This window comes from Coregonus clupeaformis, chromosome 29 (genome assembly GCF_020615455.1).
Source record: "Coregonus clupeaformis isolate EN_2021a chromosome 29, ASM2061545v1, whole genome shotgun sequence".
Lineage (NCBI taxonomy): Eukaryota > Metazoa > Chordata > Actinopteri > Salmoniformes > Salmonidae > Coregonus > Coregonus clupeaformis.
The window spans coordinates 20,527,858-20,599,685 of record NC_059220.1 but is presented as its reverse complement, the minus strand read 5'-3'; the positions used below and the strand labels follow the sequence as shown (position 1 = coordinate 20,599,685).

The following is a 71,828-nucleotide window of genomic DNA, read 5'->3' as shown; positions in this document are numbered from 1 at the left end:
CCCTCAGTAAGAGCATTGAAGATGGGTCGTGGTTGGGTCTTCCAGCATGACAACGACCCGAAACACACAGCCAGGGCAACTAAGGAGTGGCTCCGTAAGAAGCATCTCAAGGTCCTGGAGTGGCCTAGCCAGTCTCCAGACCTGAACCCAATAGAAAATCTTTGGAGGGAGCTGAAAGTCTGTATTGCCCAGCGACAGCCCCGAAACCTGAAGGATCTGGAGAAGGTCTGTATGGAGGAGTGGGACAAAATCTCTGCTGCAGTGTGTGCAAACCTAGTCAAGACCTACAGGAAATGTATGATCTCTGTAGTTGCAAACAAAGGTTTCTGTACCAAATATTAAGTCCTGCTTTTCTGATGTATCAAATACTTATGTCACGCAATAAAATGCAAATTAATTACTTAAAAATCATGCAATGTGATTTTCTGGATTTTTGTTTTAGATTCCGTCTCTCACAGTTGAAGTGTACCTATGATACAAATTGCAGACCTCTACATGTTTTACATTTACATTACATTTTAGTCATTTAGCAGACGCTCTTATCCAGAGCGACTTACAGTTAGCACATACATTATTTTTATCGAACCCACAACCCTGGCGTTGCAAACGCCATGCTCTACCAACTGAGCTACATCCCCTGCCGGCCATTCCCTCCCCTACCCTGGACGACGCTGGGCCAATTGTGCGCCGCCCCATGGGTCTCCCGGTCGCGGCCGGCTACGACAGAGCCTGGATTCGAACCAGGATCTCTAGTGGTTTTGTAAGTAGGAAAACCTGCAAAATCGGCAGTGTATCAAATACTTGTTCTCCCCACTGTACATAGTAGCCTACACTGTGTTGTACCATTCATATTTGTATTACATTATGAAGCTCACTCATTTTCCCTCAAAGCAGGTGAACAGTTAGCTGACAATCTAGCTCCCTCTTTTTATGCAATATAGAAAGAGTAGGATACAGTAGGCTACTGTAGGCCTACAGTTACAACACTTGGATATAGGTTGTGTTTATGTTGTGTGTAGATAGGGCAATTGGAGTACTGGTTAACAGTCAGTGGTTTGTCTGACTGAATCATTGTGGAGCCGCCGATGTAGCTTCGAGATATCACTGTCATCCCTGCTGCCATCCTCTCAGGCACGGACAACTTCACTGACACTGCTCTTACACAGCTGAGTGCCGAGTTCATTCTGAACTGTGTGAGTAGAACACTACCAACCTCTAGTGACAGCATTCAGGTACTACTGCATCAGTTCATTCCATTGCTGCATGCAACATGACTGCAACACTTCAACGCACTTCCTCAAGCACGTCTCCCAAACATACAGCTTTGCAAATGTTCCTACCATCCACATTAAATGGGAGACATTTAGTCATCTTTATTCATTAATAGTTGCAAACCTCTTCTCTCCTAGACATCAAACTAAGCCTGCCTGAGCAAGAGTCTTATGGTAGTTAAAGCCACACTGTAAAATGTGCACACATACCACCAAGAGTGGGCCTACCAATGAAATTATGTTGAATAACTCATAGTCTGTAGCTAGCCAGCCTGCACAATCTACAATAATGGCCCGTAGTCTGCTATAGAAACTAGCTCAATACTAGGTTGCTGGATATGGCATGTCTGTAGAGAAGAAAGCAGACATCTGAGTGATATTAAATGTAGATACATATTGCAGTAAGGACATGCACTTCTTAATATTTTAGAAGATTTATTATGCATAGTTTTGCAAATACATTGATTACATCAGTGGAAAATAAGAGCAACAATCAAATTAACTCAACAATTTAAATTATTAAAATCAACTATTTACATAGGCATTAAAATTTTTCTAATTTAAATTTAATCTATTAGGTTTACATTATGGCAAATCAAATCTAGGCATCATTATAATCCAAATATAGTTGCATCAATATATATTTTCAGCTTTTTACTATGATTACATGCATTCAATTTTAGCAACATGTATTTCATGGTAATAAGTGTACAGATTTTAATAGTTCCTTATATGTGTTCTGTTTTTATTCTATTAATGTTGCATGGTTTGTATGTATATCATTACGTATTCATATTTTCAGACTCATAATCATGTATACCTTATATTTACATATGGCTGCCCAAAAGTGGAATAAAGAGCAGACATCAGAGGTCATTCCTAAATGCATATGGCAGTGGATTAACATTCCTCTCCATTATATGTACAGCATAACAATTAGCAGAGATGTCTAAAACCAGCAATGGTCTTAGTGGTGTGCAGTTTCATGGTAACAGAGTGACACTGAGACTCAGATATTTTACTTTCAAATGTATGTCAAACCAAAATCAATGATTGCAAAGTTAAACAAAACATAGAACTCTACTCTATGCACAACGACTACATTTAAAGCTGCATTATGTAACTTTTTGCGCAACCGGACCAAATGCACATAGATATGTTAGTTGTAGATCTGTCATTGTCATTGAAAGCAATTCTAAGAAGCACTAGATATGTTCTATGTGCACTATTTCTATGCTTCCCGTTCTTACGTTTCGTTTCTTATACTTCCAGTTTTGTACACCAGCTTCAAACAGCTAAAAATGCAATATTTTTTGTTAAGGAAATATATTTCACAGCGGTTTAGATGGTACAATGATTCTCTACACTATACAAGCTTATTTTGTCACATAAACTGAAATTAGTCGAACTTTTAGGATTTTAACAAACCAGGAAACAACCACTGAAAATGTTGGTAACAGAATAAGGCACAAACCCTCATTCTGTTACAAAACTTTACATTTGCACTGTTCTTCAAGTAAATGCGTTTTTGTAAAATATTCAGATTTTATCCGTGGAAAGTAGCCTACGTCGGACACACAGCCCTGATGGGAACAGACATTTTTCGGTAAACATATAATTTTTTTGACAAAACTAAATATGCTAGACAAGGTGTGATCTTTTTGTGTCGGTATAATTAATTTTGTGAGAAATGGCGGTGGAAACACTTTTATGTGCAAATATTTACTGTATATAATTACCATCATATTGAAGTAAATTGGAGTCACTTGATGCTGCAACCTGGACTCAGGGGTAGACATAACATAGTAAATGTAAATCCGATATTCTCCAATTAGTATGAAATGTTACGGTAAGTATTAATTTGTGGATGTTTATCATCCATTTTAAATGATATGTTATGAATTATAATTCGTATATATGTTACGAATTGCAATACATAAAATATGTTACGAATTGCATTTCGTACAATATGTTACAAATTTGCAAAACGTATGATATGTTAAGAATTCCAATTTGTTGTGGCTAACGTTAGCTAGGTGGCTAATGCTAACGTTAGCTAGGTGGCTAACGTTAGCTAGGCTAGGGGTTAAGGGTTAAGGTTAGGAGTTAGGTTAAAGGGTTAAGGTTAGGGGAAGGGTTAGCAACATGCTAAGTAGTAGCAAAGTAGCTAAAAAAGTAGTAAGTAGTTGCTAGTTAGCTAAAATGCTAAAGTTGTCCATGATGAGATTTGGGTTGCTAGACGTTCCCGTTATACACCCACCCTGACCAGCCACCTTACTTTTGTTTTTGCCTTAAGTAACCTTCTGTCTTATGTAACCATACCATACGTAACATATCATACTAATTTGAGTGTCCTGTATTTATATTTACTATGTTAGGTCTAGTCTATGAGACCAGGTTGAATGATATTGTGTGGTCCACCCACTATGACTTGGGAACAGACAGGTTAACCCTGATACACATCAGTATTGGATGACCATCCATATCTGAGCAAGTTGGGAGATGATGTGTAAAGCATCTGCCAAAGGTTGCATGTTCAAATCCAGCTATAAAAAGTTGTTTTTGATATTTTTGTTTTATGCCTGTCCCAAACCTTAACCCTTACCTTAACCATTTGGAGTTAATGCCTAAACTTAAAGAAAAATTCCACCCAAAAACGATATTTTGGTATTTGTTTCATTAGTCCATTGTTGACATAGTCCCAAAATGTTTTGCTTGTCAGCAATCAAGATTTCAAGATATGTAACTTTAAAAATATCAAAATCATCCATGTATGCTGCAAAGTGCATCATACGGGGATGATTTATGTATTTTGAAAGTTACATATTTTCTTTATATAGATTTTTGAATATTCACATTAAAATTTGACGCCAATTGGTTGGAAACCTAGCTGCGCTCACTCTGTTACTGTGGAATTGCCCTGGTCTCAGTGGTAGTAATTACATTAAAGTGACGAAGTTGGCTTTTACATCGCTACCTGTATCATGGGCTTGTACACCAATTTGTGTACTTATAGTGTACTAAGTAAACACTCAAAACATTGAACTGTATATATTGAAACTCTGTCATAAATTAAAGCACAATTATTAAGAGCACAATAATAATCTGACTGATATTACTCCTCAATGGAGGGATTTATCATACTGTATTCCTCCCAGTCACTCCAATTCAGCCCCATCAAAAAATTTCATTTTCTCAGAGTGCATAGTGTATTTCATCTGTTTGATAGATGAGGCTGTTTCATCTGAGATGGGCTCAGCCCCAAACACATGTGTAACTTTTTGGGTTATGAAAACCGTTTCCCTGTCAGTGCCTGACATTTCCCTAACTACATGCCTCTCAATAACTGTTTGACCATCACTCTGTGTTTTGTTGGTGTCGTCCACTGACCAAGTTGCAGAAGAAACTCCAGCGGTCCCTGTCTGCAATCCACAATCTGTTAAGAGTGTTGCCTTCTGTGTGTCTGGTATTGCTTGTATATTGGATGTGCTGACATGTGTACCAGTCTCCAATTTTAGGGTGTCCACTGATGAGGAGGAAGCTCCGGAGGACATTGGAATGGTGACTTTCTCTGCCAAGTAGGGTTCAAAGGAGATCATTTTTGTGGAGGTAATGACATCACCCTGTACCTCAGTGGCAATAGGGTCAGAGTATTTCACTGTGACTTTGGTTGGAGAGGCCAATGATGGACCAAATTGTTCGCTTGTGACTGTTGAACTGATATCTGCAAAAGCATCAGATGAGTGTACTGAAAAGGTCAAGCTGACGTCCTGTTCCACAGAGTCAGGGCTTTTCTCACTTCCTTCTTTCTCAGAAGTGACTTTTTCTAAAATCTTGGCAGATTCTGAAGGAGAAGATAGTCCAAATGTGGGAAACTTAAACCACCCAAATGTAGATTTTTCTTTGGCTTCTTCCTCTTTATGCACAGACTGGGTTACAACACTGGTTTGAGCATTTAGTTTGGTTTTTCCTGAGGCTGTTATATCTTCCCTTGAGCCAGTGAGCTTCTCTTCCACTTCCTCTAATGTGGGAACATCAAATTCAACATCAATGCTTCTTAATACCTCCCCAAATGTTGTCAAAGTCAACTTTGGTGATTTCTCTGGTCCTTGTGGTTCCACTTGAATCTCATAATTCTCCAAAATAACATTTGGATTTATATCATCATGTTCATTCTCAGGTTTGGATTTTGAAATGCTCAATCTGGGCATTTTGAAGGTTGGAAGTTTGAATTTACTAGGCGAGCCTTGACCTTTGCTGGGTGAGCCTTGACCTTTGCTGGGTGAGCCATGGCCTTTATCATCAATTGTCAGTTTTGAAATTTCAACATCATGAACATCCACATCGGCTATTGCCATTCCTCCTTCAACTGAGGGCCTTTCAGATCCAGCATCATGTAGCTGTACTTCTCTAGATCCTGTAATGTCAACTGTATCCCCGGGTTCTGGTAAATCAACTTGTAATGAAGCTCCTAGTACTTGATCTGGAATTTCTACCCCAGGCACTTTAATATCCTTCTCTTTATCAGAGACATCGACTACCACCTTTGACGTTGCACCAAATGTAGGGAATTTGAATGTTGCCATTTTTAATTCCATCTCTGATGTTTCTAGTTTTCCATCAACTGATAAACCTTTGTGTTTCATTTTAACTTGACTCTCCAGAGCTTTCATATCCACCTCAGGCTCTTTGACCTCCACATTTCCCTCTGGAAGCGAAATGTCCACCTTTAGAAGACTGACATCAACTTCAGGTGCTTTCACTTCTGGTTTGGAAAACCATCCAAATGACATCCGTGGCATTTTCATTTTCACATCAATTCCTGTAGCAGCTCCCTCTGGCATTTCAACTTCACCAGAAGGCACTTTGAGTTCAACGCTAGGTGGTTGGACCTCCACGCTGGCCTCTGGTAAGGTGACTTCTATGTCTTTCTTCGATACACTTAAATCAATCTCAGGACCTTTTACCTTTGGCAATGACATTCCAAATGTTGGTAGTTTGAATATACCTCCTTGTCCCTCATGTTCAACATCATGTTTCATTTCAACTTGAATCTCTGAACCTTCAATTTCCACCTCTGGCTCTTTGACCTCCACCTTTCCCTCTGGAAGAGAAATGTCCACCTTTGCAAGACTGACATTAACCTTGGATGCTTTCACTTCTGGTTTTGAAAATCCAAATTTGGGGAATGACATTCGTGGCTTTTTCATTTTCACATCAATATCTTTAGAAACTGCTTCTGGTATTTCAACTTCAACAGAGGGCACTCCGACTTCAACATCAGGTAGTTGAAAATCTTCTCTTCTCTCTGGTAAGTCGACATCTACATCTGTCTTTGACACACTTAAGTCAATTTCAGGACCTTTAACCTTCGGCAATGAGATTCCAAATGTTGGTAGTTTGAACTTACTTCCTTGTCCCTGAAGCTCAATACCATGTTTCATTTCAACTTGAATTTCTGGAGCTTTAATTTCCACCTCTGGCTCTTTGACCTCCACCTTTCCCTCTGGAAGACAAATGTCCACCTTTGGAAGACTGACATCAACCTCCGGTGCTTTCACTTCTGGTTTTGAAAACCATCCAAATGTCATCCGTGGCTTTTTCATTTTCACAACATTCTCTGTAGCAGTGCCCTCAGACATTTCAACTTCACCAGAAGACACTTTGAGTTCAACTCTAGCTGGTTGGACCTCCACGCTGGCCTCTGTTAAAGTGACAATTTCAAGTTTTTTACTCTTCACATCCACTTCCATAGATAGGCCTTTAAGGTCAACACTTGGCTTTTCAATGTCAAATGCTGACATTGTCAGCTTGGGTTGTGGTATTTCAGATCCATGAACCTTGATGTCCTTGTCCACATCAGGTATCTCTACTGTGATGTTTGGAGCACCTACTCCAAATTTAGGGAATTTTAAAGTTGGCATTTTGAATCTTGAAGGGGAGCCTACGGTATCTTTCACCTCAACTTGAATCTCTGGAGCTTCAATTTCCACCTCAGGCTCTTTGACTTCCACCGTTTCCACTGGAAGAGAAATATCCACCTCTGGAAGACTGACATCAACCTCAGGTGCTTTCACTTCTGGTTTGGAAAACCATCCAAATGACATCCGTGGCATTTTCATTTTCACATCAATTCCTGTAGCAGCTCCCTCTGGCATTTCAACTTCACCAGAAGGCACTTTGAGTTCAACGCTAGGTGGTTGGACCTCCACGCTGGCCTCTGGTAAGGTGACTTCTATGTCTTTCTTCGATACACTTAAATCAATCTCAGGACCTTTTACCTTTGGCAATGACATTCCAAATGTTGGTAGTTTGAATATACCTCCTTGTCCCTCATGTTCAACATCATGTTTCATTTCAACTTGAATCTCTGAACCTTCAATTTCCACCTCAGGCTCTTTGACCTCCACCTTTCCCTCTGGAAGAGAAATGTCCACCTTTGCAAGACTGACATTAACCTTGGGTGCTTTCACTTCTGGTTTTGAAAATCCAAATTTGGGGAATGACATTCGTGGCTTTTTCATTTTCACATCAATATCTTTAGAAACTGCTTCTGGTATTTCAACTTCAACAGAGGGCACTCCGACTTCAACATCAGGTAGTTGAAAATCTGCTCTTCTCTCTGGTAAGTCGGCATCTACATCTGTCTTTGACACACTTAAGTCAATTTCAGGACCTTTAACCTTCGGCAATGAGATTCCAAATTTTGGTAGTTTGAACTTACTTCCTTGTCCCTGAAGCTCAATACCATGTTTCATTTCAACTTGAATTTCTGGAGCTTTAATTTCCACCTCTGGCTCTTTGACCTCCACCTTTCCCTCTGGAAGAGAAATGTCCACCTTTGGAAGACTGGCATCAACCTCCGGTGCTTTCACTTCTGGTTTTGAAAACCATCCAAATGTCATTCGTGGCTTTTTCATTTTCACAACATTCTCTGTAGCAGCGCCCTCAGGCATTTCAACTTCACCAGAAGACACATTGAGTTCAACTCTAGCTGGTTGGACCTCCACGCTGGCCTCTGTTAAAGTGACAATTTCAAGTTTTTTACTCGTCACATCCACATCCATAGATAGGCCTTTAAGGTCAACACTTGGCTTTTCAATGTTAATTTCTGACATTGTCAGCTTGGGTTGTGGTATTTCAGATCGATGAACCTTGATGTCCTTGTCCACATCAGGTATCTCTACTGTGATGTTTGGAGCACCTGCTCCAAATTTAGGGAATTTTAAAGTTGGCATTTTGAATCTTGAAGGGGAGCCTACGGTATCTTTCACCTCAACTTGAATTTCTGGAGCTTTAATTTCCACCTCTGACTCTTTGACCTCCACCTTTCCTTCTGGAAGAGAAATGTCCACCTTTGGAAAACTGACATCAACCTCCGGTGCTTTCACTTCTGGTTTTGAAAACCATCCAAATGACATCCGTGGCTTTTTCATTTTTACATCCATTTCTGTAGCAACTCCCTCAGGAATTTCATCTTCACCAGAAGGCACTTTGAGTTCAATGCTAGGTGGTTGGACCTCCACGCTGGCCTCTGGTAAAGTGACAATTTCAAGTATTTTACTCTTCCGATCCACATCTATAGATGGGTCTTTAAGGTCAACACTTGGCCTTTCAAAGTTAATTTCTGCTCCAAATTGAGGGAATTTTAACGTTGGCATTTTGAATCTTGAGGGGGAGCCTATGGTATCTTTCACCTCAACTTGAATCTCTGGAGCTTCAATTTCCACCTCAGGCTCTTTGACTTCCACCTTTTCCTCTGGAAGAGAAATATCCACCTCTGGAAGACTGACATCAACATCAGGTGCTTTCACTTCTGGTTTTGAAAATCCAAATTTGGGGAATGACATTCTGGGCTTTTTCATTTTCACATCCATATCTTTAGAAACTGCTTCTGGTATTTCAACTTCAACATCAGGTAGTTGGAGTTCTGCTCTTCTCTCTGGTAAATCGACATCTACATCTGTCTTTGACACACTTAAGTCAATTTCAGGGCCTTTAACTTTCGGCAATGAGATTCCAAATGTTGGTAGTTTGAACTTACTTCCTTGTCCCTGAAGCTCAATACCATGTTTCATTTCAACTTGAATTTCTGGAGCTTTAATTTCCACCTCTGACTCTTTGACCTCCACCTTTCCCTCTGGAAGAGAAATGTCTACCTTTGGAAGACTGACATCAACCTCAGGTGCTTTCACTTCTGAAAATCCAAATTTGGGGAATGACATTCGTGGCTTTTTCATTTTCTCATTAATGTCTTTTGAAACTGCTTCTGGTATTTCAACATCAACAGAGGGCACTTTGACTTCAATATCAGGTAGTTCGACATCTACATCTGTTTTTGACCAACTTAAGTCCATTTCAGGACCTTTAACGTTTGGCAATGAAATTCCAAATGTTGGCAGTTTGAACTTACTTCCTTGTCCATGAAGCTCAATATCATGTTTCACTTCAACTTGACTCTCTTGAGCTTTAAATTCCACTTTTGGCTCTTTGACCTCCACTTTTCCCTCAGGAAGCGAAATGCCCACCTTTGGAAGACTGACATCAACTTCCGGTGCTTTCACTTCTGGTTTTGAAAACCATCCAAATGACGTTCGTGGCTTCTTCATTTTCACATCAATCTCTGTAGCAGCTCCCTCTGGCTTTTGAACTTGACCAGAAGGCACTTCGACTTCAACAACAGGTGGTTGGACCTCCACTTTGGCCTCTGGTAAAGTGACATCTATGACTTTCTTTGATACACTTAAATCAATCTCAGGATCTTTTACCTTTGGCATTGAGATTCCAAATTTGGGTAGTTTGAACTTACTTCCTTGTCCCTCAAACTCAATATCATGTTTCACTTCAACTTGAATCTCTGGAGATGTCATTTCCACCTCTGGCTTTTTGACCTCCACATTTCCTTCTGGAAGAGAAATATCTGCCTTTGGAAGACTGACATCAACCTCACGTGCTTTCACTTCTGGTTTTGAAAATCCAAGCCATGGAAATGAAATCCGTGGCTTTTTCACTTTCACATCAATCTCTGTAGCAGCTCCCTCAGGCATTTCAACTTCATCAGAAGACACTTTGAGTTCAACATCAGGTGGTTGGATCTCCACGTTGGTCTCTGGTAAAGTGACATCTATGTCTTTCTTCGATACACCTAAATCAATCTCAGGACCTTTTACTTTTGGTAATGAAATTCCCTGATTTGGCAGTTTAAAATTGCTTCCTTGTCCCTCCAGTTCAAGTCCTTTACGCTTCACATCCACATCTATAGATGGGATCTTAACACTAGGTTTTTTAAAGTCACTATGTTTTTCAACTGCATGTATTTCTCCTGATATTGAGAGCTTGGGTTCTGGTCTTTCAGTTCCATGAAGTTTGATATCCTTGTCCACATCAGGTACCTCTACTGTGACGATTGGAGCAGCTGCTTCAAATGTAGGGAATTTTAAAGTTGGCATTTTAAATCTTGAGGGGGAGCCTACAGTGTCTTTCACTTCCACTTGAATCTCTGGAGCTTCAATTTCCACCTCAGGCAATTTGACCTCCATGTTTCCCTCTGGGAGAGAGATGTCTGGTTTAGGCACACTAACATCAATCTCTGGGGCTTTAACTCCAGACTTGGGGAATGACATCCGTTGTTTTTTCATTTTCACATCAATATCTTTATAAACTGTTTCTGGTATTTCAACTTCAACGGAGGGCACTTTGACTTCAACATCAGGTAGTTGGACGTCTGCTCTCCCAACATCAACAGATTGGACATCAATGTCCATACCTGCTCCTTTAATGTCAGCTGAAGGTACCTCTGGCATTGTTTCTGAGCTTAAAGTTCCTATTGTAGGTGTTTGATGGTTTGTCACATGAGTTTTGATAATGGAATATTCAGAATCTGGTACTTTGCTGAGTTTAATTTCAGCCTCTGACATTTTCATTTCAAGGTGCAATGCACTGCTTTCGTCTTTGACCTCATCCTTCTTTTCCACAGAGGTGTCTCTTTTTGGTAGTCCAATCCCACTGTCTGGGAATCTAATATCCGGTTGTGTTATTCCAAACCCAGGCATTGAAATATTTGCTTTCTTTGACTTCTTATCTAATCCTTTAGTGTAAGTGGCAGGTATACGATTTTTCTGCTCAGCTGTGATGGTTGGCCCCTCAGGTACTGGTACTGCCAACTTAGGTTCCAGAATTTCACCAGTCTCTTTTTCCTTTTCCACTTTGTTGGGAGTTCCTTTTTGTTGTATAGTTTCCATTCCAGCTTTCTCTACGTTCTCTCGTTTATGGAGTTCAATTTTGATTTCATCCTCATTGGTCTTTCCAGCTTCCTGTTTTGTTTTTGTATGGTCTATTTCTGTCATAGTAATAGGTTCATAAGCACCTGGATCAGAAAGTTGGTTATTTGGCAATTTGAATGTGGTAACTGAGCTCCTGCTCAACTTTTCTGGTAAAGCATTTATGTCAGTCTTTTTGACATACGTGTCCAACTGTGCCTTTATGTCTGTGATTTTAGACAGGGTGGCATCTACTGTCACATTTACTCTTTCTGCATTCACGTCTGTCATTGTGATTTCTTGATGAGCAGGCAGGCCTGCAATGTCACCCTTCGGCAGCTTGAACCCTGGCAATTTGGAGACAGCCTCTTTAACTCTGTCAACATCTATAACCATCTGTACAGTCTGGATTTCTTCAACAGGAAGCGTGAATGCTGTTTTAGGCTGTTTTATCACTGGGGTCTTGGTGCTAGTTGACGATGCATCTTCCATGCCTGGGATCTCAATATCCTCACGGCTTGGAAGTATCTTCAACCCCTTATCCTCAACTGTAAGGCCTTTCACGTCCATTTCTACAATCTTCATGTCTGTCATTCTTATGGGTTTGTCAGTAACAATGTCAGCAAGATCCACCCTCGGCAGTTTGAACTTGGGAGCAGATCTTGTACCAATTTGTGCTAAAATATCATCAATGCTTCTCTCTGTAGGTAACTTTGAAGCTTGTATTTCCATCTGCGAGTCAGTTTCCATTGTAATACTGATGACCTTAGCATGTATTTCCTGTGCATTCACATCTGTTTTAACATATGTTTCGTTCAAGTGTTGTTCTTGTCCAATCTGAGGGGATTTCCTGATAAGTCCTATATCTGACATGTCAAGGGAGATGTCTACTTTTGGCATGCTCATTTCCATATCAGTGGAGGGTAGAGTTTTCCCTGAACTCTCATTGCTGATTACTCGAGTGTTGATATCAATTGGGAGTTGACACTCCTCCAGCTCAGTATGTGATACTACAGTTGGGCTCAGCAATGTATTGTCATGTCCAGACAGATCAGATGTTATCATATCTGCTCTTGGTGTCTTAAGGCTTTTTAGGGATGATTTTACAGGTATGTCTTGCTTGTGTTTGTCTTTTTTCTCATTTCCCTTGAATGTAAACTTTAGTTCTGACCTCTCTTTATTCTCTTTCTTCTTTTTCTCTGGAGATTTCTTGGTTGAGGGACTTTCTTGATCAGCAAGAGCAACTGTTATGTCTGTGGTTTTCAAAGTTTTGTCCAGACTAATGAGTTCTACCTTGTGTTGTTTGGTTTCAGAGCCTATCAGGTCTGGAAGAATGCATTCATTTCTTATCTTGGTGGATTCAATTTTTTCTGATTCTGATTCTAACACATATACTTGAGATGTTTCTACTGATGCGCTCTCTGGACCATCCGGTGAGTATATGTAATCTTGACTCTGTTGGTTTTCCATACCCTCCACACGTTCTACAGTTAGTATGTCTGTGTCCTGGTCCGGCTGTTCAACAGACATGCTCTTGCGGCCCTTAATGCTTGATAACTTTATCTTATGCTTCTTTGTCTTGCCCTTGACAGCCTCCTGAGATTTGATTGGCGACTCTGTGTCACTTGTTGTTGGGCTAAGCTCCAGCTTCCTCTTATCATCTGCCTCTGAGGTACTGTGAGACCTCTTAAAATGGGACTTTTGACTTTTGCTGAAGGAGGGAAACTTGGGCCAAGAGATTCGGTCACCATGCCTTTTTGTCTTTGAATGTCCCCTCATTTCTGGAGAGGAACCTTCTTCCACCTGTAGGATAACAAAAAGTGAATTGTTGATTGATTGCTTAATGAGAAAAAGAGATAAAGGCATAACACTACTCTACATATCCAGAAAAAGATCATAGTGATAGTTACTTGGATGATTTCAAGGGCTGGTTCACTCTCAAGGGTGGATGTCTTTATTGGTTTGCGTTTCAGAAGTAACTCCATCTTGTAAGGCTGGGCATGTTCCAATATCTGTAGGGCATCTTCGTATGTAACATCATCAAAATACACAGTGGCACTGAGTATCTGATCACCTGAATGAACAAAAGGAAGACATAGAAAGACCAATAAATCACCATTTGAACTGTAGAACTCTAGCATATACGATCATTCAAAGCCATAAATGTGGGCGTCTCTTACCCTGGATAGCAAAAACAATCTTGGCTCCATTACTTCACATTTAACCTATTTCACTCCACATTTCACCGATATGTCCTTTGCTTTCAGGTTAACTGTTTGGTCTATAGGCTACTTTTTTTGTTCAGCTTCTGAAAGAACATGGTATGAGCTGGTTGTCTGCTTACCCTCATGCACACTAAGAAGCTTTGAGGCTGGTGACTCTGGCCTCACTTCCTTGATGAAGATTCCCTCCTTCCCTCCGCTCACAATGAGGCCCTCGGCACATGTCTCTTTTGCCATTTTCACAATCACTCCCGACTCTGGGCTCTGAGTTTTCAGGAAAAAAAGAAGGGGAAAAAAACGAAGACATTTTGAAATACCAACATGTTATGTACCACCAATGAAAACCTGAAGCCATGCTTCTCCATGATTTAAAGATAATGCAGACTTGTCTGACCTCCAGTTGACTCATCTTGGCAGGGGAGCGCTTTTCAAACAGGGATCCAAAACCTCTCTTTCCTTTTTTGCCACTCCCACCTCCACCCTAAAATGAATGTTAAAGAAATCAGAGGGTCTGACAAAATTCACACTACAAGTCAACATGATGGCTGGATGAAATATACAGCATTGTACCTGTTTATCAATGTCCTTGTATTTGTCAGTCTCAGGGTATTCATCTACAGGGGAGGATCCTTGAGGGCGAGGTCTCTCCCCCTCTATAAACTCAGATGGCTCTTCACATATCTAGAACAAAAATATGTTAAAAGTAAGTTCCTTTTGTTGCTATATGGAGATTCATTCAAATGAGTTGTGTGTCTTTCCCATAGTTTTTAGTATTCACATGATGTCCACACATGCAAACAATAGGTTTGCCATATCAGTAGAGCCACTCACTGAATTATCCACAGTGTCAGGCTCTGGTCCCTTCAGCCTTCGTCCAGACCCTAAAGAATAAAAAGGGGAAAGCAAGAAGAGCATATTTAGTTCAAAAGGTAAACTACTACAGTTCTCAAAAGGTAAAGCCTCAGAATATCTCTCATTAGGTAATCAGGTATTAGAGAGGATTTCAATGTTTTGTTCACATCTATTGTGAATATTATCGGGATATAACATTAACAAAATATTTCAGATGTACATGCATTTGACAAAACCTTTGCACAGGACTGATCGTCCCTCCCTCCCTGTCTGACCAGGGTATCAGAGTTCTTTAGAGATACTGAAGCCCAGGAGAAGATTATTGGACGTTCTTCCTGACAAGAATTCCCAAAGGAACCAGCTTCCGCAGCTGCCTGTTAAGTGATCCACTCTATCGATCTGGAGATTTGACTCGAAATTTGCCGTGAAGTCTACAGTAGGTAAGGGACTGTAATTTTCAAAATGTATCATCCGGATCAATGTGATTTGTTATTATTATCATCTCTGATACACAATCATACTGTGATCATATTTTCCATTGTAAAGTTACCCCTGCCATGATGCCACTTGAGTATCCATTTCTGATAAATAAAACAATTATTCAAAAACAAATAATGCTGTCAATGTTATCATATTAACTGCTGAGTACCCTCATGGTTGGACTGAAGCTTCATATCACAATAGGCCTACTGTAAGTCACTGGTCAGATCATTGCAGCGGTGAAAAGCAGTGGTGTCTCATAAAATCAGATGTTGCAGTAGGCAGAAGTTGCAGTGGGGTTGAATAGACTCTTTTCATGTTGATGTGAAAATTACAGGCGAGACAAGTTCCCCGCTCAGCATTATCCAATGCTGAGTTTACATTCTGAGATGCTGTATGTGATATCGATTGATTTAGGCAAGTAAACATGTTTGATGTGTTCTGGTCGAAACATTGCAAGCAATAAAGTGTGCAGAGCCCAAAACACGTATGAAAACGTTGCGACAATGACTTATCAATGACCCAAGTCCAGCTCATTTAATCCCTACCATTGTGTCGCTGAGTTGTCATAATGATTCAGCAAATGTACATTATCCTAGGGGCGTTGGAAGACACAATGTAAATAACCTAATTTATGTCCCTCTTACTGCCCGGAATGCCTCTGCAGATCCTACAGCAATTGTATGCAGTAATCATATGCCTATGAACCAGAGTAATACTGTTACCACTGAGGTGGTGTGCCCTAGTAGGAAGTCCACTGTGTGCAGCTCACCCTGCACTAATAAAAATAACCAGAGTAACCTCTGCTAAGCTTCCCAGTAAAGCAATACAAATTATCAAGCAACCCAGAAAAGTGTTAAAAATAGCCCACGTTAACATATCTAGCTTAAGAAACAAGGTCCATGAAATCAATAATTTGCTAGTAACAAATGACATTCATATTCTGACAAACTCTGAAACTCACTTAGATAATACCTTTGATGATACAGTGGTAGCAATACAAGGTTATAATATTTACAGAAAATACAGAAATGCCAATGAGGGCAGTGTTGCGGTCTATATTCAGAACCACGTTCCTGTAAAGCTTAGAGAGGATATCATGTTAAATACTGTTTAAGTAATATGGCTACAAGTTCACCTGCCTCACCTAAAGCCCATTCTGGTGGGAAGCTGCTATAGACCACCAAGTGCTAACAGTCAGTATCTGGATAACATGTGTGAAATGCTTGATAATATACACTGCTCAAAAAAATAAAGGGAACACTAAAATAACACATCCTAGATCTGAATGAATGAAATAATCTTATTAAATAATTTTTTCTTTACATAGTTGAATGTGCTGACAACAAAATCACACAAAAATTATCAATGGAAATCAAATTTATCAACCCATGGAGGTCTGGATTTGGAGTCACTCAGTGTGACCAAAACATCAGCCAGGAAGCATAGGAACTGAGAAGTGGTCTGTGGTCACCACCTGCAAAACCAGTCCTTTATTGGGGGGTGTCTTGCTAATTGCCTATAATTTCCACCTGTTGTCTATTCCATTTGCACAACAGCATGTGAAATGTATTGTCAATCAGTGTTGCTTCCTAAGTGGACAGTTTGATTTCACAGAAGTGTGATTGACTTGGAGTTACATTGTGTTGTTTAAGTGTTCCCTGTATTTATTTGAGCAGTGTATGTGATAGCAATAGAGAGGTGTAATTTCTGGGTGATTTACAGTGAGGGAAAAAAGTATTGAACATGACTTAGTACTTGGTGGCAAAACGCTTGTTGGCAATCACAGAGGTCAGACGTTTCTTGTAGTTGGCCACCAGGTTTGCACACATCTCAGGAGGGATTTTGTTCCACTCCTCTTTGCAGATCTTCTCCAAGTCATTAAGGTTTCGAGCCTGACGTTTGGCAACTCAAACCTTCAGCTCCCTCCACAGATTTTCTATGGGATTAAAGTCTGGAGACTGGCTAGGCCACTCCAGGACCTTAATGTGCTTCTTCTTGAGCCACTCCTTTGTTTGCCTTGGCCGTGTGTTTTGGGTCATTGTCATGCTGGAATACCCATCCACGACCCGTTTTCAATGCCCTGGCTGAGGGAAGGAGGTTCTCACCCAAGATTTGACGGTCCATCGTCCCTTTGATGCGGTGAAGTTGTCCTGTCCCCTTAGCAGAAAAACACCCCCAAAGCATAATGTTTCCACCTCCATGTTTGATGGTGGGGATGGTGTTATTGGGGTCATAGGCAGCATTCCTCCTCCTCCAAACACGGTGAGTTGAGTTGATGCCAAAGAGCTCGATTTTGGTCTCATCTGACCACAACACTTCCACCCAGTTCTCCTCTGAATCATTCAGATGTTCATTGGCAAACTTCAGACGGCCCTGTATATGTGCTTTCTTGAGCAGGGGGACATTGCGGGCACTGCAGGATTTCAGTCCTTCACGGCGTAGTGTGTTACCAATTGTTTTCTTGGTGACTATGGTCCCAGCTGCCTTGAGATCATTGACAAGATCCTCCCGTGTAGTTCTGGGCTGATTCCTCACCGTTCTCATGATCCTTGCAACTCCACGAGGTGAGATCTTGCATGGAGCCCCAGGCCGAGGGAGATTGACAGTTCTTTAGTGTTTCTTCCATTTGAGAATAATCGCACCAACTGTTGTCACCTTCTCACCAAGCTGCTTGGCGATGGTCTTGTAGCCCATTCCAGCCTTGTGTAGGTCTACAATCTTGTCCCTAATATCCTTGGAGAGCTCTTTGGTCTTGGCCATGGTGGAGAGTTTGGAATCTGATTGATTGATTGCTTCTGTGGACAGGTGTCTTTTATACAGGTAACAAACTGAGATTAGGAGCACTCCCTTTAAGAGTGTGCTCCTAATCTCAGCTCGTTACCTGCATAAAAGACACCTGGGAGCCAGAAATCTTTCTGACTGAGAGGGGGTCAAATACTTATTTCCCTCATTAAAATGCAAATCAATTTTTAACATTTTTGACATGCGTTTTTCTGGATTTTTTTGTTGTTATTCTGTCTCTCACTGTTCAAATAAACCTACCATTAAAATTATAGACTGATCATTTCTTTGTCAGTGGGATCAAATACTTTTTTCCCTCACTGTAAATATTGACTGGCTTTCATCAGGCTGCCCACTCAAGAGAAAGCTTCAAACTGTAACTAGTGCCTGCAACCTGGTTCAAGTTATCAATCAACCTACCAGGGCAGTTACAAACAGTACAGGAATGAAATCATCAACATGTATTGATCATATCTTTACTAATGCTGCAGAAATTAGTTTGAAAGCAGTATCCAAATCCATCGGATGTAGTGATCACAATATAGTAGCCATGTCTAGGAAAACCAAAGTTCCAAAGGCTGGGCCTAATATTGTGTATAAGAGGTCATACAATAAATTCTGTAGTGATTCCTATGTTGTTGATGTGAAGAATATTTGTTGGTCTGTGGTGTGTAATGACGAGCAACCAGATGCTGCACTTGACACATTTATGAAATTGCTTATCCCAGTTACTAATAAGCATGCAGCCATTAAGAAAATGACTGTAAAAACTCTTAAATCCCTATGTATTGATGAGGAATTGAAAAATGGTATGGTTCAGAGGGATGAGGCAAAAGAGATGGCAAATAGGTCTGGCTGTACAACCGATTGGCAAACGTACTGCAAATTGAGAAATCATGTGACTAAACTGAATAAAAAGAAGAAGAAACTACACTATGAAACAAAGACAAATGACATAAAACATGATAGTAAAAAGCTTTGGAGCACCTTCAATTAAATGTTGGGCAAAAAGACAAACTCCGCTCCATCATTAATTGATTCAGATGTCTCATTCATCACAAAACCCACTAATATTGCCAACTACTTTAATGATTTTTTAATTGGCAAGATTAGCAAACTTAGGCATGACATGCCAGCAACAAACACTGACACTACACATCCAAGTATGTCTGACCAAATTATGAAAGACAAGCATTGTAATTTTGAATTCCGTAAAGGAAGTGTGGAAGAGGTGAAAAAAATATTATTGTCAATCAGCAATGACAAGCCACCGGGGTCTGACAACTGAGGATAATAGCGGACGATATTGCCACTCCTATTTGCCATATCTTCAATTTAAGCCTACTAGAAAGTGTGTGGCCTCAGGCCTGGAGGGAAGCAAAAGTTTTTCCCTACCTAAGAATAGTAAAAACCCCTTAACTGGCTCAAATAGCCGACCAATCAGCCTGTTACCAACCCTTAGTAAACTTTTGGAAAAAATTGTGTTTGACCAGATAAAATGCTATTTCACAGTAAACAAATTGACAACAGACTTTCAGCATACTTATAGGGAAGGACATTCAACAAGCACAGCACTTACACAAATGACTGAACATTTGCTGTGAGAAATTGATGATTCAAAGATTGTGGGGGCTGTTTTGTTAGACTTCAGCGCGGCTTTTGACATTATCAATCATAGTCTGTTGCTGGAAAAACGTATGTGTTATGGCTTTACACCCCCTGCTATATTGTGGATAAAGAGTTACCTGTCTAACAGAACACAGAGGGTGTTCTTTAATGGAAGCCTCTCCAACAAAATCCAGGTAGAATCAGGAATTCCCCAGGGCAACTGTCTAGGCCCCTTACTTTTTTTCAATCTTTACTAACGACATGCCACTGTCTTTGAGTAAAGCCAGTGTGTCTATGTATGCGGATGACGCAACACTATACACGTCAGCTACCACAGCGACTGAAATGACAGCAACACTTAACAAAGCGCTGCAGTTAGTTTCAGAATGGGTGGCAAGGAATAAGTTAGTCCTAAATATTTCAAAAACTAAAAGCATTGTATTTGGGACAAATAATTTACTAAACCCTAAACCTCAACTAAAACTTGTAATGAATAATGTGGAAATTGAGCAAGTTGAGGAGACTAAATTGCTTGGAGTAACCCTGGATTGTAAACTGTCATGGTCAAAACATATTGCTACAACAGTAGCTAGGATGGGGAGAAGTCTGTCTATAATAAAGCGCTGCTCTGCATTCTTAACAGCACTATCAACAAGGCAGGTCCTACAGCCCCTAGTTTTGTCGCACCTGGTGTTCAGTCGTGTGGTCAGGTGCCACAAAGAGGGACTTAGGAAATTGCAATTGGCTCAGAAAAGGGCAGCATGGCTGGCCCTTGGATGTACACATAGAGCTAACATTAATAATATATGCATGCCAATCTCTCCTGGCTCAAAGTGGAGGAGAGATTGACTTCATCACTACTTGTATTTATGAGAGGACACCCATGCATACCCCACAGGACATGCCACCAGAGGTCTCTACACAGTCCCCAAGTCAAGGACAGACAATGGGAGGCGCACAGTACTACATAGAGCCATGACTACATGGAACTCTATTCCACATCAAGTAACTCATGCCAGCAGTAAAATTAGATTAAAAACCAGATAAAAATACACCTTAAGGAACAGCAGGGACTGTGAAGCAACACAAACATAGACACATGCATACAAACACATGATAACATACGCACTATACACACATGTACACGTGGATTTTGTGTTATAGATATGTGGTAGTAGAGTAGAGGACTGAGGGCACACACTTAATATGTTGTGAAATCTGTTATGAATGTATTGTAATGTTTTTAAAATGTATAACTGCCTTAATTTTGCTGGGCCTCAGGACGAGTAGCTGCTGCCTTGGCAGCCTTGGCAGCAGCTAATGGGGATCCATAAAAATTTTAATTAAAATACAAAACATTCACAAGATTTTAGGATCATAAATGAATTGACATTGTATGCCCCACTTGAAAACATGCTGGTTAGTTTGAGCGATAAGTAATGGGGCATTGCTGTGTATACAATTATTTGTGTGCTTGTGAGTCTGTGTGTATACAGGATGTGTAGGAACTTCCTATTGAAAGGGTGTGTCATTCCCTTACCAAGTACCTTATGAGGATCAAGGCGCAGGTGGTTCAAAGGGAGTCACACTATGCAGTAGCACAACTTTTTCAACCATGTGTCAGTGCTGTGTCAGTGTGTCAGTATTAAACTGCACATACAGTGCCTTCAGAAAGTATTAATTCCCCCTTGACTTCTTCCACATTTTGTTGTGTTACAGACTGAATTCAAAATGGATTAAATTAATAAAAATGCTCACCCATCTACACACAATACCCCATAATGACAAAGTGAAAACATGTTTTAAGAAACTTTTGCAAATGTATTGAAAATGAAATACAGAAATATATGTTTTACATACAGTACCAGTCAAACGTTTGGACACACCTACTCATTTCAGGGTTTTTCTTTATTTTTACTATTTTCTACATTGTAGAATAATAGTGAACACATCAAAGCTATGAAATAACACATTTGGAATCATGTAGTAACCAAAATGATGTTAAACAAATATTATATTTATATTTGAGATTCTTCAAATAGCCCCCCTTTGCCTTGATGACAGCTTTGCACACTCTTGGCATTCTCTCAACAAGCTTCATGAGGTAATCACCTGGAATGCATTTAAATGAACAGGTGTGCCTTCTTAAAAGTTATTTTGTGGAATTTCTTAATGCGTTTGAGCCAATCAGTTGTGTTATGACAAGGTAAGGGGGTATACAGAAGATAGCCCTATTTATTTCATAGTTTCGATGTCTTTACTATTATTCTACAATGTAGAAAATAATACAAATAAAGAAAAACCCTGGAATTAGTAGGTGTGTCCAAACTTTTGACTGGTACTGTAAGTATTCACACCCCTGAGTCAATACTTTGTAGAAGCACCTTTGGCAGCAATTACAGCTGTGAGTCTTTCTAGGTAAGTCTGTAAGAGCTTTCCATACCTGGATTGTGCAACATTCGCTCTTTATTCTTTACAAAATTCTTCAAGCTCTGTCAAATTGGTTGTTGATCATTGCTAGACAACCATTTTCAGGTCTGGCCAAAGACGTTCAAGTAGATTTAAGTCAAAACTGTAACTCGGCCACTCAGGAACATTCACTCTTCTTGGTAAGCAACTCCAGTGTAGATTTGGTCTTGTATTTTAGGTTATTGTCCTGCTGAAAGGTGAATTCACCTCCCAGTGTCTGATGAAAAGCAGACTGAACCAGGTTTTCCTCTAGGAATTTGCCTGTGCTTATCTCCATTCTGTTTCTTTTTTGTCCTGAAAAACTCCCCAGTCCTTAATGATTACAAGCATACCCATAACATGATGCAGCCACCACTATGCTTGAAAATAGGGAGAGTGGTACTCAGTAATGTGTTGTATTGGATTTGCCCCAAACATAACACTTTGTATTCAGTACAAAAAGTGAATTGCTTTGCCACATTTTTTGCAGTATTACTTTAGTGCCTTGTTTCAAACAGGATGCATGTTTTGGGATATTTGTATTACAGGCTTCCTTATTTTCACTCTGTCATTACTGTAGGTTAGTATTGTGAAGTAACTACAGACATTAAACTCTATAACTGTTTTAAAGTCACCATTGGCCTCATGGTGAAATCCCTGAGCGGTTTCCTTCCTCTTCGGCAACTGAGTTAGGAACGATGCCTGTATCTTTGTAGTGACTGGGTGTATTGATACACCATCCAAAGTGTAATTAATAACTTCAACATGCTCAAAGGGATATGACTGCTTTTTATTTATTTATTTTTTATCTACCAATAGGTGCCCTTCTTTGCGAGACATTGGAAAAGCTCCCTGGTCTTTGTGGTTGAATCTGTGTTTGAAATTCACTGCTCGACTGAGGGACATTTACAGATAATCGTATGTGTGGGGTACAGAGATGAGGTAGTCATGTTAAACACTATTATTGCACACAGAGTGAGTCCATGCAACTTACTATGGGACTTGTTAAGCACATTTTTACTCTTGAACTTATTTATGCTTGACATAACAAAGGGGTTGAATACTTATTGAGTCAAGACATTTCAGCTTTTCATTTTTAATTAATTTGAAAAGCATATTTCCACTTTGACATTATTGGGTATTGTGTGTAGGCCGGTGACAACAAAATCTAAATTTAATTCATTTTAAATTCAGGCTGTAACACAACAAAATGTGGAAAAAGTCAAGAGGTGTGAATACTTGCTGAAGGCACTGTACATACAGTGTCTTGCAAAAGTATTCATCCCCCTTGCCGTTTTTCTTATGTTGTTGCATTACAACCTGTAATTTAAATTGATTTTTATTTTGGATTTCATGTAATGGACATACACAAAATAGTCCAAATTGGTGAAGTGAAATGAAAAAAAGAACTTGTTCCAAAAAATCCTAAAAAATAAATAACGGAAAAGTGGTGCGTGCATATATATTCACCCCCTTTGCTATGAAGCCCCTAAATAAGATCTGGTGCAACCAATTACCTTCAGAAGTCACATAATTAATTAAATAAAGTCCACCTGTGTGCAATCTAAGTGTCACATGATTTCAGTTTATATACACATGTTCTGAAAGGCCCCAGAGTCTGCAACACCACTAAGCAAGGGGCACCACCAAGCAAGCGGCACCATGAAGACCAAGGAGCTCTCCAAACAGGTCAAGGACAAAGTTGTGTAGCTCAGTTGGTAGAGCATGGCGCTTGCAACGCCAGGGTTGTGGGTTCGTTTCCCACGGGGGGGCAGTATGAAAATGTATGCACTCACTAACTGTAAGTCGCTCTGGATAAGAGTGTCTGCTAAATGACTAAAATATAAATGTAAGTACAGATCAGGGTTGGGTTATAAAAAAATATCAGAAACGTTTAACATCCCACGGAGCACCATTAAATCCATTATTAAAAAATTTAAAGAATATGGCACCACAACAAACCTGCCAAGAGAGGGCCACCCACCAAAAGTCACGGACCAGGCAAGGAGGGCATTAATCAGAGAGGCAACAAAGACACCAAAGATAACCCTGAAGGACCTGCAAAGCTCCACAGCGGCGATTGGAGTATCTGTCCATAGGACCACTTTAAGCCGTACACTCCACAGAGCTGGGCTTTACTGAAGAGTGGCCAGAAAAAAAGCCATTGCTTAAAGAAGAAAATAAGCAAACACGTTTGGTGTTCGCCGAAAGGCATGTGGGAGACTCCCCAAACATATGGAAGAAGGTACTCTGGTCAGATGAGACTAAAATTGAGCTTTTTGGCCATCAAGGAAAATGTCTGGTGCAAACCCAACACCTCTCCGAGAACACCATCCCCACAGTGAAGCATGGTGGTGGCAGCATCATGCTGTGGGGATGTTTTTCATCGGCAGGGACTGGGAAACTGGTCAAAATTGAAGGAATGATGGATGGCGCTAAATCCAGGGAAATTCTTGAGGGAAACCTGTTTCAGACTTCCAAAGATTTGAGACTGGGACAGAGGTTCACCTTCCAGCAGGACAATGACTATAAGCATACTGCTAAAGCAACACTTGAGTGGTTTAAGGGGAAACATTTAAATGTCTTGGAATGGCCTAGTCGAAGCCCAGACCTCAATCCAATTGAGAATCTGTGGTATGACTTAAAGATTGCTGTACACCAACAGAATCCATCCAACTTGAAGGAGCTGGAGCAGTTTTGCCTTGAAGAATGGGCAAAAATCCCAGTGGCTAGATGTGCCAAGCTTATAGAGACATACCCCAAGAGATTTGCAGCTGTAATCGCTGCAAAAGGTGGCTCTACAAAGTATTGACTTTGGGGGGTGAATAGTTATGCACGCTCAAGTTTTCTGTTTTTTTGTCTTATTTCTTGTTTGTTTCAAACCAAAAAATATTTTGGATCTTCAAAGTGGTAGGCATGTTGTGTAAATCAAATGATACAAACCCTCCAAAAATCCATTTTAATTCCAGGTTGTAAGGCAACAAAATAGGAAAAATGCCAAGTGGGGTGAATCCTTTCGCAAGCCATTGTATAACTAAAACACAAGTGCCTGATAGTATTTGAGAACCAATTTAAGCATTAAGCAAAATTGCCACACTGAAAAAATATTTACTATTCTTGCCTCTGATTGCTCTCTGACATGCCACATAGCGAGTAAAATCATACCGTAAAAAATAAATAATGACCACTGTTGTTGTTCGTTTGACATGGTGGGATATTTTTGTGTCTGTAAAATTAAATATGTGAGAAATGGCGGTGGAAATGCCTTTATGCGCAAATATTGATAAAATAACCATCATATTGAAGTCAACTTGGAGTCACGCAATGATATGGTGTGTGGTCCTCCCACTACGACTTGTGAAACCATGCAGTTTAGGCTGCAGATGAAATAAGTTATGATGATCTTCACAGGGTGGTGAAAGTGCACGGTGATGAGCTTGATGCTCCTTTACAATAGATATCGAGGGTCTTATTCTGGTGACATGATGATCGATGCCTGACTGCCGTTTGACAAATAAAAATATTCTCGCTCTTATCCATAATAATCACATAATTTAGACTAGCCTACCCTGCTAGCTGTTGGCTAGAGCACACGTGCCAAGACCAGAGTAGCTATTTAACGCAACCGTTTTTGTGACAAAACTATTGTGACAATAATCAGTAGAGTTGAATATAGGATGGAAACACATTGATCTTTCGATTTTTATTTAGGTAAATGAAAACGTAAGCAAAAAAGTCGATTTTGTGTGCACTACATCATCACGCACTGATTTTTATCCGAATCACCCCACTGGTGGGAAAATGCGCATATTTTCTTCATGCAGATTTTAGATTATTCAAATGAAAATCTGTCGCCAATTGGATGGAAACCTAGCTAGTGTTGTGAAATGTAAAAATCATAATTAGTCCATAATAATCATGGTGCAAAAACCAGCAGTCAAGACAATAAAATAAGCCATCAAAGTGTCTGCTAAATTGCCATCACTACTACTATGTTTGCTTTTCCAACATATGTGCAGCCAAGACTAATCCAACCACATAAGAACACTTTATTATTATATTAAGATGGCTTACCTTAAGGAAATATCTCACCCTTAAAGCTACAGTAGCAACCTGCTTTATCCTTTTAATACTGCCTCACCCAGATTCCACTTAACCATTCCAACCAACAGACTGAATGAAACTGCCAACATAGCTGCTATGTTTTTGCTCCCAAGTGAGTAAGCGGGACCAGCCTCTGATGGACATGTAAGGGTGGATACTTCCCACTTTTTGGGTTCCGGTTCAGATGCAGCTCAGCCTTCTAGATCAATCTTGTAACAGTATGAGTAACACACAGCAGGGGACAGTCTGACAAATCCCAGGATTGGAGTTGCAAATCATATTTTAAGTACTTCTCATGAAGGTGTGGATGTTCTCCAACATACATATCAATTGACCAGATTTCTGTCTGTATATTATAACCCTTTCCACTCCTACAAGGGATGTACACCGCAGCTATAAATATAGAAATATGATGTCAACTTTACAGTATTTAGTCATTTCCACTCTCATCTCACAGGGACTTCTTCACACACTTTCTTCTCCAGATTGACAGATTTTCAGTACATACAGTATACATGGTCAGACAGAAGGGTATTACTGGAGAGGGTCATGACTGTGAAGAGAGACAGTGGACTCGGTGTTCTCTGAGGAACAAGGGAACTCTCCCTGTGTGGGCTGAATGGAACGGGATGCTTCAAATAACCCCCATTCATAACCTGCAAAGTTACGAAAGTGCTAAATACAACATGTAATGGTAGAGAGAAATTGATTTGTACACTATAAAGCCGTGTCCCTCCTAAGAGAATTCCCCTCATAAGATAATTGATATATTGTGGTATGAAGCTGAACAATTCAAAATTGATATCTCAATCAAAAAATAGCCAAAATTGCTGATGTTCATGTTATATTCTATTTTGTTGGCAGGGGCTGGCAAATATTCCTCAAACCAAGACTGGCACTTAGCGTGGAGAAACTCCTTACTCAAATATTTGTCATATGGGTGCAGCAGAAAGGTGACACACTAAATGTATCTATGTTAATTCACTGTCTGCCCTACTTTATATTAGTTGTCCCTACAAACTGTGTTGACATAGTAATTACATACTGTAGGCAGGTGTAATTAGGTAACCAGTTTTATAGCTTTCAACAAACTCTCCCTCACTGTACAATATAAAAGGTCCTCTCAATGTTCAAGTTTATTTACAAATCTCTAAAATTGTGCAAGACACTAACAGTGACTTACCCAATTTACCACAGTTGGGTAAGTAATCTGTAATAATGTCTAACCACATCGTACATGACAATGGAATTACTGTGTAAAACACATTGTTTTAGTGACACTAATATAAAGTGGGACCATATAATGAATTCTGCATTCCATCAGGTAATACCATAAATCAATGGCCATTCAAGGACAGGGCCCAACTCACAGACAAGTGCTGTCTGCACATCTCTGCTCTGTTTGTCCTCTGCTGTTCAGGACCCAAAACCCATTAGTCTATGTGACTATTACTTTATAATAGCAAAACCAGTACAGGGAATATGTTGGAACATTTCATTGAGTTAATCTAGCATGACTCACGTCAGGTGCAACTGCACCATTGTCTTTGGGTGTGGTCACCCTCAAGGCTGCGTCTAGCTAGCAATAATGTGGTAGGGAATGGTCCTCAGTCTCCTCCTTGAACAACGTGTTAGGCTGGAAAACCAAATGTTACTCTTAGTCTTAAACACAGAGCCAACATCAAATAGTAAATAGTCATGTGCAATTTCCTGTTAACTAACGTAGGCCTCCTGTAGCTCAGTTGGTAGAGCATGGCGCTTGTAACGTCAGGGTTGTGGGTTCGATTCCCACGGGGGGCCAGTATGAAAAATGTATGCACTCACTCTGGATAAGAGCATCTGCTAAATGACTAAAATGTAAATGGGATTGCACCTTAATATGTGGAAGGCCATTCAAAATCTTGTCTATGAAGGCATTTGTATCAACAGTGGCTACATAACTATTTTGTAATTATATATACTCAAATAAATTATGTCATAATAAAAACCTGGAGCATAGTTTTTTCCTCTAACAAATTTATCAAACAACTTCTCTGAACATAACCAGCTGACCCATGACCCTTATTACAGCCATTAGAGTTTGTTTTCATGCTCATAGACCCTGCACCTGGGAGGACCCTGAGCTCTGCTCATTAGCCAAATGAATTACATGTCCCTCATTTACAGGGAAGCAGGGCATGATTCCTTTCCAATTTTATAAGAGACACAAGCTCCTTTCTCTGGGGGGTGGCTTGTTTGCATTCAAAGTATAATCAGATTTCTGACAGTCCCATGTCCCACAATTATGTGGACATGGGACTGTGATCCCGCATGCCTTCAATCTAGCAGGCCACAACATGATTTGATACTCACCTAACATGGCAGGAGTTTCATAATGGTTTGGGAATTCAACGATCAGAATTAGCCCCTATTCTCTGATGCCCTTCCAATACTAGTACAAAAAACAGCCCCACTGGGAGACAGTACAAGTCCATGCATATATTACATTTAGAAGCAAACAATAAGTGAACACCCATCCTCTAATGGGACCGGTACTGCTGAATACTTCTATGCAGGTGGGCAAAGTACAATAATATGTCTATAAAAGTCAGCAATCTGTAAGAGATTACCAATGTCTATGGTGTATAATTGATGATATCTTAAATGGACTTTCAATGGGCTCTAATGCTGAGTAGACCACCTATTACAGTAATTCTGGGCCAGTATTTGGCACAGGTCTCTGCTCAGGGGAGAGGGCACTTATATCTCATTAGATCATCCCCATCCCTGCCCCACCTTGGCTTCAGTCCCTCCCAGACCTAGGAATTCACTTTCCTCCATAACCTTGAACCTGTACCTAAGTAAAGCACTTTTTGTACAAAAGTATTATACTCTAAATACTGCATTGTAAATGGGGTGCTTATATTTGTCCTGTTACACACAAGTGTGTAATGGAAATTTGTTTTTTTGCATATCCCAACACCCCCCGAGACACCCGCAGGGCGTGGGGTCATAGCCACGGTCACCATTGTAGAGCACCCCTGGAGCAATTAGGGTTAAGTGCCTTGTTCAACGGCACAGCAACAGAGTTTTTCACCTTGTAGGCTCCGGTATTCAAACCAGCAACCTTGCGTTTACTGGCCCAACGCTCTAACCTCGAGGCTACCTGCCGCACAATGCATACAAAATCAATCAGAAAGCAATGCGAAATTCAAGATATTGTGTTGTATATTAAAAGATCACAAATGCATTTTTTCCAATAAATGAAGCAAGTTCTTTCAGGACAGTTATGTCCACCCAGTGTGCATTATAAAGTGGTGTAAGGTAGCTAAAGCTTACAGATACTCTGATTAAAAACAGATAAGTGTACAAAAAACCTTGAGTCAACATAGATTCATCAAACACAGGCAATCTTCTCCACCATTTTTGGGAAAGTAAGATAGGGTTGAAGTCACTTAGAGTTGTTTTGTTTAGAGCCCAATTGCATTCACGCATCCTATCTACACTGTTTTTGTGAGGGCAGTTCATGTTGTAGTATCCCACTGGGCACAGACGTCAGTTCAACGTCTAGTTTTGATTAACATTTGGTTGAGTTGTCAACTAACATGATTTCAAAGTGAAATCAACAAAACATTTCACCCTGTCATTGGATTTAGGCTAAAAGTTGGGTTAAAAAAAGACACAATTCCCTTACGTTGATGACTTTTTGCAAATCCAATCAGTTTTCCACGTTGATTCAATGTCATCACATAGATTTTCTTTGTTGAAATGGCATGGAAACGATGTTGATTCAATCCGTTTTTGCCCAGTGGGATGGACCCTGACAGATTATGTTAGAGAATAACATTGAGATTATATGGATTGCATCAAAGTCAAGAAGATGTAATTATGTAAGTCAACATAATATGCAAAAATAAACATTATTTGAACATGTCAATGACCCAAGAATTTAGATTGTCAAAATCTAAGAACAATGTCCACAAATCTAGCATCTAAAGAAAATAAAAACATTGGAAAGGCACAACATATTCTTAGTGACCATAAGGAAAGTTTTACTATCACAATTTCAACTAAAGATCAATTACTTCTTAACCTTCAACGAAATGCTTGCAAAACTGAATTCATTTTAAATGGTTCAAGCAAATATGGGCTATGTTACAAACTTTCAATGAGTTCATCCTCCAGAATTTGTGTCTATATGAAACTTAAATGAGTTATGTTTACATTGTGAATGACAGATTGTGAACTGTGCACTCATCATTTGATACATTCTGCCTGGGCTCTTGGATAATGTCTATACACCAGGAAAAAAGTACTTCAACTCATGTAAACACATCAAGCGCATCCCTACGCAGCAGGCACACCCATCCACACACTGCAGACACACCCAGGCAGCACACTGCAGGCAGGCAGACAAGCAGCAGGTCAGCAAAACAACTCAGCACTCTGCTCTTAGCAGCAACAGCCTCCCAACACACTCACTCACACAGCCATGCTGAGCTCTAGTGCTGAATTAGGGAATAGTTGAGGACAACAATAGAAACAAAGATAGGAGAGAGAGGGATGCCCACCCGTGCCCGGCGAGCCATGCCAGTTGGGGAAGCCCAGGTTGAAACAGTCACACATGTTGTCGGTCCACCGGGGTCCTGGGAGAGAGAGGGGGTTCTGTCCTGGGACTGGCAGTCAGCAGCACAGCGGCTCTGCCCTGGCTGCTGATGAGCTCTGGCAGTTTCTCTGCCCTGGCGGGGCTGGAAGTGCAGCCTCTGCCTCAAACTGCCTCCTCTCAGTCAGTCACAGCAGGAAGGGACGAGTCGCAGGACCAGAGAGAGCACGAGAGAGGAGAGTGAGTGAGCGAACGAACAAGCGGCCGGCGAGAGAGGGATTACTGCAGCATCCACGCTCAGAGCAGTCCACACTGGAGTGACGCAGGGCTCTTCTAATCTCTCCTGTAAACATAGACCCAATTATGGGAGGGGCTGCCCCCCCCACACCCACACTCCCTCTGGTCAGCCCCCCCTCTGGTCAGCCCCCCCTCACCAGCAGCATAGATCAGACTAATCTCTCACAGGACAAGATGCTACATATTACAGTTGTTGGGAAACGTGTATAAGAGGGAAAGGCATTAGAGGAGCTAAACACAGACTTTAGAGAGTGTATGTAGGGTTTGATCAGAGAGAGGGACGAAAAATCTGAGGTGCCGCAGTGGTGCCTAGTCAGCCTTGTCTGAGTCTGGGTGTGTTTTCAAAGGGATGCTTCCTGTTAAATGATTTAAGAGCCTGGGCTAAAATAAAGTATGAGCTCACAGCAAGACAGAGCAAGTAGGGCTGCTGCATACACCTGTTGTATTCAGCGCATGTAACAAATACAATTTGATTTGATTTGAAATAGGACAAATATAAGCACCCACCTAATAATTATACTGTATTAGTTCGATTCTAATAAATGTCATATTTCTAACTCGATGGCTTGGTCACTTCAGGACAGTTGCATATAGATTACCGCCAGTCTTCTTCAGATCTTTTTTTAGAGCTGCAAGATGATACTGCATTAGCTTTTGGCACATGATCAAACAACAACTCCAAACCAGAATCAATGCTAGGCCAAGAGAAACAAGAAAATGCTGTATCCCCATTCATCCTGTGCTCATTCAAAATAATCTGGCTATACCTATTCTTCTTTATGGATCTCTTGCTCCTGAAATGACATCATCAAAAGTGAAAACATTTTTTAAAAAACAGTGATTTTCAAACACTATGACATTCGCAGCGACGTGGGGAGCAAGAAAATGCCCTCCCTCTGCCTAGAAACACGTTGCAGGTTTTGAAAATCATGTCACAGAGAAGCATTTTTTAGGACCTTTCTTCTTATCTTGTTAACCACATATCATAGAAACGCGCCATTTTCACATATGTAGAGAATAAATACTCTATGCAGCTATGCAAAGTGTATGTTTCTTTAGCTCCATCCAGCAACATATGATGTTACCTAGATCAGTTCCAGATAACCTCCTTGTGATGAGTGTGATGAAAGGAGGCAGGCGCAGGAGGGTAATCACCGAATACGGAGTTTATTCCTTCGTTGACACATAACTGCGCTCAAATAGCGATCAACGAAACAGGCACAGGGGTAACTATCATCCCTGGCAAATACCCTGTAACGGAAATCCAATAATACATAGGCACAGGGGAAAATCTACCCTGGCAACAAAATGTACGAGTAGCTCCACCAAGCTATAATACTCTCACAAATAACAATCACCCACAAGGACAAGGGGGCAGAGGGAACACTATTACACAGACTAATGAGGGGATTAGAACCAGGTGTGTGTGATTGACAAGACAAGACAAATGTGATGATGATTGGGGCGGCAGTGGTGACGACGACGAACGCCGAAGCCTGCCCGAACAAGGAGGGGAAGCAGCCTCTGCCGAAGTCGTGACACTCCATTAAAAAGGTTGAAGAGTGCATGGCTCAGAGAAAGGTCACACAGGAGGATGAGGGGTGATATTTAGGCATCGGCTCCAGTAAACACACTGCAAACAACAAACCTAAGGTTCCCAGACATCTAGGCATCACATGACATCTGTAGCCTACAAAACACACAAACACAGCTCATATACACAGATACATACCTATATCCTTGTACAAACAACTTCCATCCATGAACAACCAAATGGCTCCCTATGTAGTGCACTACTTTCGGTCAAAATTTGTGCACTACATACGGAATAAGGTGCCATTAGGGACGCATCTTTGATGTGTTTTACATATTTGTGTTCATATTCAAGGTCAACTAGTCCAGTCTCATTATACAGACTTGACTGAAATCCTCAGAAGACCTACTTTCTGAGGCATTTCACCACCCATAGTCATTTATCGAAACTAGATTACCTTTTTGCCAACATGGAACACTTTATCTCGTTATAACACCAGCATATGAGGAAAATATGTTTATTTGCATACTGGTTTTGATCGTTATTACAAGTACTTCTAGTTGTTGGTGGTTTTAAGAGCGCCTTAGACTTTCTTTATCTAGTATTTCTTGTGGTAAATATTGTCCAATGCAGGAGTCTGTTTCCTAGCCGTATAAAGCACATTGTTAGTTAGTCCTCATTGAGAGGCACTATCAGGGTCAGTAGAAATCTACATGTATTTTGATCTCGGAAATAGCAGATGAGGGTCATTCCACCAATTCGGTGCCTTTTGAGATGTGTAACTTGGTCCAATTACATTTTGTTCACCTAATTTTTACTTTGTCATAAAGAGCACGTAAAACTTCATGAACACTTTTTCCCATCTCAACATGTTAAATCAAAAATATGGTGCCAAATTAAGTAACAGGATTGACTGTCGCAGGGTTGACAATTACATTTTAGATCAGCCATAAATCCAATTTTTAAAGGGTAATGGAAGCTTGTTGTGTGCAACAGGGAGTGGCAATTGATTGCAAGCTTCACAAACATTTTTAAGTTAACATTTCTAGCCTGTCTATCTATGGGTAACCGGGTTGACGTGTTGTGCTCGACTCGCTCAGTTTTCCAACACAAAACACTAGAAAATGGCCAAAAAGAATAGAACCAGCTCACCTGCTTTTACACTATATGATTTGACTATTAGATGTTCAATGTTTAGTTTGGAAAAAATATATTTAAAAAGGAATAGTTTTACTCTATTAAAATTATAGTTCAGTTCACGTAACAGGGTTGACCTTAAATTGAGGGACAGGCTAAATGAATCACTAATCACAACAAATAAAAAATAATCTTCAGATATGACAAGCAACAAATTAACTAGGTCTTTACAATGATGGGTTGAAATTATCCTTGAAGTCACGGAGGGATTTTGAATTTAGGCACTTTAAGCAAGTCTTCATTCATATTAAAAATTAGATTTATTGAATTCTCCATGTGGTCTATATTAAAGGGCACTTCATTTAATATAACATATTTTTTAAATTCAATATTGATGCACCATTTATACTTTAAATATCAAAGGGACGCAAAAGGCAATCATTTCGTGGAACGACCCATAAATTCATCACATGGTGTCGATTGGTGCCTCTTGTAGACTATTCTTTCTCTACTATTTTGCTGTGAAACAAGCATGTCAAAGACTAGTTCAGCGGGCAAATGGATAGGCTAGGCTGCTGAGGGGAGGACGACTTGTGATAATGGCTGGAACGGAGCAAATGGAATGGCATCAAACACATGGAAACCATGGAAACCATGTGTTTGATGTATTTGATATCATTCCACTCACTCCGCTCCAGTCATTACCACGAGCCCGTTCTCACCAATTAAGGTGCAACCAACCTCCTGTGCTCAGCTACCATTAGGAGTCGGCAGTAGGGTTTTGGCAGGGTGCAGTGACTTCATTCAAACAGTGGGATGGTTTATTTTAGATAGCTATGGTGCTAGCTAGAGGATGATCCTGGAACTTGCTACTTCAATTAATCTGGTACTGTACTTAGATAATAATACTTGATACACGTTGTCAACTAAACTTTGCACTTTGTTTTGTTTCTGGATTAATTGTTAAGAAATCCATATTTTACCTACATACAGAAGCAAAAGGGAACCTAACATGTAAAGACAAATATGGAAAGGTCTGATGGCCACATAAGCCCTTAAAAATGTCAGTTATACAACAAATTTAGTTTTTTTCCATAAAGGATTTGAACTGTCTTCTTGCCATTTGACTTGTGCATTATTATTAAATGTTGTGTCAGGATAATCAGCTTTCAGAATCTCTGAAATGTTGAATAATTGTATTAACCTCTATGAGGATAAATTCACACAACTTTTTTTGTTTACTGCCATGTAAATGCCGACTAGACATACTTCCGAAGCATGCTGAGAATAACAACTTTAGTCTTGGTATAGATAGTAGTTATTTTATTTTGTGCACACAACCTATGGAGTCCCACTAACCATGACATCTTTTTGGAGTGGCATTTTATTTTATTGTTTTGCTTTTGAGGTAGTCATTTGTGAAACCACTGGTGCGTGGTGTCTTTGAAGCTGTTTCAGCTTCTTATTCAGTATTATAGTAGCTAATTGTAATGTGGGTTTACACGTTAGAGAATGTGTACACCTGGTGGCTCAAATGGAAAAATGAAGTGGAATTGGTTAAAAGAAAGAAGTGTGATATTCTTTCCACTACAAATGTTATATATGAAGGTAAACCATGAGGCAGCCATTTTAGAAAGAAGGTATTGCTTTGGTCATTGGGTGACAGTCAGAAGAGTAGTAAACTGGACCCTGTGAGCATGCAGTGAATGACCTTTGACCTGTTTGGATACTGAACCTGAGCAGCTTATAGATGAGTCCTTTCAGTTTGGACTAGAAGATGTTGGGCAGAGGAGGCAGCATTCTTGGGTCGTTCCAACTCCTTCCCCCCCTCACATTCAGTAGAAGTGCCCCGGATCACTGCAGGATGTCACTCAATATTTCTTTTTAGCATGCTTTTTCTCTTTTTAGAATGCCTTCTGTAGATTTATCCTGGCTCTCCATACAACAACCATATAGCTTCCAAATTCCCCTCTGTACTCTGCATAAATGTGGAAGTAGACAAAAATAACCCATACATACAACGTGGAACATGTGCACTTCTTTAGTGTCTCATTGAGGTCTTCCTGCAACAAGGAGCTACCATTGACTACTCTGCTTAGAAAAGAGGAGAGAGGAGACATTGCCTAACTCACAGAATGGCGTGTACTGATAGTCATTGCTGCTTTTGATTTTGGTTGCAAAAACATTATTTGATTCTGAAGGACTGGGATGCACTTGGGTGGGTCTTTAAATTGCAGAGTTTTTATTTTGTTTTTGAGTTTTTTTCTGAGATGGTATCAAAGACATGATTCACCATATCTGCTTATTTATAAACCAATGCTGTTTATTCCATGAGAGATCATAAAAACATTTTATTTTTAAGAAAAAATAAGTCGCTCTGGATAAGAGCGTCTGCTAAACGACTTAAATGTAATGTAAATGTAAACATGACAACACCATTGGAATCTAGACATCATGAGGTCCTAAGTCATGCATATTTTAGCTTTTTCCATCGGTATCATATAGGACAGGACCCCTTTTGTCTGCCATTTAAGTATAAAATCAATGTTATGCATACTTTCCGGCATCTCCAGTCTCCACCTGAAATGCTGATGAAGCCGAAAGTCCTTCATGAACCATCTCCACAATAATGCCCTCTGTGCCCACAAAAGACAGAGCTGCACAAAATGGTGTTAGTCAAAGAAATGTGCTTTCCAGAAAGACTGCATGCATTCCTCAACGGAACCTGTTTCTGTGTACTTTTTTTTTGTGTCCATGTGATATACAGTGAGGGGAAAAAAGTATTTGATCCCCTGCTGACTTTGTACGTTTGCCCACTGACAAAGACATGATCAGTCTATAATTTTAATGGCAGGTTTATTTGAACAGTGAGAGACAGAATAACAACAAAAAAATCCAGAAAAACGCATGTCAAAAGTGTTATAAATTGATTTCCATTTTAATGAGGGAAATAAGTATTTGACCCCTCTGCAAAACATGACTTAGTACTTGGTGGCAAAACCCTTGTTGGCAATCACAGAGGTCAGACGTTTCTTGTAGTTGGCCACCAGGTTTGCACACATCTCAGGAGGGATTTTGTTCCACTCCTCTTTGCAGATCTTCTCCAAGTCATTAAGGTTTCGAGGCTGACGTTTGGCAACTCGAACCTTCAGCTCCCTCCACAGATTTTCTGTGGGATTAAGGTCTGGAGACTGGCTAGGCCACTCCAGGACCTTAATGTGCTTCTTCTTGAGCCACTCCTTTGTTGCCTTGGCCGTGTGTTTTGGGTCATTGTCATGCTGGAATACCCATCCACGACCCATTTTCAATGCTCAGGCTGAGGGAAGGAGGTTCTCACCCAAGATTTTACGGTACATGGCCCCGTCCATCGTCCCTTTGATGCGGTGAAGTTGTCCTGTCCCCTTAGCAGAAAAACACCCCCAAAGCATAATGTTTCCACCTCCATGTTTGATGGTGGGGATGGTGTTATTGGGGTCATAGGCAGCATTCCTCCTCCTCCAAACACGGTGAGTTGAGTTGATGCCAAAGAGCTCGATTTTGGTCTCATCTGACCACAACACTTCCACCCAGTTCTCCTCTGAATCATTCAGGCATGTTCATTGGCAAACTTCAGACGGGCCTGTATATGTGCTTTCTTGAGCAGGGGAACCTTGCGGACGCTGCAGGATTTCAGTCCTTCACGGCATAGTGTGTTACCAATTGCTTTCTTGGTGACTATGGTCCCAGCTGCCTTGAGATCATTGACAAGATCCTCCCGTGTAGTTCTTGGCTGATTCCTCACCGTTCTCATGATCATTGCAACTCCACGAGGTGAGATCTCGCATGGAGCCCCAGGCCGAGGGAGATTGACAGTTCTTTTGTGTTTCTGAGGCAGAGAAAGATCAAATCAGTTCTATCTCTCATTCCTCCATTTCCAAGCTTTGTCTCCACATCAAACTGAGAGAGATTTGAGATTTGCTCTCTGCACTGACACAATGTAACCCCTGTCCTGTGACTTACGAAGGAATTGCAAAAGGGAAAAAGTCAAGAAATGAATAAATCCACTGTAGTATTTTTTTTCCCCTGGGACTTTGAAAGGGCAATGTTCCATTACATGGCCATGCCTCAAGTACTCTGTTTGTTTAGGAAATTAAAGAGAAATAAAGCATTGTTTATGGTGATTTAGTGTAATGAAAAACATCTTAATCTTATAATGAATACTAAACATTTAACTGATTTTCCATGAACCACATTAGGACTACTAATGTGGATTTGGGTTGACTCCCTCTGATATGATAAAATACAGGTAACTGCCAAAATAAAGGAAACACTTGTAAAAATGAAGGATACAAAGTATATTAAAAGCAGGTGCTTCCACACAGGTGTGGTTCCTGAGTTAATTAAGCAATTAAAACATCCTATCATGCTTTGGGTCATGTATAAAAATACCCAGTTGCCCATTATTTCGGCTACCTTGGCTAGAAGAAGAGATTTCAGTGACTTTGAAAGACGGGTCTCAAAGGAGCATAGGGTGTTTAAAGGGCGCACGTGTGTGTGTGTCTCAGTCACCAGATCTCAACCCAATTGAAACTTATGGGAGATTCTGGAGTGGCGCCTGAGACAGTGTTTTCTACCACCATCAACAAAATACCAAATTATGGAATTTTCTCGTGGACGAATAGTATCGCATCCTTCCAATAGAGTTCCAGACACTTGTAGAATCTATGCCAAGACATTTTTACATTTACATTTTAGTCATTTAGCAGACGCTCTTATCCAGAGCGACTTACAGTTAGTGAATGCATAAAAGGGAATATATATATTTTTTTTTCATACTGGCCCCCCGTGGGAAACGAACCCACATCCCTGCCGGCCAAACCCTCCCCTACCTTGGACGACGCTGGACCAATTGTGCGCCGCCCATGGGTCGCATTGAAGCTCTTCTGGGGGCCCTGGGGGATCATGGTGACTCAACGCCCTATTAAGACGCTTTATGTTAGTGATTCCTTTATTTTGGCAGTTACCTGTATTTTTGCCTGTATAGATATCCAAATGTTCATGAATGAGTGAAGACCTATAATGGTTAAAGGTGCAAATAAATAGGCAACATATAGATCGTCTCAGCTCCTACCATGGATTTTGGTTAGCTCTGATGGACATGTGGACATTAGGTCTAGTAAACCTTTACACATTACATGGCAAATTTCATCAGCTTCAAAATCCACCTCCCTATTGGCTCTATATGACTGAGGGCCATGTTATAATAAGAGAAAAACGTGTTTTATCATCACACGATGGAGACTCCTGCACCAATACAAGACCTGTCAAATGTTGATGTTTAACAGCCGAGTATGAAAAAAATCCCCAGGTTGGCTTGGTAACGTGAGAACAGTGCAGAGCGGACTAATGACTTATACTCTGCCTTTAATTACCCATCTTCATCATTCATTTTGAGTAAATTCAATTGAGGAGTGTAACCTGCATAACCTCGTGGCATAGTATGGCTCTACTTCTGCATAAACAGCAGAGGACGTGCTCTGGTTCCAGACAAAGTGACAGACAAATGTGGGACTGTGTGTGTTTGCATGAATTGAAGCATTATTAGTACTGTGACATTATATTGGTTTAGACCAGACAAGGCAATACAAGATAGTTGCTATTAGGTAATATAGGGTTGTTCATTTGAAATGATATCGCAGGGCTCCTCAAGGTAGTTTAGTGAAGACTTTAGGGTTAAAAAAACCATAGTTTCAGAGAACATGGCCTCGGTTTTGCATCACTTCCCACTGGGCACAAACTGGTTAAAACAACGTTGTTTCAACGTAATTTGTCAAAGTATTGTGATGTAGAATCTACGTGGAATATACATTGGATTTGAAAAAAGTAATCAACATAAACTGTTTTGAGGGTGAAATTTCAGGATTATGTCATCATTGTAACACATTTTCAAGATAGACACTCCTTGTATAAAATACGTTGAATTTGTACCTTTGAAACAACGTCAGATCTTAAACGTTATATCCACTATTTTTTCAACAATAGGCTGGGCAGCACCGCCTACTGGAGAGTTGATCTACAGCTATTAATTTGGTCTACCATCCAGGCTTTTAACCAGCTTTTATATTTCTCACTGACTACAACCAATGTGCTATCGTGAGAATGATTATTGAGAGACCTCTTAATAACTAAATATATTCACTGTTGCTATCGAAGTCATTCCAAAGGGTAGGTTTAACAGAGGAAATGAAATGTAACCATATATAAGTCATATTTCATCAATGATACTATTTAGGCCTATATAGCGTTTGCAAATTCATCAACAGCTATTGTTTCAATTCAACACAGGGTTCAACTAAAAATAGACAATACATATAGGCCTAGGGTTTCAAGTTTTGGTCAAACATTAAATGCACTTTAAATAAAGTTTGATTTGATTTAGTCCTATTCTTTAACTTTGATTATTGGTTGAGATGGAGACGTGAATCCAACATATCAATTATTAATTTGTAGACTAACTGGAATTTGTTGACAAGCACACACAATTCAATATCACTTTTGCAATACAGTAAATGATAGCCTATTTACTTGTTGACAAATGATATGTTGGATACGTCTCCAACTAAACCAAAAATAAAAGTTAAGGAATAGGATTAAGCCAGTGGTTCAGATGAAACTATATCCAAGCATACGGTATCCTTTAAATGTTGATATTTGGGTGAGTTGTCAAACAAATTCAAGAATATTTTTGTAATACAGTAAATAGCCTTAAGTTACAAACTAATATAACAGTATTTATTCAACCTTAAAATGAGTAACACATCCATGGCCACATTTTGAGGTTAGCCTACTGTAACTATAAATGTCTTCTTATGTAATCATAGAAAGTATGAATGTTCAAGATAGCATGCAAAGGTCGTAGGTCTGTGGAGATCTTCACAATTGCTGTAATAATCTGTGCAGAATCTTGAATAGCATTGATCACTTACACTATGTACTTTTAACGTAATCTCAACTGCAATCCAGGTCATTTGGATGTGCAATTAGATGAAGCACAGTGATAACCCATTAAGTTGTTGTATAAATACAAAATATCTGACATTGTATTCCCATCTGAACTTTGTTGTGCTTTTAAATAGTTGAAAGCGCAGTGATAACACATTTAGATGACAACTAAACCAAAAATCAGTTTTTCCATTGGAATTTGGTTGAAATGGGGAATTCAACAAACTTCTGGCTGTCTTTTTGAGTGGGTGAATAAAGGTTGAACTCTCATTGATCAACGTCTCAACCAAACATTACCCAAATGTCCACGTTGAAATGACTGGTTTGCCCAGTGGGTTTTGGCATGAATGCCTTGGCAATAACTTGCTGTTACATATTTACCACCAGTCACTTCCTATTCCAATTACTGTTCTGAGTTCACATGGCATGCCTTGAGTAAGATGGGGTTGAGGAATGCCCAAAATAATTGTCGTTATATTGTCTGTCAACAAGACTTCGAGAAAAAAAAGCCTAATAACATGAGTCTTGTCAGATACTGTCTGTGAGGAACAGTGTGTACTATTACTACTAATTGAGTCTATGGTTTTGATTTTAACCATGTGGATGGATATAAATATTTCCTCCCATGTAATTGTTCTCATTATGTAAAACCATAAGAGTCAGAGTCAGGCTGTGAATTTATTTCCCAATGTCTCAGGAAGCAAAGAGGCAAACAGAATGAATTGAAAGAAAATAAATGTTTACTCACAGTAATAGTCCTTGATTGCTTGACTGGAGTGGTATGGAAGAGCTCTTCAGAGGATATAAGTGAAAGGACAGCCACGTCATTAACAGTTAACGATAGCCACCAAAAACATGCACTGCCTAGTAATGTCTTGACAATCGACTCTTTGTCACCTACAGATATTAGTACATTTTGATTGACCGCAACTGTGGCTAAAACACACATCTTAGAACCTAGGGCGCCCTCTGTCGGTTTTAATTGGGTGTAGATCTCCGCTGTCAATTACCTGCGTCAGGTAAGGTTTGGCTCCTACGCAACCTTTTCGTCATCGGGGCGGCTCCAAAACATTAGGAAGTAGGCTACTGTATTTTATCATCTTCCGGATTCTTTAAAACTTCATCTGTTATAGAGACGCGCCACCAGTAAGGAATATTGGCCTATTTAGCTATCTCTAAACTAAATGCTTCGTAAGATCTAACAGTGTATTGTGAGTTTAATGCATACAGTCAAAGATTTAATGTAATAATAATGAATGTAATAGGGTTATTTCAAATTAGTTTAGTCACAGTCTAGCAACAGCTTAACATTATTGTGTAGGTTATGGACCGTGTTTGTTGTTTTATTAATCAGGTGGGTATAATTCTCTTTATATGCATATATTGCTGTTTTTGTGGCTATCTTTAACTGTTACACCTAATATACAGTATAAGTCACAGGGAATCATAACAATAGAGAGAGTGAAGTCACTGAAGCTACTTCCGATCATCACAGCATTGCCTGATCTGTCCAGAAGTTGGGAGCATCTGTGGATGTGGATGGACGGATACATTACAATTTCCTCCATTATCTGATCCTTGTCTAAAAACAGACTCTTATCCGTTCAATGGAGGAACCATTGGTTTCTGCTTGCGGGGATTTTGTCGACAGGTCTGTCCAAACGGCTTGGGAAGATAATGACACCGAGGTGGACAGTGCATTTGGGGACTGGAGTTCTGCCAAGTCGGATACAGTTGAAAGATCTTCATCTTTGTCTTCACCATGGTCTTCACCCATGGAAATGAACATCTCTAATCTTTCAACAAAGATGAGAGTGCACCCATCTTTTTGTTCATTCAAAGTTTACCCAGTTAAGAGGAAATTATTACATGCACATTTATGTGTCCTATGGAGGGTCTGTCTTGATTGCCAATTTTCTATTTTCCTATATGAGAATGTAACATTTAAACAATATAATAATGTCATATGATAGGTAATATTTGTCTATGCAGTTGGAGAATGGTGATGTGAAGAAACCATGTGTAGTTTTCCAGGAGTGCTTCCAGATCTTGGGTGAATCTGAAAAAGCCAATTGTACTGTAAGATCTCTGTCCCAGCTGCTAGAAAACACACCCCCAAGCACTTCTCAAACATCAGCCACAACATGGTATCTAATTTATCATTCTTTTCAACTGTTGTGGTGGATGGGACCATGTACATCCATGTAAGGTCAAAAGTATATTGTAATTGTAAAGGTGTGTGTGTCTTACCTTGGGAGGAAGAAATTAATAGGCACAAATTTGGAGATCAATGTGTCTTTTTGAATGAGTCATTCAATATGTTTTACAGTAATTTCAATGAAGATTTTGAAGAATATGCCATTAACACATTAATAAGTATAACTGTCTCACTTCATCATAACTAAAATCGACGTACCTAATTCCTCCATTGTTTATATTTTTGTTGTCATGAACTCAGTCAACAAAGTCACCTCTGGCCTTCCTCTCATCTCCCGCCACCTAGCTGCTGGCCCCCTCCTCCTGCCATGGTGACACCCCAGCGTTCCTCTACCAGGTCTCCCAGCAGTGGCTGACTCACTGCAGCATTTGGCTGCAGCCTCAGCACCACAAGAAGGCCCTTGCACTGAACTATGGAGAAGGATAAGATGAAGATGCTGCATAGTATAGCCCTACAGTACTGTTGTTGACGGGTGAAACAGGTTAGGTTGTTACCCGGGTGAGAACAAAGTATTACTTTTCGCAAAGTTATATTTACAGATTGTAAACAAAATACTTTTCTATGATATTGTGTAATTGGTTTGCAGGTGTGTTCCTGGTTTTATATACACTACCGGTCAAAAGTTTTAGAACACCTACTCATTCAAGGGTTTTTCTTTATTTTTACTATTTTCTACATTGTAGAATAATTGTGAAAACATCAAAACTATGAAATAACACATATGGAATCATGTAGTAACCAAGAAAGTGTTAAACAAATTAAAATATATTTTATATTTGAGATTCTTCAAATAGCCACCATTTGCCTTGATGACAGCTTTACACACTCTTGGCATTCTCTCAACCAGCTTCACCTGGAATGCTTTTCCAACTGTCATGAAGGAGTTCCCACATATGCTGAGCACTTGTTGGCTGCTTTTCCTTCACTCTGTGGTCCGACTCATCCCAAACCATCTCAATTGGGTTGAGGTCGGGGGATTGTGGAGGCCAGGTCATCTGATGCAGCACTCCATCACTCTCCTTCTTGGTAAAATAGCCCTTACACAGCCTGGAGGTGTGTTGGGTCATTGTCCTGTTGAAAAACAAATGATAGTCCCACAAAGCCCAAACCAGATGGTATGGCGTATCGCTGCAGAATGCTGTGGTAGCCATGCTGGTTAAGTGTGCCTTGAATTCTAAATAAATCACAGTGTCACCAGCAAAGCACCCCCACACCATAACACCTCCTCCTCCATGCTTTACGGTGGGAAATACACATGCAGAGATCATCCGTTCACCCACACCGCGTCTCACAAAGACACGGCGGTTGGAACCAAAAACCTCCAATTTGGACTCCAGACCAAAGGACACATTTCCACCGGTCTAATGTCAATTGCTCGTGTTTCTTGGCCCAAGCAAGTCTCTTCTTCTTATTGGTGTCCTTTAGTAGTGGTTTCTTTGCAGCAATTCGACCATGAAGGCCTGATTCACACAGTCCCCTCTGAACAGTCGATGTCGAGATGTGTCTGTTACTTGAACTCTGTGAAGCATTTATTTGGGCTGCAATTTCTGAGGCTGGTAACTTTTATGAACTTATCCTCTGCAGCAGAGGTAACTCTGGGTCTTCCATTCCTTTGGCAGTCCTCATGAGAGCCAGTTTCATCATAGCGCTTGATGGTTTTTGCGACTACACTTGAAGAAACTTTAAAAGTTCTTGAAATTTTCCAGATTGACTGACCTTCATGTCTTAAAGTAATGATGGACTGTCGTTTCTCTTTGCTTATTTGAGCTGTTCTTGCCATAATATGGACTTGGTCTTTTACCAAATAGGGCTATCTTCTGTATACAACTCTCTGGAAAGACTTTGGAAGTCAGTCACAGCACTCCACTAGAGGGCAGACTGGTCTCAAATCCTGAACCCCATTTTGCAGACATACTAAACTGTCTGCTGGCAATATTCACAAGCAGTCAGCACTGTGTGCGCTAGACATAAAATGGTATATTTATTATTTATTACTTTTTAGGTTTGTAATTGACTTGTGTTTTTACTTAACTTTACAAAAACGTCTTAATATACTGTACATTTGACATTAACCTATATTTTAATTGAAGATATTTAATATTCATTAACAAAAATCAAGAGGCAAGTCTCTGTATTACTTTTTCAATATTGGTGGGTCAGATCTATGGCATAGTATGTGATAGAATTAAAACAAAAGTATACACAGAAATTATAATGGGAAGAGAACCATTGACGCAAAGCATCGTATACAGTTTAAAATGTTATTAAACATAATTAAATTTCAATGTCCGTATAAAACAAATACTGATATCTGACTACATGAACCAGGATAATGGCAGTAGCTTTTGCAAGAGTTGATTCGTTCCATTTTATAATGATCTACAAACCTAAAAAGTCTATATTGCACTTAAAAGCCATTGAACACATTGAACTAGTAGTATTTGATACAGCAGATGTACAAGCCAAAGTTACTATCAGCCTCCTAACAAAACATGAATGAGCTGGAGGAAGACATGTAACTTGCTAATAACAGGAGTCATTCTCATGACCAAATGTTCTATGATGCTACACCTCAAAACAATTAACATCTCGAGAAACAGAAAAGCTTACAAAAATGTATGACTGTCCCATTTGTCCATATATTTTGTAAAATACCCATCTCTAAGGCTGTGTTTACATAGGCAGCCCAATTCTGATATTTTTTCCACTAATTGGTCTTTTAACCAATCACATCAGAGCTTTTCACATCAGATATTTTTCAGAGCTTTGATCTGATTGGTCAAAAGACCAATTAGTGAAAAAAAGATCAGAATTGGGCTGCCTGTGTAAACGCAGACTTAGTCTCATTGTAGAAACCTGGCTTGACATCTAGAGGAGTGCATGGTCCAAATAGGAAAATAAGTAATGATTGGGTGTGTCTTCTTACTGTGGATAGATTTTATGGAAAATTGGATTGCTTGTGCTTTAACTATTTATGTAATCACATTATTGGTGTCTTCCACCTCTATCTTTCCCCTCCACCTCTATCTTTCCCCTCCACCTCTATCTTTCCCCATTGTGTTCCTCTGTGTTTTGTTAACCTGCCTAAATACTCTAAACCACAGACATTGGGATATGATGGAGCTAATCAGCACAAAGCAGCGTAACAGAGGTTATTACATGTGTACAACTCTATCTGAGCCAGTTCTCTTCCATTTCAACCACCAGGATTTGCTTTTCCAGACAGAGAAAACAGGGGGTTGGTGGAAGAGAACACTCCTCCCACGTCATTTGATTGGCTAGCGGGTTGAGTCTATGAATAGAAATATAATACTGAGAGCAAAACAATCACCTTTTCACAAGTAGGCCCCTCCTACATGACAAGAGATGTAGTCCTACATTTCCCACCCCCTCTTATTTCCCTCTCTCTGTCTCATCTCCTCCCAGCTAGTGCACTGGTGGGATGTCAAGTGAATTAAGATTACATCCCGTTGCATTGCAGTGGCTAAAGACAGGCAAAGGGACACGGAGGAAGGGAGGATGATCCTGGGTTGTATTGAGCCTTTACATAACACTCACGGAGGAAGGCGCTCACTGCTCAGCTCTCCACTGGATATATTTCTTAGCTTTACTCATTGAAACTCAAATACTACATTTCTACAGAATTATTTTAAGTCTTTAAGGCACTGTTTTTTAAAGGGAAAAGTGGCTGCTATAATTTGATTAAATGCTAAAATAATGTACAATTTCAAGAAGATACATTATATAATAAGACAAGCACTAAAAGTAAAAGTACTGCATATTTTTCTCGCATTCTGCTGACTCCCTCAAAAACGGAACATTATGTTCTCAGTAGATACACCGTCAAGTCTCCGTCACCTTAATAAAACAGTTATAGTATGACAAAAATACTATCCACATGTATGGACTAGGCCAGGTCACCCTGAACCTGGACCTCAGCCTTCTCTGGCAAATAGACCTTGAGCCCCTCTGCCTCCTCATTACAACTCTGTTTCCGCTTCACGCCACGACCCAACATGGATCTAGACAGGAAAGACATTTATCACTTTCATTGATCAACATTTGAGTGTGAAATATACACATAATTTGAGTCTTGCCTTCATATGGTTTTAAATCTAGTTTGTAATGTAAGGCTCTTGTTCAGTGGGTTGATAGGCTACTGTATTGGCCTACATGTGCAACTTGTGTACTAGCTGTTACTGTATTGGCCAGGCCTACACATGCAACTTTAGCCCAGGCAGCAGATAGTGGGCGCTAATGGAGGATGCTTTATGTACAAGCAGGTCCAATGGGGACACTTCAGTGTATTACCGGCTGGGCACATCAATCCTAGACGATAGCGCTAGATCCCAATATCGGCTGCCTAGGCTAGTGCAACTTGTGACTCGCTGTTGACAGGGATCTAATTAACTACTGTATTTATGCATATTTTCATGTGTAAGAAAGTACTAAATGTGAGCTTGAGTTCAGGATGAATGATGCATCTTTAAAAAATATATATTTACAATTTATTAAGTGCTGTTGAGACACGACTATCTACAAAACTCACAAACACTAATCACAGAGGCTCCTCTACCTGTATTATGGAGCTACTGGATTTGATTCCAACTCCTCTGTTTATAAAAGATCCTGCGCATTGTTGAGTCGTTGCTCTCTCAGAAGACCGTCATTCACACAGTTGAGTTTTCACTGCATCTTACTGAAATGTGAGGAAGGAAAGAAATCGTGCAAAGGCCGTGTCTTTTTCGTTATGGCTATCCCCCTTCACTGACAGCTGAAAAACGTGTCTGTTTTGCTTAGAGGGCTGACGTCGACAGAAGGGGGGCGGGACTACAGCGTAAAAGGAAACAGGGAATAGAAGAGACACTCGGCCGGGTAGACCCATTAGGAAAGCAATTGGTCCACGAGACCGCAGACCAAGCCTCCACCTAATTGTCAATGGGCGGTCTTTACCACTCACGGGGCTGGGAAATGTGCAACACATTTTCGAGGCTTGTTAACTTTTTACATGCATTGAAATACACTGTATCCAGTTTACATTGCAGTGCATCTCTGATGCCAAATCAGTTATGTTACTGTTAAAACCATCCAAACACGGTTACAGACGCATGGAGTACGAACAGTTATAGTCATACAATGTAACATTTACATTTTATTTTATGAGAAAATAACTATTGTGGTGGACCATGTACACTCACGTAACGTCAAAAGTCTATTGTAATTGTAAAGGTGTGTGTGTCTTACCTTAGGAGGAAGAAATTAATAGGCACAAATTTGGAGATCAATGTGTCTTTTTGAATGAGTCATTCAATACGTGTTACAGTCATTTCAATGAAGATTTGGAAGAATATGACATTAACACATTAATAAGTATAACTATCTCACTTCATCAAAACTAAAATCGAATTACTCCATTGTTTATATTTTTGTTGTCATGAACTTAGTCATCAAATGATGTACCGTTTCAAATCATGTGTTAAGAAATGCAGTGTTAGTGTCATTGGAATATAATTTCTTGAGCACTACAGAAATCAATTGACATTGTGCATTTTCTCTATTGTGTACGTTTTTGTTGTCAACTCTGATTGGTATGCACATGACACATCTTACACTACAAATCAACCACAATACTTTAACTTACCTTTATACTAACAGATTCATTTGATTAAATTAATTAGATGAAAAAATTGCACACAAACGTTGCACCTTTTATTATAAAAAATATTTACAAAGATGCTACAATGTTTTTTCTTAATATAAAAATGCATATACTTTACAATTGTTAAGGTCTTTGAAATTCGAGCTCCTGTTTGAAGCAGTGACATCATTCAGAGGAGTGTTGTGGTAGTAATGACCAGAGTAATACTGTCAGATTTTACTGGTACGGTTTGCCTGAGTAATCTTTTCATCATGATAAGGAGACATTATGAAAAGAAATCTTTATAGAGAAAGAGCTGCTTGTAAAAATAAATAAAAGAAATAATAGTTGAATTCTGTACAAAATATATTTTCGCAAATGAAATGCATAGTGAATAGGGGGAGTATTGAGTTGTAACTAAGCAATAAGGCCCGAAGGGGTGTGGTATATGGCCAATATACAACAGCTAAGGTGTGCCTGGATACAGCCCTTAGCCGTGGTATATTGGCCATATACCACAAGCCCCCGAGGTGCATTATTTCTATTATAAACTGGTTACCAATGTAATTTGAGCAGTAAAAATAAATGTTTTGTCATCCCCGTGGTATATGGTCTGATATACCACGGCTTTCAGCCAATCAGCATTCAGGGCTCGAACCACCCGGTTTATAATATAAAATATATCACATGGGTCTACACGGTTCAGTTGAAAAATCTACGTGGCATGTTTGTCTGTATTTAATAAATTAAATAAATAATAACTTAATGGTCAACCAATAATTCTTAAATTTGTAGTAATACAAATATCAGAAAATATGGCTTCTTAATGCTGATATCAAGCAAGAGTTTCTCTAAATACTTTAACAAATCTACTCTAGGTGTAAGGGATGGATTCAAATCAAGTGGGAAAAACAGCGCCCGTCTTGAGACTTAAATGCTTAAACCCAAACCATAGGAAGACATTGGGTGAATCTGGCTACATTAAAATCTCTGTCAGATTAACAATAGGGGGAGAAATTATATTAAATCATACTGGTAAATTTCTCAAACTGTATGTTGCTAAAAATATATTTATATATACATACGTACGTACATATACATATATTTCACAAATATTTGTTTTACTCTTTAGGACAATATGCATTGCTTCAGAGGTTTGGATGTTCCGGTCTCTATTTGTGTGTAGTGTAATGACATTGTTCTTCAGTCTATACATATAACAATAAATAAAAACAAAACTGGAAAAATAGATTGTATGACAAAAGGAAATATAGAAAAGTATGTAAAATAAGAAAAATCATAAATGGTATAGGTTGTAATGTCTGCCCATTTAGAGATGCACAGCTGCATGTGGTAACACTGAATAAGTTCTTGATTTCATAAACCCTCAACATCTGAACGTATAATAATAACACCATATCCATGTACGCACCATGTGCACAGTCTGTAAAGAGTCTGCAAAGTCAGTATGCATGGGAATGTGTTGTTTCTCAGGAGCCCACTATGATCTCCATGATGTGGTCCAGTTCATTGAGGTCTGATCGGCAGCTGGTGCTGGAGCTGAGGGGTGAGGGCCCATGGGAGGACAGGCTCTCCAGGAGGTCGTAGGGCCCCATTTTAGGCACACTCTGCATGCCTGTCAGCACTGTATCAAGGTCGTAGTAAGACGCATCCACGTCTGAAAACAGTTCCTCCAGGGCAGGGTCGGGGCTGGGCGCAGGGTTTTTGATCTCGAACGTGCCAAAGACCTGCTCTGCTGTCCTGGAGTCCTCCACCAGTCTGTCACGCTCCCTCTCCTCCCTCTCCTCCCCCTCCGATCCAGACCCACACTCCTCACTGTCCTCCTCATCATCATCATCTTCACCCGTCCCCTCCTCTTCCCAGCAGGGGTCCATGCTAAAGGTGCCTGGCAGGTAGGAGGTTGGGGCTTGGGGGGAGACCGTGGACATGGTCATCCCCCCCTCTGCCGCCTCCTCCTCCTCCTCCTCCTCCTCCTCCTCCTCCACCACCACCTCCTCCTCCTCCTCCTCCGCAGGGCAGCCCTCTGACCCCACCGCTGGGAAGGGCTTGGGGACCTGCTCCCCCTGGGCTACCTCTGTCTGCCGACACAGCACCTCAGTGGCCACTAGGCGGTCTGCAGAGCACTGGGCAGCAGCGTTGGCAGCACTCAGGGCCTGGGTCATGATCTGCCAGGTGCCGTCCTGAGTCATCTCCTCCTGGATCTGCCTCACCGTGTTGGCAATCAGCACTGAACGGCACAGATTAGGCTCCACCAGCATGTGGCACAGCTGCAGTTTTATCAGGGACATGTCCAGCAGGGACTGTCGCTGCAGGCTGTAGGACGACAGCATCCTCACAGCCGCCGAACTCGACTGATTCACATCCTCACCGCCTGCCACAGGTTCCTCCCTGGAGTCGGAAAACTTGCGCTTCGTGCCCTTCGGGAACATTTTGGCTCTCTGGGGTGAAGGGAAATGGAAAGAGTGTTATTGGTGACAAACCTGTCACAAAAACGTAACATTCTAACACAAACACACATGATATCATGAAATACTGTGTTGTCTTGATGAATTTTAGTTATCAAAACTACATTAAAAAAATCTATGAACTTATAATTTGTGGTGTTATGTTTGAAGTGTGTGGCATAAGGACAAACTATTCATTGGCAAGAGAATTTCGTGATGAAGAATCTCTACAGGTTAGCTAAATATTAATGTAATGTGCTACAGTATAAATAGCTGGTTGTTTTTCTGAAAGTTTGCTATACCTTTCCTGTTGAGAGGCACAGGCATTAGCATAGCAGCTTGGTCCCGGCTGCAGCGCTTCAGTACTTTTGTACAAGCAACAAGCAGCTTTTGTTCTGCACCCTTTCTGCCCATTTTAGGCCAGTCTGAAGCAAGGCTCCTGCTGGGCGGAACAACCACACTTTTAACAGACCCACTGAACCACCGAAAATACAGCATGTTACCAACCAACTACCATCACTGCGGTCAAAGTCAGGACAGGTCAGGCTTTTCTCAACAACAAAAAACACAATCAGCTCATGTACATACACCATCCCACCCCACTGCCACCTGTCGTCAGACATCTCCTATTTATGGGCAAAAGTGAGTTAACAACTTCACTCCGGTAGTACAAAAGTGAATAGGACACACACTGGGTGAGAAAAGTCAAAGGAATACCACACAGGTTTAAATTTGATATGTTTGAGATATACACACCATGCTCCAAAAAATAGAACTGCTAGAATGTCATTACAAGGAAAGCATGAAAAGTGAAAATTAACCTTCCTGAAGCAGTATCTCTGTCTGAATGAGAAGATATCAGAAGACTTGCCTCAAAACTGAAAAAAACACACAAAAAACATGTATGCACTCACTAACTGTAAGTCGCTCTGGATAAGAGCATCTGCTAAATGACTAAAATGTAAATGTAAAACTCCAAGGGAACAACAAGCAGGGAAGAGCAGAGTAGGGAGAGAACACAGGACAGGAGCCTGTGTGACTTCACACTACAGACTAAAACAAAGGAACTTCTGTCAGGGTGTGCATCTCCTCAGAGAGAGCAGTGGGTGGGGCAGTAATTGAAGTTACTACTCTGCTACATGGATCAACCATCTACGAAGCAAGAAATTATATCAAACAGGAGGCAAGTATGCAATAAAGGAAACTAAAAAAGACAAGACACATTTGGTTCAAAACAGCAAACATTTGCAGTTAATAGATTATTTTAACACTATACTAGCTTATGGCAAAAAAGCACACAGTTGATAATAGCAACTTATGCAATGTTCCTAATAAGCAATGTCTTGTATCTATCTATTCTTGGGCTGCAGGGGCACAATCTATCAGTCTGCCAAGCGAAGAATATTGAGCTTCGGTCCTACCTGAGTGGACATCTCCGTACTGGAGCAACAAATGCTATCACAAGTGACACTGTCGCATTTACTGTATGTTTTCACCATTGGAAGTAATCAGGAGAGTGCTTTGAGTGTGTTAATGAACCTAACTTGAATGCAGACTTTATGGCCCACCACTTAGCCTAACCATTGCTTTCACTAGAGGGTGATAATGTGCTTCTAATGTAGCCATCATGTAGCCATCAATAAACCATGATGAAAAACGATCTGTCACATAATTGGACTGGTGCCCTTACTGAAATCTAAGATCATGTTAGCTGCAACAACTGAACACTGCAAATGGCCCTGCGTCAGACCACAGATAGAATGGACAAACAGTCTGTTTTTGATACAAACCTCTGGAGTACAAGAAAACTGTCAAATTCAGCAAATGTTGATGTGTTCCAAGTTGCTAGAACCCAAATAATAATTTTCTGCATATGTTCTAGTCCAATTCATGAGCAGCGTTGCCAGGTACCCTATTCAAAATACAAAATGTGAGGCAGACACATGAATGTACTTTCTCTGTTTCTCTTTTGTTACCTTAGTGGTGCCTGTCAAAAATAATGGAGAATTTCTAGCTAAGAAGCAAAATACTACACAAGTAACAACAACACATGCTTCATGCTAATGCTTCAATCCACCCCCAAACAATAGGTTTCTACTAAGGGAGTCTAGCTGATTGGATATCTGAAAACAAGGAAAAAAGAGGTGCAATCATTTTGATGAGACAAAAACGAGTTACTGGTGCCAGGAGGGGGCCTTATTGCTCTTTATGAACACTGCAAACCTAAAAAGGACTGTTCAATACAAATCTGTTAGGCTGAAATCCATTGACAAATAGGATTTAATAGATTAATGTGGCTATAATAAAAACAAAACATAGGTCAAGCCAACATACAACACTTCAAGCTGAATCAATGTTTTGATGAATCAAGGTTTACTCCAATCAATTAATCTGTCAGTACCAAATGTAAGGAGGGAACCTCATTCCTGTATGCTGTGCTTGTTGTACTCTGTGGCCTCAGTTACATTACACCGTTCTAAACGTCAAAGAGCTACAAGGCTTAATACATAAAAGAGCATTAACCCCCACAGCGCCACCAGAGATCCTCCTCCTCGTCTCTGGCTCCACCTAGGAGTTGTCTCCCCTCCCCCACAGTACTGACGTTGACAGTATTTCCACTGCCGCTTATGCTTATTTGAATGGAGAAATTAGCTGACTACCCAAAAGTGCGAGTGTGTATCCTGCAATTCATAATAGGTTAATACACAAATATGTACATAATGAAATTAGTTATTTATATTGCACTCACTGCAATAGCTCGTGTCCTTCTCTGGTAGCTGTACCGCATGCTTTGTCTAGCTCGAGCAACAGCGACTATGGGGCGACAACGGAGATGAGGCCATTTTGAAATAACTAGCTACCTACTGTAGCTAGCTGATTCCCACTCTTGAGATATAATCATTGAACTATAAAATAACGGATATCATTGGGGTAGATTATTACAACACCGTTTTAAAATGACAAACTTCCCTTTTCCAACTACATAATTTATCCACTCTGCCGAACTGGCGTGGATACCTCCGCATGAAAATGGTTTAGCTACCTAACTACCGTTAGCTACCTAGCTAAATGTGTAGCTAACACTCCCCCCGCCTTCCCCTCCCCTCCCTCACCAGACTAACATTTGACAAGAGTTTCGGAGATAAACATTTCAATAAAAACCCCATATCAATCCTAACAAATAAATAGAGTCGGTTAATTCATTTAGCGTACCTTTATTTTACTTTATTCCGGTGTTGGTCATAGGGTCCTCTGTAGAAAGCGGAGATCGGGCTGAGATGAGATCATTTATGCCACGGCTTCAAAACTAGCTACCTCGTCTTCACTGCTCTCAGCTTGCTACGGCCAGGGAGCAGGAGGGGTGAAGGGGGCGGGTTCCATGCATCTTGATCGACAGGCTGTCATTGTCACTTGAATGAGAGCACCAGAACAAAAGGTACACTCCACACTCTCAAAAAGCAAAGAAATGGCACAAAAACAATCAAAGGTCGCGTGCGTTTTCCCCCACAACTGCACAGACTGTAATCAGTGTATAGCGAGGAAATTGTTATTTCTAAGCCAAACATAAAAAAAAAAAATCAACAATAAATAAAATACAACTACAATGAGGTATACAGAATATAATGACATTGGAGCTTTTGACTTTTAAAACATGTATTTCATTGTTCAAATTTGGCTTACCAATGATTTTTTTATCCTCTCTTTTGACAAATTACTCTTTCATTCTTACTCTGAGTTTGCAGTAGTGCGGACGAAATGGAGGAAACTTGGAAAAAGTTGGTGAAGCAACAGCTGTGCTGGAATGCGAACAATATGGGTGTCAGTTCTGAGTGTATGGAGCAGGAGGATGAGGATCAAGGATCGGAATGGTCGGTAGTGGAAAGACATAGGAAGAAGAGAGATCATGATACAGAAAGCATAAAGAGGGCCAAGGTAGGAAGCAAGAGTAGTGATGTGTTGGATTGGAAAGTGGTGATAGTGTTTGATGAGACCACAGGGCCTCACTTACACCCTATCCGACTAACTAATGCCGTAAAGAAAGAGGTAAGTGAAGTGAAATTAGCTCGCTTCATTGGAAATGGTAGATTGTTAATATTGTGTGGTAGCCAGGCTCAGCAAGAGAAGATTCTGAAAATGGAAAAGCTTAATGGGAAGAAGATTAAAAGCCATGTCCCTGGTGCTTATGCTATATTGGGGGGCGTCATCACTGGGGTCCCAATATCTATGTCCACAGATGATATTAAAGAAAATGTGAAGGGAGGCAGAGTGATTGAGGCCAAAAGGTTGATCAGTAGGAAAGAGGGTCAAATAAGTGAACGTTTATCAGTGATGCTGAGGTTTGAGAAAGTCTTGCCGGGGAAAGTACAGATAGGATTCCTTAGTTTCAATGTTAGAGAATTTGTACCATATGCACTGCAGTGTTTTAAATGCCAAAGAATGGGACATGTAGCTGCTCAGTGTAAAGGAAAGAAAAGATGTTCCAAGTGTGGAGGGGCACATGATTATGGTGAATGTGGAAGCAATGTGAAGGTTAATTGCTGTAATTGTGGGGGAGAACACAGTGTGCATTTGGTGGATGCCAGGGACCGAGAGAGGCTCAGAGGATCAGTCATGATGTATCGTATGCAGAGGCCATAAAACAGATTGGTAGAACTACAGTGCTGACTGATGGAGCTTACATGGATGTACCTGTAGTAAGTGTACTGTACTGTCGGGGGTGGTGCTTCTGATGGTCCATGGTTTCGAGGCCTGTTCAAAAACTTGTGCTCATGAATGTGCGGTGTCAAAGGACACTTTGATAATTAATAAAGTTGACTTCATAGCTTTTCTTGGTAAGGTTATCAATACGACTCGGGTTGTGGAAAGCAGAAATGTCAGGTTGAAGGTTATTGTGGAGACGGCAAAAGAGATATTGAGGGTAACAGATGTTACTGTTGAAATGGTTGTTAACATGCTGAACAATCCAAAGGGTGGAGTGTTTCAGCATGATATAGATAAAGTGTAATGGTTTTGGGGGGGAGGGGAGAGGGTGTGGTAGAAGTTAGGGATTTATTTGGTTTAGAATTTTATTTTCATGGTAGTACAGAATTGGGCAGATCATGATTGATCATACATTCCAGCACAGTAGGTGGCGGCATGCACTTAAACGATTGTTTGCGGACCGCCATGATATTATAGAAGAAGAAGAAGAAGAAGAAGAAGAAGAAGAAGAAGAAGAAGAACACTGTAACACATTTGTCAAGCGTCTGTCCAGCAGGGAGAGCTGTTGCCAGTTCAAATAACGACTGGCAGATGTTATAATGTTTTGTATGGCTGTTAAAATAACCTTTTGTCATTGGTTTCAGGTAAGTGTATGTACTTATGTAATGTTTGCATTTGTGAGTACCAGTTAGACCAGTTAGATGAGTACCAGGTAGCTCAGTGGTTAAGAGCGTTGTGCCAGTAACCGAAAGGTCGCTGGTTCTAATCCCTGAGCCGACTAGGTGAAAAATCTGTCGATGTGCCCTTGAGCAAGGCACTTAACCCTAATTGCTCCTGTAAGTCGCTCTGGATAAGAGCGTCTGCTAAATGACAAAAATATATATATTATTTTAATGAAAGAAAATACACACATCTAATTTCAGAATACATATTTTAGTCAAATGTGCTTCAAGTAATCACAAAAACAAGGGGCTTTACTGAGAGCAAAGGCTCCATACAAGTTAGAACAACTTTGAAAATTAAATCAATAAATAATTATAGTAACATTCTTACTATTAACACCCATCTTATCTTTGACTTTTCTTATTATTATTCAATATATTACTGCAATCAAATAAATACAACTATATACAAATAAATCCAATACAATTATATACATCAAAAACATTCAAATAATTACCAGAATCCTATTCAAAAAGAGTTAAACACAGTTTGGAATTCCATAACATGTTGACAAATAGGTTTTCTTCCTAGGAATTCATGTCATTTTATTGATCCAAATTATAGATCAAACTTAATACAACTTTCTTTTTTTGTAATTACTACAGTATACTAATTTAGTTTTATCAAAACAGACATTTAACCCCAGTAAAATAGTCAAACAGATGTGAAGTAAAGTGCAGTACTTACAGAAAAATAAAAAAAATAAAAACATACTTAGCCAGTTGCAACACATTGTTGCAGGTCCCATGTGAAACCACTACTAAATCTTTGTCGGATCTGACATTTTATTTGGTTATTTTACACTACATCAGGAGTTAGAAATTGTGAAAAATAATTGGGATATAATTGTATTAAACTAATTAACTAACATGAAACAAACTAAGTCATTAATTATGATTGAACCAGTACATCCATGTTATTAAGCATATAATAGTACATTTTAAACATTCAACAAAAATGCTGCATAAAGTCATGCATCCCTGAAAGTGTAAGGAACCAAACAATCAACAGCTCATCGTTTTTAAATAACAGATCAATGTCGTTAGCAAAACGTCTGCATATAAAACTCTAAAAGCATTAATACCAAGTAGAAAACAATTATTAGGTGCTTTTAACACTGCACCTTAGCCCAGGGCTAAGAGCCTCCTTAGCCCTGGTCTAAGGGAGATGTTATCCCGGGACTAAGCGAGTGTTCACACTTGCACATTTTAAAGTGGGCTAGCACCAACCTTAGCGCAGCCTGGGCTAGCTGGCCCTGATCAGGAGCAGGGTTAGCACCGACTTTTCGGGGCTAGCCCCAAACACGTGCCAAAATAGCCAGTGTGAAAAGAGGACAGGAACAACACAGCATTTTCATTGTTCAATCACAAAAGATGCACTTTCAATTAATTTGCATATGCTTGTGATGCGTTCTGCATGGTATTTTAAGTAAATGTATACTATTTCATCCTCCCGTCAGCTAAGAAATCGAACAAAAACACGAAATACTTAAATTTCATCCATGCAAAAACATTGGTTGCTATGGCTAACAAAAACGGTTGCTATGCAGGCTGGCTAACGTCTTCTCACGTAGCTAGCTAGCCAACTGAAGAAGCCAATAACTCTACAGCAGGAAGGGCAGCTTACATTCCATTTTCATCTGTTTTCATAGATTTTCTATTAACATTGAATTGGATATAGCTATCCTTGATAATCATATTGTTGCTTGGATCAGAAAAGTTGATGTCTCGTCCGTGCACAGCATTCACTGTACAGGGGCGATATAGCATGTCACAAGTGAAACATTGTTTCCCAGGTCTGACAGGCAGACAACAAGTTGTATACAAACCATCACTGTTGGAAATAAAATCCTAGACTAGAAGCAAGAGGAAATAATTTGTTAATAAATAAAATGCCTTATTGCTTAACATTGATTGCGTGGCAGAGATAGAATGTTGGTTGCATGTGTATTTTTCTGTAAGCCCAGGGCTTTGGAATACAAGTGTGAATCCTCAGCCCAGGGCTAAAGCTTAGCCCACCCTTACAAAAAAAGATTGTGGTCAGAGTGCAGTATAACTGCAGTAGACTGACTACCCCAACCCTATGACTAGATAAGAACCACATGTGGTCAGAACAACAGGACCGTGTCTGAGGTCAAGATGTGGTCAGTAGAATAATAACATGTTCTTTGCTTGGCCTCATGCAACACACTGTTCAGCCACTAGACCAGCATTTCCCAAACCCGGTCCTCGGGACCCCAAGCGGGCACGTTTTGGGTTTTGCCCTAACACTACACAGCTGTTTAAAATTATCAAAGCTTGATTAGCTGATTATTTGAATCAGCTGTGTAGTGCTAGGGCAAAAACCAAAGTTTGCACCCCTTGGGGAAACCGAGTTTTGGAAACCCTGCAACTAGACCAAGTGACGTGGCAAGTAGCCTTGTAGGATTTTAATTTTGTTGGCTTTTTGAATGGTTTTCAATGGGCAAAAACGTAATGAATGGTCTTCAGCACAAAAACGAAATGAAAGGCATTTGGCAGAAGTAAATTCATTCACAAATATAATTTGATATTTTATATAACAGCGTTTTCATAAATTTGATGATATAATCGCCATGTCCATAAAAAATACAAGGACATGAACACGGAAGTATAACGTAGGAATGCATCGCTTGCATGGGGTATATGCCGCGTTCACGTGCTAGTCGGAACAAGGAAACTCTGAAATGGCTGACTTGCTAACTGGTTGTAGTTATACACATGCCGCGTTCAACGAATCAGCAAATCTGAAATGTCAGAGTTGAGACTAGCATGTGAACGCGGCAATAATGGCGCTTTCAAAACAACTCAGAACTCGGAAATATCCGACTTCAATGCGTTCAAGACAAATGGGAACTCGCAAAAAAACGAGCTCCGACTGGGAAAAATAGTTTTGAACGGTCATCCAACTCGGAATTCCAACTCGGAAACTCAAGCATCTTTCTAGAGCTCTGACTCTCCGACCGGAAAATCACTGACGTCAGGATCGTTTTTTTTCTCGAGTTCCCAGTTGTCTTGAAAGCACCATTAAAGGCAGGCAAGAGTACAATGTAGCAGTAGGAGTATATATCAAATCTCATCTCTCAAAAAGTTTACAATATGCTACAGATAAGATAACAATACAAATTCTCCAGGACTACCTGTAGAGTGCAGTACTAAACCAGCATTCATTAAGAAGAAAAGCTCTCTTTCTATCTCCTCTCGCCTTCTCTCTTTCTCACTCCCTCCGGTCATCCTCTAGTTCCTCCTCAGAGAGCATGTCATGGGGGGTGGAGGGGCGGGGCCCGACTAGACCTTTGACCCCTCCTTTCCTATTCTGCAGGAAGTCCTGGATCTCCCCCGGCAACAGATGGAACTTCTCCTGGTACTCCGCCTCCACTGCACCCTGCAGCTGGAGTCAGAGTTAGGAGTAAGGGGTAGAGGTCAGGGGTTAGAGTTAGGTGCTAGAGGTTTAGGGTTAGGGATACGGAGTTAAAGGTAAGAGGTCATGGGTTAGTTGGTATGTCACCTTTGGTTTCTCATCAAGAATCTGCTGCTGGATGTCTTTGTGCTGCTCCACCAGTCTCTCTTGGCGTTTTGCCTGGGCATCCTCCAGCTAGAGCAGGGAAGAGAGAGGTTACCTTCAGTGACTGGCCCGCTCCATCCTGGAAGCTCTATCACTTCACAGGAAAATAACAGTACCAGACGTCACGCCGCTGATTCTCCAACGAGAGTATGGAGTGATGTCTGGCCACGAGAGACTATCTGACCCATAATCCTTCCATCCTTACCCTCTTGATGTTCTGTACCACTTCATTCACATATGATTTGTTGATCTCCAACTTCTCCCTAACAACAGAAGAATATATAAAGTCATACATACAGAAATCCGGCCTCTCTTTGTGTCACACACACAAACATAGAGTTCTCTTTGCTGGGGCTCCTTCCATATGCGCTGGTGTCTCCGGTCCTCCTCTTCTCGCCGGTGTGCGTGCCTGGTCAGGGGCATGGCATGCGGTGGGAACTGCATCCCGTCGCTACTGGTCATAGTCTAGCACAATTGTACCTAACCATGAAAAAGAGCACCACCTGTTGATCGTGGTCTCCGAAAGAGGTGTCGGTTTAGTATAGATACAGCTGTCCCAGAGTCCCGGTAAGAGGACTGATAATGACCAGCAGAAGACAGGGATACAATTCACACTTTATTTCACACCCAAGACAGGCACACATTACTTTACAGTGGAGGGAACTAGTGGTAGTGAATAGTGGTTTTATGGTCATGAATGCACTAACACCAGTGGTGGAATGTCCAGAGAGTAAGCGGCCAAGGAGTGAGGACCATAGGTGAGTCCTTGGCTGTTGGTGTAGCAAGGAGGTTAGCTGCAGTGAGAGACTGAGGTACTGATGGTAGGGGGGGGGCTGTTATCCTATCAGATAGGGTCTGTGATTGGCTGACCAGGTCAGCTGACTGAGTTCCCTGGAAACCTGGTCGGACCCTAACACAGAGGTGTGTGAAGTGATCTCTGCCACTGGATAATGGGGTCAGGCTGAGGCGGGGGATAGTAGTCTACCTTAGCAGTAAAAGGCTACAAAGTTTGTCTCTTCAGTCCCAGAGCCAGGGAGAGGGTTTAATGATTAAAGTTATAGGGTTTTGTACACTTACTCTTCCGCCAAGTGCTTCTCTTTTGTCATAGCTTCTTTAATTTTCTTTGTTCTCCTCTTGTCCATTTTCTTTTTCAGGTCTTTCTGTTCTCTGCAAAGGTGGAGCGTCACAAATTATATATTTTATATGCAGTTATCTCTATAGTACACTAACTTCACATCTCTGTTAAACTGCTGTCTCACAGTCATATCAAACTCACTTGTCACAGATGTCTTTTAATTTCTTCATCTGGTTGTTCTGGCTTTCCTCAGTCACCGTAGTCAGTTTCTCACTCAGCTGCAATAGTGGTGATATACAGTATTGGAATGTACAATTATATAATATATAATCTGTGTGTGTGTGTGTGTGTGTTACCTGTTTGATGTGTTCTCGTTTGAGGTATTTCTCACTGTAGTATTGTTCCTGTCTCAGCTCCAGTAGCTGTTGCTGTTGTTGTTCTCTCAGCTCCCCCAGTTGCCCCTCTCCCTCCTCATCAAACTGCTTCAGTTCAGCCTTCCCTCCGGGTGACAAACTTCTACCACACACACACACACACACACACACACACACACACACACACACACACAGGACATGAGTCAAGGGTTTAGGGACAACACACACAGACACACACAACCCTACACTCTACCAGATCTCCCTACCCTCCACCCTACCTACCTTGTCTTACCATGTTGTTTAGTCTTCAGTAGAGCGTTGTGTCTGCGTGTGTGTTGGTTCTGAGCCTGGTTGTACTTGGTGGTCTGTTCCTTCACCATCTCCAAAGTCTTCTTCTGGTGTCTCTTCACCACATCCTTCATCTCCCTGTAGTGTCTCTTCTGCTCCCGCACTATCAGCTTCTGTTGCCTGAGCTCCTCTAGTGTGGCCGCCTCCATATCTGAACAGGCAGAGACCACACAGTCGAACACATAGACTACACACCATAGCCATACTATCTTATACTGACAACACACCACCACACACAACCCCTCCCCCCTTTCTCCTCTGACCTATCAGAACGCTCTGCACCATGTCTTCAGTCTTCGCTGCTGGTTTGGTTGGTTCTGAAACAACTAGAAAAGACTATGATTGGTTGGCGTGCTCCATCAATACATCTGCAGTGACATTGTAGCAGTCTTGATGTGGCGATAGCAGATTAGAAGTTAGTGGGTCAGGGTCAGGAGGAGTCAGAGGTCAGGGGTTACCTGTAGCTGCAGGCTGGGGTGTATTAGTCGGAGTCCTGGGTGTGATGGTAGGGCTGGGCCTGAGACCGTTCTCCAAAGGAGCAGATCGTAGGTTGGCTTTTGGCTCAGCAAGCCCGGGCTGATCAGCATTAGCCTCAACCTTTAATACAATAACACAACAACATCAACAACATTTAACATTACTATCTCCACCATCAACAACAGCAATGTAACAGTACTTCTAAATACGTACATTGTTTTTACTCTCCATAATTTTCAACCACAAACCTCTTTGCTTGTCTCCTCCTCCCCTTCTTCCAGAGTGAGAGCAGCCAGCTGCTGGGACCGCTGCTCCAAGAGATTCACATATCGGATGGGGTTAGACAGCGCCTCGATTACATCTACACGCACGCACACACAGACACACACACACTAGGGATTAGCCTTGATACCATGTGGACAAACTGAACTCTAAGAAGGTACTAAGTTTACATAGAGATCTCCAGGCATTGTCGTATACCAGACCTACCTGCAAAGGTGTCTGGGACATAGTCTTTCACTTCAATGTAGACAAACACAGCAGGCAGAATCAGAGACTGGTTCTTCTCATTCCTCAGGCCAATGTAGCGATAACCTGAGATGGACAAAACACAGTTAATAACCTGAGGACAATAGGGACTACAGAGAAAGAGATGACAAACTCATTGCAGAGGCAGAGTTTACTGTTTACAGTTAAATATCATGTTTACCTGGCCGTATGGCTGGCACAGGGATAATACGGTGACCTATGAACTTTCCTCCTTCTTCAAACGCAGCAATTCTCAGAGAGGCCAACGTGGGGAGAACCACCTGCAACAACACAATTATACACAGTCACACATGGATATACTTTAATATTATACACAGTTCTACAGTTAAAATACTACCGTTTTACAAAGTTATACTGTTACACTTCAATATTATACACTCGTGTTCTATGGTTATACAGCTTGCTGAGACCTGAAGATTTGCCTAGGCTTTAGCTCAGAAGGCTAACACAGTCCCGTCTTATGGCGGTCAGACTGTTTCTCACCTTCTTGAAGATAATTGGCTCTTCGTCCCAGACTGGATTGATAGCGTTGCTCTGGGACGTCTTGGTCTTCAGGGCTTTTCTCCTGGTGTCCACAGGAAGACCAAACATGTCCAGCTCTACGTACACACCTACCTTCTTGTCGCTCAGAAACTGGCCTGAGATTATCTGTAGGAGAGAGACGCTCATTTCATAACCACAGTTTAGTCTAAACTAACTGGTTAATTAGTTAACCATGGCAGACAGTGTGTTGTGTTATGGTATTCTGTAACTCTTACCTTGACCTTGACAGTGTTGGCCACTATGCCGTCCACGGTGCTCTCAGCGAACGGGTCAAAGTGTTTGTCTGGTCTTCTCATGAACTCTGGTTTCAGTCTGTAGCCGCTCTTCCCATTGTACTCATACATGCCCAGGTTCAACTGCATAGACAGGTCTGCGAGAGAGAGGTCAGAGTTTAAGAGAGGTCAGTGGTTATAGGTCAAGTAAGCAGTGCAGCCTCACCTATAGTTTGTGAACAATTGGTTTTATTAGATCACATCCAAGGCAACACAATCAAAATGCCTCACCTATAGTTTGGAAGTTGAGTGCCACCAGCTGGCAGCCAGCATTCCAGAAGAGTTGTGGCATGTAGTTGGAGGAGTCCACCCTCGTGCCTTTAGGGTAGATACGACTCAACTGCTGCTTGTTATATCTGAGAGGACAGGTTAAAGACGTTTACATGACATTACAGCGAGTAGAGTAGGGCCTTTGTATAGTCACCTGCTTTGATGAGACTCATGTGCAGCTATTCTTCAATGGAATAAGCCAAGATAGAGCAAAGCGACCCTTGAGATGAAAGTAATCAACAACACTACAAACTAATACTGGAGTTGAGTTAGGGTTCAGGGTTACAGTTGGGGTTATTTAGAGGTCAGCTGAATCTTAAGGATACTCCACAAACTCCACGGGCGACTTGGTGAGGTGCTCCAGAGCTTTAGTCTCCACAAATGATGACATTTGATAGCTACGATTAACCTCTGGGGAAAGAACATAATGGTTTATTATGTGTTTGTGTGTGTTCGTTTGTGCGTGCGTGGGTGTGTGCATGTGTGCGTGTGTCTGTGTGTATTTGCACTGAGCCAGAATACTTTTGGAAGCCTCGAAAGAGTTGAACTTGGTGGGCTGGACGTAGTTGACCAGAGTGGACATCTCCTCTGTGGCTACGGCCTCCCGTTCCTCTGCTGTCCCCTGGAGACAAAGCCATCACATAACAGGCAGCCATGTTACCCCAACCCTGACCCTTCACCTCTAACCTACAGTACATCACCAGTGTTAAAGGGTAACCAAGTAACCATGGTAGCAGAGTACAAGCTACTGAACTCACTTCATCTGACGTCTTCTTACAGTCATCGTCATCATCATCGTCATCGTCATCGTCTTCAGCCTCTATTTCTCCTGAAAGAAGAGAAAAATCGGTTTACATTTTCATATACTTAAAAAGTGAAAAATGTTTGCCAACTCTTATAAAAGGCTTCTAGAGACCCTCACCAGCTCTGATGATAGTGGTGAAAATGATGAACATGATTTGTATTATTATCATAATTTTTATACATTAGAGCACACTTGCAGACAGGCTCACCAACTGTGATGTTGCTAGGAGACGAGGGTTCATCTGTCGCCTGTTCTTCTGCTGCGCTCTGGTTGGCTGGCTGCCCTGCTAGTCGGTTGTTGCCATGGGCAGCCGAGGGCTTGTGGGATTTCTTGTTCTTGATGAGGATCTTACCCATCAGCTCCTGAGGACTTGGCAGGGGTACCCCAGACTCCAGCTAACACACACACAAACAAATGCACACACACCAACCCACCCCCCACACAAACACACATATCAGAGCGTGTGTGCATGCGTATATGCATATGTGTGGGGGGGGGGGAAGTGGGTGGGTACGTGCATGTGTGTGCTAAAAACGTACAGGATATTTCTCCAGTGGGTCTATCAGTAGTGCATCTCCAAAAATCGACCTACAATATTCTGCCATCTTGGCTTGTTGCTTTGGCCTGTTAGGATTAGAGGTCAGGGGTCAGGATTAAAGAGCAGTTCACCAAAGATGTTGTAGTATATTCACCTATTCATCTCTATGTTTACTCACGAGTCCACATGGTTTTCAAAGGACAGGATGACAGGAAAAGGAGAGGTTTTAAAAGCACACTCAGCGATGGCTTCAATCACCTCCTGTAGAGCAAAAGGAGAAGTTATATTTTATGTACATGTATATAAGTTATTATCAGATATAGACTATATCCGTATAAAATGCTAAGTTTTAGAAGCACATGGACAAGGCAAGCAGGAAACATTGTTTCTTTGTTGCAAAGACTAATCTGGCCTTGACACAGAGGAATGGAGTTAGCTTTGACGCAGGAGTTTTCAGAGCATGCGTATGTTTGTGTGTGTGTACCTTAAAGCAGATCTCTGAGGTCATGGTGAAGCCGTGTGTGATGACTGGTTCCTCCTCTGCGGTCCGTCCTTTCCAACAGTCCAACTCCACACAGCGACAGCCTGCCAACATCACCTGACGGTACATCTCCACTGATGAACTTCCTGCCAGCTGCCCAGCTACACGCACGCACACACACACACACCACATTTATAAATATACATACACACAGATAAAGTAGATTTGTCATCAGCTTCCAAGTGCGATAGTGTGCGAGTCAACAAATAATAGGTGTGTGCGTGCGTGTGCTCATGTGCGCACGTTTGTGTGTGTACCTGTGAGGTAGGTGTTGTGTGAGGAGTTGATGAAGTAGTGAGACAGAGGGAAGGTCATGTCTTCAGACTGGTCCAGTTTCTCAGGAGGAATCACTCCATTCTCATCAGACACCAGGTATCTGCTGAGCCCCTCCAACGTGATCAGGCCTACAGGACACATACACACACACAACGGAGGGTTATACACACTCACACAAACAAGTATGCATTCATGCACACACTCAAGATTACACCCAGGCACAAATGCATGCACACAAAACACACACACCTTGTTTGAGCAGGCTCTGGTTGAGTTCATATTTCTCCATCAGGGTCTGTGTCTGAGAGGGTCTGAGAGGAGGATACAGAATCTCATTCAGACGAGGATCTCTCTGCCTCTCATTAATAAACTCTGTCATCTGATCCACAGACAGGTAAGCACCCTTAGCACCCCTGCAGAAAGAGAGAGCGAGAGAGAGTCAGGAATTAGTGACTGTACATACTGTTGAGAGAAGACTGAGCTGAGTTCTGGTCGAAGGACAGAGGTTGGAGAGGAAGGGTCAGAAAGGGTCAGGGTTTAAAGTTGAGGCCAGGAGGTACTGATAGTACTTACTGCTGAGAGAAGATTGAGCTGAGTTCTGGCCGAGGACAGAGGTGGGAGAGGAATGATCTGTAAATGTCAGGGGTGAAGTCCTCAAGGGGAATAGAGTTGCTCTGCAGAGGAACACAAATATCACTGAGATGAGTCAGGTATCAAGAAGTGATGATTTTAACAGTTGGCTTGAATGTGGGAGGAAAGAACTACCACTTAAAATACCACCAGTACTACCAGTTTTAATATTGTATAGTTTGTTATATTATATAGTATTCCATAGTAATAATGTATACCCGTCCAAAGGGTAGGTTGCAGTGTTCCAAGGCCGTCTCCACTCTCTTTTTGTCTGCTGAGAACATGCGGACGATGCTGGGTAAAAGGGGTGGGACATGCACAATATCAATCAATCACATCCTACAGGATTCACAGGAAGTTAATCAGCAGACACGGGAGTGACGATCAGTGTTCGAAGGGATGGGTCCTGAGCAAAGCACTGCCATAGAGAATGATAGAGGCCTCTAGTGGCCAAAAGGCAGTTTTAGCATGGGAAGTGCCATTGAGGGCTTCTACCATGCTTCCACCATTTTAAAGTAGTCAAATTAGTCAACTGGGTGGGGATTCCTATGGGTTATAGCTTCAATGGCGCTGCTCATGCTGTCACAGATGCTATAATGGCACAGATATAAAGATGAGTCCTCTATCTATCTCTATGAGCGCTGCACAGATTCACTAATCTTGATCCCATAATTAGTGGTTATTTAGGATACCAGGTGATTTATATAGATCAGTGATACTGCACAATGCCTTGCTCAGGACGACCCCCTAAAATTATTGAGGAACCAATGGGATTCACTCACTTCTTCACTGGGATCCGCCCCTCTGAGTTTGGCTGCAAGGTCAGTCTGACGTACCTGTTAGAGAAAGATTGGGAAAAAGGGAGCGAGAAACTGAAGAATAAACACACCTCTGTCACACCTACATTTCCAGTGATCTCCATCGCTATCACGGATCTGGCTGACACCAACAATTCCCTTTAAAGCTGGAATCCGTCGTGGTGAAACTGCTACTTCCGTTTGTGATATTACAACAACAAATACGTTACTTAAAACAAAGAACACTGTTGTTTCTCCCTCGGACAACATTGCACCTCACTGCATGAACAGAAAGGTACTGTATGTACTATGATTTTTTTTTACCATGACGCTGGATGCTCCTTTCCTCCTTTCATGAACAAAACCAAAACAATAACAAATGTGCCTGGGGCTTCCAGTGGCGCTGTTTCACCTAATGGAGATTCAGCCCCAAAATGAGTTTTCCTGATAGACTCACGCTTTCTCCAGACTGGTTTCTCTGTTCATGTTGTGACTCAGCAGGTTGGAGGCCAGAGAGAACAGCTCCTCAGCCCACTCCTATTCAACACAAAGAGAGAGAGAAGAACAGTGTGTGTGTGTGTGTGTGTGTGTGTGTGTGTGTGTGTGTGTGTGTGCGAATATGTATGTGTGTGTACCGTGGCCTCCTCCTCTTGCAGGGCCATGAAGTTGAGGTACGTGATGTTGACCATGTCCGGTCCTGTGACTACGGTCAACAGACGGTTCTCTATACGACCAACCAGGTTCCCCACATCAAGCAGCTCACGCAGCTTCGCCTCCTAGGGAGGACAGCAGGTTAGGGGTTAGAGGTCAAGGTCAGGTTCAAAGGTTAGACCAGGGGTGTCGTCTCCAGTCCTCAAGGGCAAAATGTGTTTTCATTTCCACCTGGTACTTAATTGATCAGTGTTACTGATTTGTATTGTTAATTGGCTAGTGAAACAACACACCATTTTTTCTGAGGTCTGAATCAGACTCTGAATCAAAGGTCATTATGTAAACCAACAGGAGCCTGATTTGACGCACCTTAGTCAAGAGTCAGAGGTCAGGGTTGGGATGTCCTGGGAGTTAAGTACCTTTGGTGTTTTGGTGCTCTTCCCTGTTCTGGCATCCTTTATATGGGTGATGTCTAAAAACTCTGTCTCCTACAGGAGAGATAGAGAGGGAGAGAGTGAGAGGGAGAGGGAGAGGGAGAGTAAAGACATGAGAAGGAGTGAGAGGGATGTTATAATATTCATCATTCACTCTAATCAACACATACACACACTCACACAGGGGGACACACACAGGTGGACTAAGCCCCAGCAGGAAGCAGGATACACAGTAGGAGTCCCAACGTGAGAAATAGCATGGTGTGACGTTCATCTCCTCTGTGTGTCTATGTCTGTATGTGTGTGTGTAAGTGTGCGCATGTGCATGTGTGTACCTTGTTCTGATCGGTCCAGTGAAGGAAGTATCCGTGTGGATCCACAGTCAGGGTAATGGGAGTCACTGTCGAGAGATCCTGACCACATGGAGACAGATATCAGCACACACAAACGCACACACATACACTTGACGTTGGTGGTTTTAATAACGTATGTAATGTGCATTTGAATATATTGTATTGTGATTTCAGTGTGCTGTGTGTGTGTGTGTGTGTTTGAAGCTGAGTTGGGTTTGAATAAGGCATTGCATAAGCGTGAATCACTCTGGTCCCGAATGACCTCTCTACTAAGAAATATATAGCGACACATACACATACACAAACACACACGTACACACTCTCTCTCTCTCTTTTAGGTGGTGGAACATCTTGGCTAACTGAGGAGGGATTTAAACCATGGCAGTTACCATAGCAACATGCCAGCACATTTCTCTGTATCCATACTCTGTGCTTAAAACCTTCAACATACCAACACACACACACACACACACACACACACACTTGCAAACACACACACGCTTGCAAACACACACTCTATTGCAAACAGACACACAGACACACACACACACACACACACACACACAGCAACTACATTGAAACATATTTGCAACCAACATTACATGCGCAATCACAACCACAAACGTCAAGTGTGTGCACATTTGTATCTTAAATGTCTGACACTTCTCACTCCTAAAATCAGCTCAAACTATACACAGACACACACACAGAGACACACACACACACACACTGATACTCACATCGTCCCATTTCATGAAGCGGCTGCCATTCTTCAGAGTATCGGGGACGGTCGGTGATTTGAGCTTCAGAGCATGTGTCCCTGGCTGAGCCCCTGCCATGACAAACACACCTCCAACCAGCTGCACGGGAAGTCCTCTTTAACCTTCCTTCTAGTCTTTCTCCTCTCCTATCTTGCTCTCCTCTTCTCTCCTCTTTAGTCAGTAGACTGAGAGGGTTGGATGATAGTGATCTGGTAGTTACATCACTGAAACAAGCTGCATAGCTGTCTACAATCAACAGGCTCCTTTGTCCTGTCTTGTCAGTTCTTCTGTAGAATCAGCAGCGTATTCCTCTCTTTAGTATAATGTGTCCTACTGTACTAGCTGAATAATGCCTTAGGGTTACTCTTCTAGTATCCGTGTCCAGGTGTATAACCGGATAATATAGTACTAGCTGTATAATGCCTTGTTCTCTTTGTGAGACAGAACTGCTGTTACCTCCACACACTGACTCACTCTGACATGCTTATTGAGCCTGCGCGCCCACACACACACACAGAGACACACACACAGAGAGAGACACACACAGAGAGAGAGAGAGAGAGAGAGAGAGAGAGAGAGAGAGAGAGAGAGAGAGAGAGAGAGAGAGAGAGAGAGAATATAAAACCAACATAGACAATTTTTGGATCCGTAATAAGTCTATTTTTATGTATCTATTTTCTGATCAAATAATCATCAAAGACAATAGAGAGGGTTGGGCTCACACGTACAGGACCACACCATAAGACCATACATACCTGTACAGGTATTCCAGCATGGTTGGTTGAAAGGGTTGGAATCCTAAACAACTTGACCTGTGGTTGGTGGCGCAGGAGCTATTTCAGCTCTAACTCTCCCACTCCATCCTCACGTGGTGAAGATCCCTGAGGGTGTGGGCGAGCTACAGCATTTATGTAGTTGATTTGGTATGTGTGTGTGTGTGGTTGATATGGTGTGTATGCGTTGGGGGATGGGGGAGCAAGAAGCAGGTGATACACTACATGGCCAAAGGTATGTGGACACCTGCTCGTCGAACATCTCATTCCAAAATCATGGGCATTAATATGGAGTTGGTCCCCCCTTTGTTGCTGTAACAGCCTCCACTCTTCTGGGAAGGCTTTCCACTAGATGTTGGAACATTGCTGCGGGGACCTGCTTCTATTCAACCACGAGCATTAGTGAGGTCGGGCACTGATGTTGGGCGATTAGGCCTGGCTCGCAGTCGGCATTCCAATTCATCCCAAAGGTGTTCGATGGGGTTGAGGTCAGGGCTCTGTGCAGGCCATTCAAGTTCTTCCACACCGATCTCTACAAAACATTTCTGCATGGACCTCGCTTTATGCACGGGGGCATTGTCATGCTGAAACAGGAAAGGGCCTTCCCCAAACTGTTGCCACAAAGTTGGAAGCACAGACTTGTCTAGAATGTCATTATATGATGTAGAGTTAAGATTTCCCTTCACTGGAACTAAGAGGCCTAGCCCGAACCATGAAAAACAGCCCAAGACCATTATTCCTCCTCCACCAAAATTTACAGTTGGCACTATGCATTCGGGCAGGTAGCGTTCTCCTGGCATTCGCCAAATCCAGATTCATCCATCGGATTGCTAGATGGTGAAGCGTGATTCATCACTTCAGAGAATGCGTTTCCACTGCTCCAGAGTCCAATGGTGGTTAGCTTTACACCACTCCAGCCGACGCTTGGCATTGCGCATGGTGATCTTAGGCTTGTGTACGGCTGCTTGGCCATGGAATCCCATTTCATGAAGCTCCCGAAAAAACAGTTATTGTGCTGACGTTGCTTCCAGGGGCAGTTTGAAACTCGGTAGTGAGTGTTGCAACCGAGGACAGACAATTTTTACATGTTACATGCTTCAGCACTCGGCGGTCCCATTCTGTAAAGCTTGTGTGGCCTACCACTTCGCGGCTGAGCCGTTGTTGCTCCTAGATGTTTCCACTTCACAATAACAGCACTAACCAGTTGACTGGGGCAGCTCTAGCAGGGCAAACATTTGACGAACTGACTTGGAAATCTTATGAAAGTTACTGAGCTCTTCAGTACGAGCCATTCTACTGCCAATGTTTGTCTATGGAGACTGCATGGCTGTGTGCTCGATTTTATACACCTGTCAGCAACGGGTGTGGCTGAAATAGCCAAATCCACTAATTTGAAGGCGTGTCCACATGTAGTGAATGAGGATAGGGCTATGAGTGTCCAAAAGAGCGAGGGAAAGTGTCTGTGTGTTTGTGTG

At 41.2% G+C, this 71,828-nt stretch overlaps 3 protein-coding genes and 1 non-coding gene across 9 annotated transcripts; 1 reads left to right on the top strand and 3 right to left on the bottom strand.

The window, feature by feature from the left end:
• Nucleotides 1–3,961: 3,961 nt before the first annotated feature.
• Nucleotides 3,962–30,633, bottom strand: LOC121544289 (neuroblast differentiation-associated protein AHNAK-like). Its single transcript, XM_045209055.1, has 7 exons — nucleotides 30,579–30,633; nucleotides 14,584–14,633; nucleotides 14,323–14,433; nucleotides 14,147–14,233; nucleotides 13,875–14,016; nucleotides 13,441–13,604; nucleotides 3,962–13,333 (listed from the first exon to the last, which is right to left on the bottom strand). Exons 1-7 carry the CDS (start codon nucleotides 30,631–30,633, stop codon nucleotides 4,430–4,432), a joined length of 9,513 nt encoding a protein of 3,170 aa, XP_045064990.1. The 3' UTR covers nucleotides 3,962–4,429.
• Nucleotides 27,754–27,829, top strand: trnat-ugu. The gene has a single exon. It is a non-coding gene; the product is annotated as a tRNA-Thr (tRNA).
• An 18,392-nt stretch (nucleotides 30,634–49,025) lies between the features above and the next one.
• On the bottom strand, nucleotides 49,026–54,260 carry LOC121544817 (cell division cycle-associated protein 4-like). Of its 4 annotated transcripts, XM_045209002.1 has the most exons (4): nucleotides 54,094–54,260; nucleotides 53,630–53,694; nucleotides 51,183–51,319; nucleotides 49,026–50,874 (listed from the first exon to the last, which is right to left on the bottom strand). In XM_045209002.1, exon 4 carries the CDS (start codon nucleotides 50,863–50,865, stop codon nucleotides 49,906–49,908), a length of 960 nt encoding a protein of 319 aa, XP_045064937.1. In that variant the 5' UTR covers nucleotides 50,866–50,874; nucleotides 51,183–51,319; nucleotides 53,630–53,694; nucleotides 54,094–54,260; the 3' UTR covers nucleotides 49,026–49,905. The 4 variants fall into 4 exon arrangements, with proteins under 4 accessions (XP_045064937.1, XP_045064936.1, XP_045064939.1 ...); XM_045209001.1 differs by lacking the exon at nucleotides 53,630–53,694; XM_045209004.1 differs by lacking the exons at nucleotides 53,630–53,694; nucleotides 54,094–54,260 and adding an exon at nucleotides 51,702–53,615.
• A 2,235-nt stretch (nucleotides 54,261–56,495) lies between these two features.
• On the bottom strand, nucleotides 56,496–70,034 carry LOC121544287 (1-phosphatidylinositol 4,5-bisphosphate phosphodiesterase beta-1-like). Of its 3 annotated transcripts, none has more exons than XM_045209121.1 (32): nucleotides 69,560–70,034; nucleotides 68,802–68,879; nucleotides 68,452–68,520; nucleotides 68,017–68,157; nucleotides 67,839–67,918; nucleotides 67,367–67,420; nucleotides 66,803–66,878; nucleotides 66,528–66,628; nucleotides 66,204–66,367; nucleotides 65,936–66,082; nucleotides 65,622–65,779; nucleotides 65,316–65,398; nucleotides 65,139–65,223; nucleotides 64,808–64,994; nucleotides 64,553–64,623; nucleotides 64,317–64,416; nucleotides 64,121–64,205; nucleotides 63,756–63,880; nucleotides 63,468–63,622; nucleotides 63,193–63,357; nucleotides 62,870–62,969; nucleotides 62,650–62,754; nucleotides 62,409–62,521; nucleotides 62,142–62,280; nucleotides 61,947–62,009; nucleotides 61,618–61,834; nucleotides 61,318–61,477; nucleotides 61,163–61,239; nucleotides 60,964–61,053; nucleotides 60,092–60,149; nucleotides 59,830–59,916; nucleotides 56,496–59,712 (listed from the first exon to the last, which is right to left on the bottom strand). In XM_045209121.1, the coding sequence occupies exons 1-32, from the start codon at nucleotides 69,656–69,658 to the stop codon at nucleotides 59,539–59,541; spliced, it is 3,606 nt and encodes a 1,201-aa protein (XP_045065056.1). In that variant the 5' UTR covers nucleotides 69,659–70,034; the 3' UTR covers nucleotides 56,496–59,538. The 3 variants fall into 3 exon arrangements, with proteins under 3 accessions (XP_045065056.1, XP_045065057.1, XP_045065058.1); XM_045209122.1 differs by having other exon boundaries at nucleotides 61,318–61,474; XM_045209123.1 differs by lacking the exons at nucleotides 56,496–59,712; nucleotides 59,830–59,916; nucleotides 60,092–60,149; nucleotides 60,964–61,053; nucleotides 61,163–61,239 and having other exon boundaries at nucleotides 61,351–61,477; nucleotides 61,628–61,834.
• Between the last annotated feature and the right edge of the window lie 1,794 nt (nucleotides 70,035–71,828).

Excerpts from the sequence above, each read along its gene's own strand:
- LOC121544287 (XM_045209121.1), bottom strand. The coding sequence starts at position 69,658 with ATGGCAGGGGCTCAGCCAGGGACACATGCTCTGAAGCTCAAATCACCG. Across the intron at positions 68,880-69,559 it reads GCTTCATGAAATGGGACGAT|GATCTCTCGACAGTGACTCC; the intron begins GTGAGTATCAGT and ends CCATGTGGTCAG. Across the intron at positions 61,054-61,162 it reads TTAAAAGACATCTGTGACAA|AGAACAGAAAGACCTGAAAA; the intron begins GTGAGTTTGATA and ends CCACCTTTGCAG.
- LOC121544817 (XM_045209002.1), bottom strand. The coding sequence starts at position 50,865 with ATGTTCCCGAAGGGCACGAAGCGCAAGTTTTCCGACTCCAGGGAGGAA.
- LOC121544289 (XM_045209055.1), bottom strand. The coding sequence starts at position 30,633 with ATGTGTGACTGTTTCAACCTGGGCTTCCCCAACTGGCATGGCTCGCCG. Across the intron at positions 14,634-30,578 it reads GCATGGCTCGCCGGGCACGG|GGTCTGGACGAAGGCTGAAG; the intron begins GTGGGCATCCCT and ends TTTATTCTTTAG. Across the intron at positions 14,434-14,583 it reads CTGACACTGTGGATAATTCA|ATATGTGAAGAGCCATCTGA; the intron begins GTGAGTGGCTCT and ends TTTTTGTTCTAG.